Here is a 72,089-nt window from a genome sequence, read left to right on the forward strand (position 1 = left end):
TTGCGATGAAGTAACGCCTTTTGCTAGGTCCAGTAGTGTCAGAACAGTAAGCCGGCTTCCTCAATTTGTCGCGATAAACAAATGTTCGAAGTTATATTCAGTGCGAACACGCTATTCGAGGGTGACAGCTGTTGGCCTCCTGTAGAATATCAAAATACTTTCGTATGATTGACCCAAAGGTGCTCTTCCCTGAGCGTCTAGAAGAAATAGCGATTGCGTTCTCAATAAAAACTCTCGCCCTGCAATTAGTGGTACTACTCACGTCTACGGACTCATAATCGTCCTGCCGGCCGAAGTGGCCGTGCGGTTAAAGGCGCTGCATTCTGGAACCGCAAGACTGCTCCGGTCGCAGGTTCGAATCCTGCCTCGGGCATGGATGTTTGTGATGTCCTTAGGTTAGTTAGGTTTAACTAGTTCTAAGTTCTAGGGGACTAATGACCTCAGCAGTTGAGTCCCATAGTGCTCAGAGCCATTTGAACCATCTGAACCATCATAATCATCTGTTTACTCAATTTATTGTGAACATATGATTCTAGTTTTCGCTTCTGATCTTGCTTTTTAGAAATCAAAAAATGGCTCTGAGCACTAGGGGCTTAACTACTGAGGTCATCAGTCCCCTAAAACTTAGAACTACTTAAACCTAACTAACCTAAGGACATCACACACATACATGCCCGAGGCAGGATTCGAACCTGTGACCGTAGCGGTCACGCGGTTCCAAACTGACGCGCTTAGAACCGCACGACCACACCGGCCGGATTTAGAAATCACGTGGTTTCATTGACTTTTGGGAAGTAATCCTCAGAATACTCGGGCAATTTCATCGAAGCAGAATATCAAAACAGCTCGATAGAAACATCAAGTTTTGCGCTCCTGAGGATATTACAAATAATATGAATTAATCGAAGTTTTAATACGGAAACATCGAGTACTTTTCTTATACGTTGGTTAATCTATATATGATTCCTCATTCTTATTTCCTACGTTAAGAGATGTCGTTTGATATGCACGACGATAGCAATCCGTTCAGTAATTATGTTGGTAATATTGCCGTAAATTTTTTCTTTTGTTTCTAGCTTTTTATCCTTAAATCAACCCCGATCGTTCACTATGTCATTTACATAATTTGTATGCACACAGCACCGACACTGTGTGATGAACTCACTTGTACATTATGAGTCACTGAAACATTTAATGTACTGGCCTTCGGCCGAAGTTAACAATACATTAACTAATAACCGAGTTACGAGTAATATTGTCATTACAGAGTACAGATCTTTTAACGCCCGCAGAATGACATCATGAGCTCCTAACGCGTAATACTGTATAGGTCAGAGATTCCTAGTAACAAAAGACAGTCCTTGACATGTGCGGGGTACACCAGGTATGTCTTCACCATGTGTAGACAGTAAAGAACCTTCATTAGAGCAACGATTCGGAAATGCTTGGTTCCAAGTTGTGTTTGTGCGTAAAATGTTAACATATGCGCTAAGACAACAAAAAAATATTAAAAATCGCTACAAAGGACATTAAAACGCAAGTAAAATGTCAGAGGAGCTGAAAGAAAGGCACAGGGTAAGCCAGTCACCCAGTTAACACAGTATAAACATCTCCCTAAAATCTTGGGAAAAATGTTGGACAATTCATGAGACTTTAAAACTCTACCCGCATTTGTTTCAACATTACCTAAAATAGAGGGCTCCATTTGTCCCAGCATCTTTCCTACACAGTCTGTTAAGGCGACGCTCCGATAACTAGTGGGAAATCTGCGGTCCTTCCCTGGCTTGAGGAGAGGTACCAAAGTTGCATCTGTCCGAAAGGTAAGGAAATGACCTGTCTGCCACATCAAATTAAGACATTCGAAGAGGATTTCCTCTGACACTGCTGGCAAATGTCGGAGTATGCAGTACAGAATCAGGTCGTGATCGGGTATAGTATCACGAGTCTTAGACAGCACCGATTCCAGTTTCCACGCGAGGAAAGGGCAGCTGTAAAACTCAGAAATTTTGGATCTGAAGTCCAACTTTCCCATCTCCACAGTCACGCGGTAGCGAGGAAACGCTGGATCCTGGCTTGAATTGGTAGTAGTCGTTGAAGAATGCACTGCCAGTCCTGGCGTTCGTTGGAGACACTCCTCTATCGACCCTCCTGCTATCGGTAAACAACTGCGTTTACCGGAAATCCTCCTGGTGGCTTCCCATACTTTTGGAGAACAACTGGAATGGTTGATAGAGTCCAGGAACGCTTGCCATAACCGTTTATTGCTCTCCTTGGTGTCTCATCGGCCCTTGACTGTGAGATTGTCTGCTGTCGGGTGGCTTGTAAGAGTTGCACGCCTTTCCAGGACCACTGAGGGGAACTCATCAGTCAACAAAGGTACAGGTTGCCTCTTAAGGTGGCCTGAAGACTTTGGGATGGATAAGCCAGATACACGATGGATGACACGCGTGGTGTTGTCCACCCATTCCTGGGTGCTGTCGCATTGTCTGAATACAGCTAGCTGAGTGAGCAATGGCCAGTTATCTCTGCTGACCATCGATTTCGATGGCTTCTGTTCAAGCATTCCAGCATCCAGTAGGTAATGCGGAGTAGGAAATGGTCGCTGGAGTGAAGGTCGTCAACGACCTCCCATTGAAGAGAATCTGAGAGGCCTGGAGTGCAGAAAGACAGATCGATGGCTGAGAATGACCTAGTGGCAGCACAGAAATGACTGTGAGTACCTGTATTGCGGACGCACAGGTCCGGAGACGTCACGCGGCTCTCCAAAGTCCGAACACGACGCAAGTAGTGGTCCAGCCCCAAGAGACATGATGGGCATTGAAATTTCCCAGTAGGAGATGCGGTCGGGAAAGTTGTTCCCTAAGATCTTTGAGAGCCTGTGAGTCTATTGCATGTTGCGGAGGTAGATAGAGTGAGCAAACAGTGATCTTCTGGCACACCTGAATTCGGTGGCAACTGATTGCAGGACAGTAAGCATGGGCAAGGCAGAACAGTACTGTGCGCTATTGACAAACACCGCGGTCCCTACCTTGGCACTTTCCTCAGTCAGGTCATTCTTGTGGTACGATGTATAGCCCCATAGTACAGGGGCATCAGATGCTTTAAAATGCATTCCCTGCAAAAACAAGCAGAGGGTTCATTTCTCTGCGAGTAGTTTTAATTTCCGCCACATGTGTCCTGAACCAGTTAATGTTCCATTGAAGGATGGGAGCCCTCTATCATGGGGATAACACTTTCATCCTGACTTCCTGCCAGGAAGAGGAGCCCACAGTGGGTGAAGGCTCAGTCTGAATTGCGGGGATATTCCTGGCCGAAACAGCTGCGGAGAGACCCCACGTTAATGAATGGGGTAAAAGTCATGATCAATAAATCTGAAGGAAAATTTGAATTAGGTGGTGCAACAGGCAGATGGAGGCAGCCCACTCCCTATGAAGCTGCTGCTGCCTCTGGTCTACTGTGCAGCAAATGACTCAGATTATGCACCCAGTACTCGATCTGTGCCACGGGAATTATCTCTCCGCTGGACAACAATGCATAAGATTTTGAGGCGCATATTAGACTGGTATCCCCACAAGATTCAGAATATGCTCCAAATGAAACCCAAAGATAGACTACAACGTCGTGCCTTTGCTCTTCGTTGTTTGGCAGGCTTGGAAACGGATGGCGTGTGGCTGGCGAATATTCTTTGGATGGACGAAGTACATTTTATTCTGTACGGTGCCGTGCATACACAGAACTTCCGCATATGTGGTACTACACCACCATATGTTGTGCACGAATACCCACTGCCCTCAGATTATGGAAGTCTGTTGTGTCCTTTTCACAAGCTCCTTCATTCTCGATCCGTTCTTCTTTGAGGTGATGACACCCTGCGGGCCTGTTATGTGTACAAATTTGCACATTATGAGGGCATCTTTGAGCAATATGTTACTCCATCTCTGCAAGCACGCAACTTTGTCCATACCACTATATTCATGCAACATGGGGTGACAGTACATGTCACTTGGCCGGTGAAAGATTGCTTCGAGAAACCTTCAATAATGCCTGCATCGGCTAGACAATTGCAAGATGTGTGGCCTTCCATCGAACTTCTGATTTTGGGGAATCTGAAAGATCATGCCTATCAGCGAAGTATCCGGACACTTCCTCATATGGAGAATACCATACCACGACATATCGCTCTAATTACGATGTCAACAACTCAGCTTTGGATGTATCTGAAAAGGACAGTGTACATTCAGCGTATTCTTCCAGTATTAAATTATGGCAGTGAGACATGGACCTCAAAAGCGTAAAGCGCTCAAAAACCGACAAACAGCGTGTATGTGTTTAGAATTACGAGGAGACAAGCGAAAGCAAATTGATTAGCGAATAAACTGGAATGAAGCATGGAATTTTATATATACAAATATTTTTGTGTGTGGATGGACGAGTGATGGGTGGAAGCGCGCGCGATGCAGAGATAAAAACTGGGGAGAGAGAGAGAGAGGGAGAGAGAGAGAGAGAGAGAGAGAGACAGAAAGAGGGAGAGAGGGGGGCAGCGTCGAAAGAATTATAAGTACCGTCTATGTAAAAAATAAGGCGCCCTTTTCCCAAAGACTGAACTCTTTAATAATGGGATCTGTGGCTGATATCGTATTATGAATTAGTGTCCCTTATTGTTTGCTTACTTTAATCAATATAATGTGCTGCACAACTATTAATTAATGTAATTGAAAGGGCGACAATGCTGAAAGAAAAACCGGACTTTTGGAATTCATTACTCAAAGGTTGGTTGGTTGATTTGTTGGGAGGAGGGGGGGGGGGACAAAACAGCGAGGTTATCGGTTCCATCGGATTAGGGAAGGATGGGTAAGAAAGTCGGCCGCGCCCTTTGAAACGGACCATACCGGCATTTACCTGAAGGGATTTACGGAAATCACTGGAAAAATAAATCAGGAAGATCGAACGTGGGTTTGAACCTCCGTCCTCCCGAGTGAGCGTCCAGTGTGCCAACCACTGCTCCACCTCACCTGCTCGTTACTTAAACTGAGTGAAACACAAAAACGTCTCATCGTTAATATCAGAAAACTTTTACTCGTACCTTTCTCTCTGTATCTATGGCGTTCTTTCACACTGAGACTTAAATTCAGCTCCTGCAAAACAACTTCAGTTTCGTTCACAGTCCTTCCCCTTTCCGACATACAGAAGTACTGGCAGAGAATGGGCGAGAATCTGGAATATAATTTGACACATTTAACATGCGGCCTGTGTAAGAAGTCTCATAATGATCTCTCCTTTAGCAAAAGATTCCGGAATAGTCCCCCACTCGGATCTCCAAGAGGGGACTGCCAAGGGGGAGGTTACTAGAAAATCTGAAAAGGGAAATGCAAAGGCTCAATCTAGATATAGTAGGGGTCATTGAAGTGTAGTGGAAAGAAGACAAGGATTTCTAGTCAGATGAGATTAGGGCAATGTCAACAGCAGCAGAAAATAGTATAACGGGAGTAGAATTCGTTATGAAAAGGAAGGTAGGGCACTCATTGTGCTACCGTGAACAGTTCAGTGATAGGGCTGTTCTTATCAGAATCGACAGCAAACCAACATCGACGACGATAGTTCAGGTATACACGCCCATGTCGCAAGCTGAAGAGATAAAGAAAGTGTTTGAGGATATTGAAAGAGTAGTACTGTATGTAAAGGGAGTAGAAAAACTAATAGTCATGGGGGACTGGAAAGCAGTTGAAGGGAAGAAGGAGGAGAAAAGGTTACAGGAGAGTATGGGCTTGGGACAAAGTATGATGAGGAGAAAGATTAATTGAGTTCTGTAATAAACTTCAGCTAGCAATAGCGAATACCCTGTTCAGGAATCACAAGAGGAGGTGGTATACTTGGTAAAGGTCGGGTGATACAGGAAGATTCCAGTTAGATTACATCATGGTCAGACAGAGATTCCGAAATCAGATACTGGATTGTAAGGTGTACGCAGGAGCAGATATAGACTCATCACAACGTAATAGGCTGAAGTTTAAGAGGTTAGTCAGGAAGAATCAATAAAGAAAGAAGTAGGATACGGAAGTACTAAGGAATGACGAGATACGCTTGAAGTTCTGTAAGGCTATAGATACAGCAATAAGGAATAGCTCAATAGGCAGTACAGTTGAAGAGTAATGGACATCCCTAAAAAGGGCTATACCGCAATTTGGGAAGAAAAACATAGGTACAAAAAGGTAACTGCGAAGAAACCATGGGTAACTGAAGAAATACTTCAATTGATCGATGAAAGGAAGAAGTACAAAAAAATGTTGCGGGAGATTCAGCAATACAGAAATACAAGTCTCTGAGGAATGAAATAAATAGGAGGTTCAGGGAAGCTAAGACGAAATGGCTGCGTGAAATATGTGAAGAATTCGAAAAAGAAATAATTGTCGGTAGGTCTCACTCAGCATACAGGAAAGTCAAAACAACCTTCGGTGACATTAAAAGTAAGGGCGATGACATTAAGAGTGCAACGGGAATATCACTGTTAAATGAAGACGAGAGTGCGGATAGGTGGAAAGAATACATTGAGAGCCTCTTTGAGGGGGAAGATTAGTCTGATGTGATAGAAGAAGAAACAGGAGTCGATTTAGAAGAGATAGGGGACCCGGTATTAGAATCAGAATTTAAAAGAGCTTTGGACGAGTAAGATCAAATAAGACAGAAGTGATAGATAACATTCCATCAAAATTTCTAATATTTTTGGGGGAAGTGGCAACAAAACGACTATTCACGCTGGTGTGTAGAATGTATGAGTCTGGCGACATATCATCCGACTTTCGGAGAAACATCAGCCACAGAATTCTGAAAACGGAAAGAGCTGACAAGTGCGAGAATTACGGCAGAATCAGCGTGACAGCTCATGCATCCAAATTGATTACAAGAATAATATACAGAAGAATGGAAAAAGAAATTGAGGATGCGCTACATGACGATCAGTTTGGCTTTAGGACGTTGCGGTTAATAATGGAAGCAGGACTAAAGAAAAATCAAGCCACGTTCACAGCATTTATCGACCTGGAAAAAGCTTTCGGCAATGTAAAATTGTGCAAGATGCTCGAAATTCTGAGAAAAATGGAGACGGGTCATATACAGTATGTACAACAGCCAAGAGGTAATAGTAAGAGTGGGCGACCAAGAAGGAAGTGCTCGTATTAAAAAGGGTGTAAGACAAAGATATAGTCTTTCGGCGCTACTGTTCAAACTGCGCATGAAGGAAGCAATGATGGAAATAAAAGAAAACTTCAGGAGTGGAATTAAAATTCAAGGTGAAAAGATCAATGATGCGATTCGCTCATCACATTGTTATCCTGAGTGAAAGTGTGGAAGAATTACATGATCTGCTGAATGAAATGAACAGTCTAATGTGTACAGGGTATGGATTGAGAGTAAATCGAAGAAAGACGAAGGTAATGAGAAGTAGTAGAAATGAGAAAAGCGAGAAACTTAATATCAGGATCGATGGTCACGAAGTGGATGAAATTAAGGAATTCCGCTACCTAGGCAGTAACATAACGAGTGACAGACGGAGCAAGGAGGACATCAAAAGCAGACTAGCTATGGCAGAAAAGGCATTCCTGACCAAGAGAAGTCTACTAATATAAAATATCGGAGGACGACATTTCTGAGAATGTACGTCTGGAGTACGGAATTGTATGGCAGTGAAACAAGGACTGTGGGAAAACCGGAACAGAAGAGAATCGAAGCATTTGAGATGTGTTACAGACGAATGTTGAAAAAATAGGTGGACTGATAAGGTAAGGAATGAGGAGGTTCTGTGCAGAATCGGTGAGGAAAGGAATACTCGTATGTGGAAAACACTGGTTAGGAGAAGGGACAGGATCATAGGACATCTGCTAAGATATGAGGGAATGACCTCCATGGTACTAGAGGGAGCTGTAGAAGGCAAAAACTGTAGAGGAAGACAGAGATTGGAACGCATCCAGCAAATAATAGAGGACGTAGGTTGCAAGTGCTAGTCTGAGATGAAAAGGTTAGCACAGGAGAGGAATTCGTGGCGGGGAGCGTCAAACCAGCCAGAAGACTGATGAGACAAAAAAACCGCGCCGCGCCGCCGCTACTTGTCAACCTAGTAGCTCCCCAGTTGACATCACGAGGCTGAGTGCACCCCGTAGCAGTCTTACCGAGAAGGAAAAACACCTGGCAATACCGGGAATCGAGTCCGGTACCGCCGCGTGGCAGCCATCTATGCTGATCACTCATCTACGGAGGGGAACGGAAGTACAGATAATGGTGTAAATTAGGTACTACCTAAACCTCTGATTACACTAGTCGAAAAACATATAGCCTCAATAACATTGAACTCAACTATAACTCCACGTTACCAGAGGTAAGTTCCAGTACTTTTCAGCTTTTGGTTGGATATACAACACCTACGAACCAGCTGTCATCCCGTTTGATGCTAAAGACTGGAAGGAGATAATGATGACAGCTGTTTCAAATGTGCTGTATATACGCAGTTACTTCGCGTCCTCGTAGCTACAGTGTATACTGCCGTGCTCTGGCACTGAAAGTGCCTTCGGGACTCCGGGAAGAACTGGCGCTGTTGCCGTTTGTCTCAGAATCTCGCAGAACAGGGCGCCGCCACGATCACGAATTGTTCGCAGTAGATTCTTGTTATCTTTTTTGCATTTCCTAAAACCAGCTCATCATCCTGCGTTGCACCGTTACTTATTTATACCAGTCTCATATTAGTCAGGAAAAGGAATGAAATCATTTTAATACTGTGTGTACTCATTTACACAGGCTATTAAATGAAAACATATTTTCATTTAAAGTATCTTATTCTTGTGATTTTTAGTGCGCTACATGCTAATATGATAGCAAAAAGCTGTATCACCTATTTTTCTTACAATCAGCACTCTACACAGAAATAAATTTTTGCTGTTTTTATCACGTATATTTCATAAATACTTCGCCGGCCGCTGTGGCCAAGCGGTTCTAGGCGGTTCAGTCCGAAACCGCTCTGCTGCTACGGTCGCAGGTTCGAATCCTGCTTCGGGCATGGATGTGTGTGCTGTCCTTAGTTAGGTTTAGGTAGTTCCAAGTCTAGGGAATTGATGACATCAGATGTTAAGTCCCATAGTACTTAGAGCCATTTGAACCATAAATATTTCAGTCAACATTTCGGCGGCAGTGGTTACTCTTGTTGGCGAATGTAGTAACTATCATGACAGTCTCTTCGGCTCTTCCTTTCGCTCAAGAGTGTCACGGATCCGAAAAAAAATCCATTAAAATCTCTACACATTAATTTGAGACTAATACAAGAGTTTTTGAAAATCTTACTGAAACGTGCAGAAATTTCAGGTATCCCTGCGAGATGTTTGCTCATCTACCAGAAGCTAAACTGAAAGAAAGCGTGTTCCCTGGACCTCACACGCTGGAAAAATTGTAGGATTTAATCTGTTCGCTGAGCGTCGTGATTCACGTCTTGAACAATCACCTTAATTACTTCCCCTATAAATTTAGGTGATATCAGTGAGGTACAAAGTGAGCGCTTTCATTACGACATCCATTTAAGGGAAAGATGGTGCCAGGGCAGGTGGAGTACCAATATGGCGACAGGCTACTGATAGAGTCACTTCACAGAAACGCACAAGGCAGTGCATCGAAAAAAAGCATTACTACATACTTCAAGGAGAAAACAGAACGGAAGTTTAAACCAATGGACACACAATTTCTAACTAGCAAATATGTGATTTCATGCCAATATTTCAATGAAATCTTTGGTCATACTGAAAATTTCGGTTACTTTTCATTCTAATTCAGTGTATTTGGCAACGTATCGTAGCAAAACTGTCTGTGATAGAAAAAAAGGCACATAGGCCTATAGACTTCGTGTCAGAAGCACCGTAAGATTAAGCTATTACCTAACAAACACGAATACAAGTATTTTCTGTTGATATTTGTTATTTTTACACGACAAACCCTGCTCATTTGCACCTCAGCATTTACGCGTGCCATTGGTGTCTTACCCGCACAGTACGTTTTTCTACATACTACTCATATGTGGACCAAGTTTACTTGAGATTTCTGCACGTTTTCGTGAGTTACGCTTACATGTCACTCCATTCCCGTCGCTACCCATAATCCTACCCCAGTCCCTCTGATTATGAGCGATGTTCCAGGTACCATAGTACTTTTTCTCACACAGTAAGACAAACGTTTTCCAGGTTTGGTTGAAATGACAAGAAGCGTTCCAGAGTTACGCTGTGCATGTTACCATTTCAATAAATTATCAAAGACTATAACTTACAAATTGTCGGTACGTAAAACTATAGTGGCATTTCAAGGAAAATATCCAGCCTGCTCAAAGACAACTATCAACAGACGACCCATAGAATAAATCTCTCATATCTGTTACCTATGAGCAGACTGAATATAATAAGGGTCGAGATATGGAAACTAACCTTCAATGTTTTGAGCACATGTGTGGTGCCATAAACAGAATGTTGAATAACAAGACAAGAAACGACAACAGGATCATAATTTGTAAAGTAGTGGCAACACCAGTTTCAACATGAGGGGTGGGTTTGGGAAGTTGCGTGCCTACATAGAAGAACGTAAGATCCGAACAGCGGAACTGAGATTTCTAAGAAAGGTTAAAGGGTTCTCAATATTATACAGAATATGCAATGGAGACATGAATGAGATCAGAATTTCGTATTTACAATATTGAGGAAAGAGTGAACGGCTACAGAATGAAATGGAAAGAACGTATTAACAAAATGAATGAAAATAGGTTGCCAAAACAGATAAGGCTTTAAAAGCCACAAGGGAGAAGAGATCTAAGAAGATACACGATGTGAAATCGGAATATGCATTTTTCCAAGACCATGGAGTCCAGAAGAAGAAGAAGAACAAGGAGGTCATTACTTTTCCACCCCCAAATCCACATCCACAAACATGGATGCTAAGAAGTCATCCTCTCACCATAACCGTCGATCGATGTTACGTCATATATGTGCAGTGGTTACATATATACCTAGATGTCATTCATTGAGAGGAGACCAGAAAACTTAAAATCCTAAACAGAAGACTAAAAAATTAATAAAACAAAAAATATCAATGCCCTTGCAAGGTGGACCTACGTATGCAACATTATATTTAACCTTTTGCCATAGTGTCTCTTTAACTGGCCTGATGTCCATTTCGATCGGTAAGTATAAGATGCGTCTAAAAATGAATGATATGCTGGAATATTCCACATATGTAGCTATCACTAGTCCGTCATCATATCTAATTTTCGTTTGTAATGTCATCGCGTTATACTACCTTAAATGCTGATGAAAACTTAATACTAAAATTACCAACGTTACTTTGCACTGGGTCAGAGATTTGCGATAAATGGAAGCTAAAGGAGGAGCAAAATGAATAAGAGCCCTCTCTGTAAAACCGAACTGCGATTCCATCCGGGTCTGCCGACTATTTGTTTTCAAGTGTTTCAGTTGCTTGTCAACGCCAGGGACCCTTATTTCTATGCTCACTAAATGGGAGTCTTCCCTCCGGAGATTCCAGTTTGAGTTCCCGAAGTATCTCCGTAATGCTCGAGTTCTGATCGAACCGAACGGTAACATATCTAGCAGTTCGCCTCTGAATTGCTTCGGTGTCTTCCTTTAATACGGGCATGTAGGGGATCCCAAACACTCGAGCACTACTCAAGAAAGGGCCGTACAAACGTTCTGTACGCGGTCTCCTTTGCAAGTGAACTGCACTATCCTAGAATTCTTCCAATACACCGAAGTCCACTATTCGCCTTCTCCACAACCTGTATTAGGTGCTCGTTCTATTTCATGCCGCTTTGCAAACATTCGCACACATGTGCGTATAAAGCGAGGGAAAATCCAGGCGTCCCATTGTTTCTCAGCTTCACGTGATGCATACGCGGATTGTGTGATGGAGATAGTTGAAGTGATATTCTGCCTACCTAAGTACACCCAACAGGATTTTGCAAGAACAACATCGTCTTCCGTCTAACGATCCCCATCTAGTTCCTTGATCTTCGTGGTACTAAAATTTAGGCGGCAAGTATACTGACCTAGCATCGCACCTCATAATTCATTTACCTTCTTCCGCCACACCGACTTGTTAAGGGAAAAAGACTGTAGTCATAATTCAGAAATTATTCTACATTAACGGATGAACTGCAAATTTTCCGGAATCATGGCAACAAATCTGTGTTCCATTGGACTTCCCTGCTACTGCCTCCAAGGATTCATTTAATTTCATATCACTTCATTGTATTGTCCTCAGCATTTCAACAATGTGTTTTTCCGTTAGTGGTGTAATCTGTTACTATCGAGTTGCCTCTTTTGTTTTGAGCACCCTTTCGTAATAGGAAGAAAGAATATTCCTGTTGTGCACAATCCCACATCTCCAGTCATTCTCGTATTATGTATTATTTGATTTCTTGTTTCTTTTCTGTCTCATCTAGTTAGTTATTTAGCTCCATGTTTCATGCATCATTTGTACGATAAAACGTAATGAATCATTTCATATTCACATCACAAATTATTTTGCAGATATGGCCACGTGCTGACCATTTATAAGTGATTAACTTTTGCTAAAAAAAAGCGGATGTGAGTTAGTAATTCCTATCCGCCATTTTTTACGCTTTACAATAACAGAAATTCTTCTAAGGAATTGAACGAGTTGGCAAGAAGAACCTTTTCGGTTTGTTTCCAAATTTTACGTTGGTGACTACGGGACTCATGAAGAACTTTGTTGCAGCACTGTCAACCCCTTTTGTGCCAAAGACAACCTTAATGTGGCGTAATGAAAGTTATTTTTCTTCTTGCATTGTAATTGTGAACATCATTGTTCGCACTGAACAACAGTGGATTATTTACAACAAACTTTATGAGGGAATAAATACACTGTGAAGCAGCAGTCAGAATGCTAAACTTCTTAAACAGATGTCTACAAGATGATCGTGGCTGAGAACCAAATATCTTTGCAGCACGTTTTGAGCAATGAACTCTTTCTGTCTTGAAGAGGCATTACCCCAGAACATTATTCCAGTTGAATGGAAGTATCCAAAATATATAAACTTGCTGATTTGTTTCTTCCCAAGATTGCAAATGATTCTAAGTGCAAATATGGTCGAAATAACTTGTTTTAAGAGTTCCAAAATATACTTTTTCCAGTTTAAATTCTCATCGATATGGACACCTAACAGTTTGAAGTTTCCATCCTATTTGTTATTTCCTGACCATGTGTTCCACGTATCATTGATGAGGTAACTCTAGATGTGCAGAACTGCACATGCTGCGTCGATAGTAGAATCCGCAGAAAAACTAGCCAGCGATACTTTTGACACACTGACAAGTACGACACTCCATTTTCATGGTTGTATGATATGGATATCGTATTCCTGCCGTTAAAAATATTTAGGCGTAACTGGATACTAATGTAAATGCAGACACTTGCCTACTGGCCTCTGAATATTACAGTTCCTTAACACAACTGGTAATTCACAGATAAATTTTGGCACGTGCATTGTTTGACAACTTTTTCTGGAATACAGCAGATTTTCGATGAGCTAAATTCAGAAATTATTCTTCGACACTTCCCCCAAAAATTAAATTACGCTTCATGAAAAGGATAAAACTTCTTGCCCGTTCCAGACACTTAGAGAAAGTTATTTTCTTTTGCGGAGTAATTATGAGAAAGATGCCTGGTTTGTTTCAGACCCTAAAGCGCAGTCCGGCAGACGAAGATATTCCTCGCAGAGGTCCCTCTCGACAAAGCACTCAATTACGCTGTTATTTTTCAATTAATTACGAATCTCAGACTTTCTTAAATAAGTGGCTTCCCCCTCGCTCTTCTATGTATTAATTACCATTTTTATTGAGCAATTATGGAGGGGAGGCAGCAGGACAATATGCGAATCGAAGCGGCGTGGCTGGGCGGTGCTCCTCCTCCCCGAGTTTCCCGCACATCACGTTCGGTATCTCTGCGCTAGCGAAGGCGCAGTTCAGACGCGCTCCGCAAGATGGCAGAGAGGTAGCTACATGTTGCATCGATGCCGTGCGGTCGGCCGGTTGACCAAGCAAGAAACGTACGGAAATCTTCCAGTGATTTGCAAATATCGTGCCACATTAAACATTAACAACAACAAAAAATTAATATTCCTTTCGGGCTAGCAGATAATCGAGAGGTAAGACAACACTCATGAAAATCATCCATCGTATTGATATCTGCTATTGTTAACGTAGAATTAAACCTTTCCTTATTGTATAGTATGCTGACATAACGACAAAAAATACTTTCTAGGATGACACTTGGTTATTGTTGTTGTTGCTGCAGGTGCGATCTTTATTCTGAAGACTGGTTTAATGGAGCTCTCCACGATAATCTATACGGTGTGAACTTCTTTATCTTCACGAAACTACTGCTACCTACGTATTCATGGCTTTCGTCTCCGTTTACAGTTTTTACCCTCCACACTTCCCTCTACTAGTAAACAGATGGTTCCCTGATCGCTAAAGGACATGTACTATTAACCACTTCCTTCTTTTAGCCTAACTGTGCAATAAGCTACATCCGCTATTCGATTCAGTACCTCTTCACAAGTTAGTCAAATCGCCCGCCTAATCTTCACCATTGTCCTCTACCACCACATTTCAAAATATTCTATGATTTTTTTGTGTGAACTGCTTGTTGTCCACGTTGCAGTTCCCTACAAGGTTACTCTCCGCACAAACGTCTTTAGAAAAGAATTCCTAAGACTTATATTCATATCAATGTTCGCAAACTTTTCTGTTTCAGAAATAGTTTCTAGCTAATCTTCTTCTTCCACTAAATCTGTCCTCAGACACTTATCAACTGGACGTCCTCTATATCTCTATTTTCTGAGCATCCTCCTTCGTTTGCCTATAACTTCTTCCTCCCTTCACGTCTGTTTGCTTCCCAAGCGTTCCTCTCCATCTTTTACGTCCATGCGGACAATTCGTAAGTAAAATGAATCCCATCCAAGACGTATTCCTCTTTTGTATCATCGTCATGAAGTTGCTCTGCTCTCCTTAGCATCTCCTCATTTCTCATTATCTCGATACATTCCAATTTCTCCATTCTTCTCCATTACTACATTTTAAAACTTTCTGAACGTTTTGTTCTTTCATTTCGACTGTCCACGTTTCGGAACGATAAGACACCACACTCCACACAAAACATTTGGCGAACCTCTTCCTGAGTGTAACGGCAGTGATTCTCGCTGTGAGCAATCCCTCCACTCTCCCGAAACCTCTTTTCCCAGGGAGATTCTGTTTCTCACTTCCTCTGTATGACATCCGCTGGAAGTTATGAAGCTTACCAAATACTGCAATTACTGAACCTGTTCTGATACCATTAAATATAGTGACATACTAATGGTATTGTCTCCTTTCCCGGTTCTCATCAAATTGTTGCTGCCAATGTTCAGTTTCATTCCAGACTCTGTCCACACTGTTCATCTTTACCTGGACGTCTTCCTCCGTTTCTGCTAGCACAGCCATATTGTCAACTTACTTGCTATTGTCATTCTGCGTTTTACATCCTCCAGCCATCGCCAGTTGTTTTTCTGCACAAACAGCAAAACGTATCGACAAGTTTTAGTCTCATGTCTAGTCTGATCCAACAGTATCATCTAATTTAATAAGATTACAGTCCATTACCGTTGTTTTACTTTTGCTGATATTCCCCTTGTAATCTCTTTTCGGACACTATACATTGCTTTAAACCGCTCCTCCAAGTCTTTTGCTGTTCCTGACAGAATTCTTTCTTTTACTGCTTCCTCAGTATACAGACTGAATAACATCGGGAGACGCTACAGCCTCCGCCTCACTCCCTTCTCAATCCCTGCTTCCCTATCACTACTTTCGGCTCTTATAACCGCTGCATTCTAGTTTCCGTGTAACATCTAAATAATCTTTTGCTATCAGTGTTTTATCCCTGCTACCTTTATAATTTCGACGGGTGCATTCTAATCAACAATGGGAAAATTTTCCTCTGGTCTATATGACCTCCTGTGTTTCTACATTTCTCCGGTACCTAAACTCCTTCATTGTGAGTATTACCTGTATTATTTCTACATCTTTACCGACATTGCAATGAGCGGTTGTTGAAGCGGCTCTAGAGGTGGAAAGCAAAAGATTTAGTCACATTAAGTTTTTGCACATAGTCGTAGGCAGTTCGAACCGTGGCATTGTAATAAATAGTTATCACCATTGTTTGACGGGAAAGAGGAGCGAAAACAGTGGTGTGCAGTTCCTAACCACCACACTGCGTCCTGCTTTAAATTTTCCTTCTTCTCCGCGATGTTTCAGAAATTGGTGCGTTTGACGTTGTTCCATTTCTTCGCCCAACTGATGGTGACAAACCCTGTTAGCCTATCTGTTCTAATCGAGATGTATACTGGAGACCGTTTGAGTTAGAATTCTCTCGAACCTCTAGACCTAGATTTCATAAACCGCCTTCCCTTTCATGAATTTCAGAAACTAATTACTTTCATAAAATTTTATAATGATTCCTGTATTAACAGTTACGTTTTAAAACAGAAACAATCACTGACTAAAACATGTTTCTTTGTTTTTAATTTCATTAACCTTCAAAATAAACAAGATGTTCCTTCAAGTACCAGGATTCTCAATGGGTTTCATCAGATGAAAAGATTGAAAAGCCATACTCTAGGTCAAGAGGGACAGTAGACTACCTCAATGGAATGTTTCTGTTAGATCGTGAGATCATGGCCCACTCTTAGACCTAACGCGGCATTCTTAACATTCATTATAACACGTGTATTAAGATGGCACTTATATTTAGAGTTGATTCCATTACTTAGAAATAATAAAACAGAAACAGAAGATCAGTAAGAATTAAAGCAGGAAGTAAATAATTTTCCTTTTGTGAAGAGTAAAATAAAAGGGATAATTTACTGGGACGCCGATTTAGAATTCAGGTGGTACCACCAGTGGGCATGAAGGATGAGGAGGTGAGATGGAGATGTAGTGCAACGCAAGCAAGGCAAGATCAGACACGTAAGCGTTTTCGAAATTACGATTGTTTATGAATGATGTAGCGGATAGCACTTCACACTAAACGATGTTTTTTAAAAGAATTACAAAATCAAATCTCATAAGACTCGACCCCCCTTCATTTTTTGATGTTTTACCGCCTTTTGCATTTTGCGCGATTAAATCCTTGGACAACTGTACTGCGCACCAAATTAAAATGAGCAAAGAGGTCATTTTTGTGACAAAAATATTCTAATTGGACCGTAAGTAGTTATTACTTTGTAAATGCCCGTCTGCTCACTTAATCTATCAAAGAACGTGTCAACTTGTTCCTCGCTGAAACCTGCTGCTCTCCGCAGATAGGTGAATAAAGCTGTCATAAGTCCTTAGATCATATTAAAAGCCTTTATGCACATTCATTTTTGTCCAACTGAATCGACGTTTTTTTTTTTTTTTTTTTTTTTTTTGCAGTTGCTGTGCCTATTTGTTCACTATATTTAAAAACTCATCTTTACCGTAAGGCATAAGCTGGCTTTCAAAATTTTAAACATGATCGTACAATATTATTTCCTGGTCATCATCGAATGATTTCGGAAAGAACTTATAATTTCCCCAAACAGGTTTCGTGCCCACATCTTTGTTTTCCCGTGAATCTTTACGTCTATTGCGTTAGCTCAACGAAACACTTTTTCATCATGTTCCACAAAGCTTTATATTTTCATATGGCCTTGGTTGTGAGTTATTAGCCAATTTTCTAGTACACAACAGATTCCAAAGATGACACCATTCACAGAGAAACACATATTAAATTCTTAATCTATAAATTTTTGACCTACACTATTAAAACTTAACTTCTTTTGACACAGTGATTTTTATATTCTACAAAATTCAGTATGTCAGCATTTACAGTAACTATGAATGAACGTACACTGTATAAGATCTATGCGCACGTGAATTAGTATCTGTGTCAGCATGTATTTGTGACTGAAGCCACCATCTTTCTTATCGTATGTAGGCCTGTAACATCGTCTAAAATGGGTGAATAAGTGCAATGAGTTTTCTCAGTCAGTAGTAATGTTGGGGTCTATGTATCTTTTTTTAAAGTTTTCTAAGTGATTGAGCTTTGCACACTTCCTCTCTATCTACTACATCTATTACATATTTGTGGCTCTGGTTTAAACAATGTTGGGCAAAAGATAAAACTGGTTTCTTTAATCTCCAGCTTCTATGGTATTCTCTGAGCCTGATCTCCCAGTCTGTCTTTTAGAACAAGCCTGACACTCTTGCCAGATCTTATAAAAAATCCGTGTTTTTGAACTCAACAAATGTTATACATGATTACAAATTATAGAGGGAAGGTAATACAATGGTTACAGAGAGTTTTTTTGAACCTTATTAAGAATCAAGAGTAACAGGACGTTTATAATGCTGATAAAGTATATGAAAAATGTAATGCTTTCCTTAACATATTTCTCATGCTCTTTGAAAGCTGCTTTCCATTATAACGTTCAAAAGAGGGTACTAGCAGTAAACGGCAGCCTGGTTTGTTGACTAGTGAGATAAGGATATCATGTAGGACAAAGTGGGAATTCTATCAAAATGTTAGAAGTAGTCACAATCGAGCTACAGTAGCCCATTACAAACGGTATTGTACGGTGCTTAAAATGCTATTAGGAAGGCAAAGAGTATGTGGTACAGAATAGCTAATTCCCAGGACAAAATTGAAACTAATGGTCAGTCGTGAAGGAAGCGTTTGGTCACCAGTACAAGGTCGAGGATGTAGAGGATGTAGTAAAAATGTTTCTGTTACTTATAAATTACTTGTATGTACAGTACTGAACAATCATTTTCTGGACATAGCTGGTGAAATAAATAAAAACTTAGTTTCTACGAAACTCTTTTGGAAAATGGCGTTCCGAGACTGACATCTGAAGTACTCCTCCCTGATACTGACAACGGGGAGACTGAGTAAATAATTAAATCACTGAAGACTAAGGACAATCATGGATGTGATGTATGATGGAGTATCTAGCAGAAAACTAAAATACTGTGCTGCACCTGTTAGCCCTGTATTTAGCCATATTTGTAATATTTCCTTTAGGCATGTTCAGTTTCCTGAACGATTAAAGTACTCATTAGTAAACTCATTTTATAAAAAAGTGGGAAAGAGATACTGGAAACAATTTTAGACCTTTGTCTATGCCATCAGTATTTGTCAAAGTTACTGAAAAGGCTGTGTATGTAAGGATAATTGATCATTTCATTTCACATAATTTGCTGTCAAATGTAAAGTTTGGTTTTAGAAGTTGTTTAACAACTGAAAATCTCTATTCTCTTTTGTTCCTGAAATGTTGGGTGGATTAAATAAAAGGTTTTGAACTCTAGGCATCTTTCTCCATTCGACTCAAGCGTTTGATTCCGTTGATCCCAAAATATTGCTCCAGAAGTTGGACCGTTATGGAATAAGGGGAGTAGCACACAATTGGTTCACCTCTTACTTTAACAACAGACAGCAAAAGGTCATTCTCTACAATACAGAGGCTGGCTGTGACAGTAGCTTGGTAGTAAGGGACGTCGCGTGCAATGACACTGTTTCAGATAGTGCAGTTCAAGACATAAGTTCATGGCTAGTAGAAAATAAACTAACGCTAAATCACAGTAAGACGCTGCTTTTATAGTTTCTAAAATACAATCCAACAAAACCTGACGTTATAATTACACAGAATGGGTATATGATTACTGAAACTGAACTTGAAATTTCTAGGTGTTCAGATAGATGGTAAACTGCCGTGGAAAGCCCATATTCAGAGACTTAATACTGCCAATTTTACAATTAGAACAGTATCTGAAGTAACTGATAGTTCGACACAAAAGTAGTTTTTTGCTTATTTTCATTCGTTTGTAACATGGTATTATATTTTGGTTCACTGTTCCCATTCTGAAAGGGTATTATTTGCTCAGAAACGGGGGATTCGGGCAGAAAGTGGTGTAACTTCGCGAACCTCTTGTCGACTTCTGTTCATTAATTTGGGTATTCCAACATAGGTTTCCTAAGGTATATGTTCATTAATGTCGTTTCTTATTGACAATATCTGCTGAGTCCCAAGTATTAGCAGCTTTCACTCCGTTAATATTAGGCACAAATCCAATCTGCATTTGGATCGCGCCTCCTTGACTCTTGTGCAGAAAGGCGGCCGTATTCTGCTGCATCCCTTTTAAATAACTCACCACAAGAATTCAAAAATCTTAGCAGTAATTCACGTGCTTTCAAATCTCAACTGACGAATTCCCTGGAGGGGCACTTCTTATATTCTGCTGAGGAGTTCCTTGAAAAATTAAGCTGATTCCAGTGTTAAACTGTTGATTGCGTTTCCATAAAATTATAGGTTGTCGTCTTTTTAGGATCGATAAATATTTTATTTTGTCTGTTATTACTATTCTGTTGTAATTTCAGTTACTGATAAGTTCCATGACGTGGAGATTTGCTCCTCAATTTGGTCCTACGGAACTAGACGTGTAAAAAGAAAAAAAAGAAAAAAATTGGCGGCTATTTATTCTTTGAAGTGAAGAAACATTTATGTAATGTCTGTGAGACATACAAAACACAGAGAGATATCATACATAGTCGACCACAAGGAAGGAAACCAGCAGAAGACGTCACCGACTTCGATTTAAAGAGTTCCAGATTAATCTAGTTTCAGACGGTTTATTTTAAGTAACATTTCTCTGTATATATGTAGGTATGTATAAATGCCTGAAGATAATAGAACATGTTCGAAAAGCGTTGTATTATGTTAGGCTAAACATAAAACAAAAAATAAAAAAGTGACTGGTAGCAGAAATTACAAATAAATAATTATCCTACACAGTCACGGTTCATAAACATAGCCATTATGGCCGAGAATAGCGCAGAGAAATTCTTTGCCTTTAACATGTTGCTTACCTTATCAGAAAATTTACCTATAAATGCAAACCATACCATTTCCTTTTCAGGCTATCTGTGTTGCTCACAGGGTACAGGAGGGATCTGGTATGTTTTTTTTAAGTTTATTATTGAGAATATTGTCTGTAATGTTGTGTTCAGTTCGCGGTAATAATCTTCTTAGGAAATGGAAAGTTATTTTTATCCCACTTATGTCATCGCTTCTCCTTCTTTGCCTGTTGGAACACTTTGAGATTTAAGTTTTTGGCTACGTGTTTTCTCGGGTATAGCCCGAAATTGCTTTGTGCAGTACAACACATACCTACCACAGTAGTAGTTTTACTTTCTCATAAATATTGTTGGGGCTAGATGCCCTACTGTCACAACCTACGGTATAGAGTACAGGAATTAATATGAGTTGTACGTGAAGATACAATAAAAGTGTAATATCAGTTACTTGCGAACGAAACGCAACACTTCAAAGTGAAGTATCGCGTCCCGAAAACACACTAGGAATAGCCATCTTTCCGCCACAACGAAACACACTGTTGTTTTGATTTAAAATCGCATGAGCTTTCTTCTTGCTCCGTACTTCATTCTTCGGTGTCTCTAGCACAGCAGTTCAGAAGCATATCTTGTCCTATACGATCCGGTGTCCGAAACTACCGCAACTTTCCCTAATGAAGACAGCAGGATTAAAAAGCTGTGAGGTTAGGGACTACAAACGGCAAAGATAGAGGAGCGTGACTGAAAGAAAATGATGATTTGCTTCCCTGTTAGATGAAAATATGTGGCCGTTATTATAATCTTCGGGAAGCAAATTGCTTATCTATTTCATTTACTTATTAAGAAGATAGCGAGAGATCGCTCTTAAGCTCTTTGTTGTAAGCAAAAGGGTTCTGAAATTTGCGTACAGTGTAGAGAAGCCTGCTCCGGATACGGACAGCAGTTTTGAAGAAAGACGCTCATACTTCTTTTCCTTTTGTGTATGGTTACAGCCAGGATCTGAGAAGCTGTACTGGGGTTATGATGAGATAATACGCGCTTAACATGCTGCGCAAGGTATTAACAGGTGGAGGGGGCAGCGGAAGGCAGGGAGCTATTGTCGGCTACTTAAATGACTATCCCGGTGTACGCGTTCCTAATTTGGAGGCAATATGTAAAACCTAAGTCAAGATTGCCGAGCAGGATTTGAAACCCTTTCCACCAGAGCGGGGCTCCGAGACTGCGTCGTCTTGCTCCGTTCGAAAGGCACTGAACACACAAAGCAGAAGTTTCGAGAAGGATAAGTACTGAGACGCGCAGAGGAAAGCATTGTTTTTGATTAGCTGGAAATGGGGGAAACGAAAGAGGTTTTCTTAAACATTGTATCGGAGAAGCCGCAGCCTGCGTTATAACTCACGATAGCAATTTCATGTTGCTGCTGTTATCAACATGAAAATAAAATCCTCAGCAGACACTATGCTCGCAGCTCAAATTTGGTTATTTACCTAAAATTTAGCATCATTTCGTTAAATTTGAATAAACTTTCAATAGCCAAGGTCGCATTCAATGCTATTTGTTCCTGATGACAGTTTTCCTCGGTTAAGACTGCCATATTCTGATCTTCAAACAATTTCTTATACGACTTTCAAAGAATGTGGAACCATGATGTATTTAACTCGTCACGTAAACGTACACATGTGCACAAATGTGCATTGTTATGCAATTAAGCATCTAACAAGCATTAGTCGAAAGTTATTTGTGTTGACATTCCTAATCACACATAATGTTCTTTAACGGTATTGTGACAAAACTGTTTTTAGGTTTAACAAACCTGTGTGAAATGTGCTACATTTTATCCACTATAATGTCAACATGGATTGTTGATACTGTCGTAATGGAAGAGGACGTATAACAACAAGTTTCTTGAAGATCAGAAGATGGCAGTATAACCTGTAGAAACCGCGCATCAGGAATAAATAATATTGGACGCGTTCTTGGCCATTAGTGTTTTCTTCAAAGAAACTACAGATCGCTCGCTCCACTCTCTAATTACAAGTAATTTCAAATTACTGAGTTTTCCCATTTTTGCCACAACTGCCACTTCCACCTAATGCGAAAGTGTAAAGCGCTATGTCAAGTAGGTTGTTCGCAATATATAGGAAAATTTGTGATGATATCACAAACTCTCAGGGATAAAGGAAGAGGGAATCTGTATGAAATTGAGGTAAGCGACCCTCATCCGAAACGACCGACTCGAAAGTTATAAACGAAAACTTTTCAGCTTTCTGATACCTCCGACTGTTGACCCGTCTTCTGGAATCTCTTTGCTTTCCATATTTTGGGAAGATGTGGTATGTGTCAAAATAAGAAAAAAAGTGCAGTACACAAGGGACCACTAAGAGCGTACTTAAAAGCTACGAGTTATTGTTCATCTCTGTTCCTACGAGACACATCTCTTATGCTGAGCATTTGCTCATAGCTTTTAAGTTATGCGCCTTAGATGCCATGTTTACTGGAAACTTTTTTCTTGTTTTGGTCCTTACTGCCTCCTCCCACAATTCGTAAAGCAAAGAGCTTGCAGTATAACAGGTCCACTGTCTCAGGGATCCGGAGGGTTTTCGGTTATGACTCTCGGTCGTTCCCCGACCAGAGTCAGTTACTTCAAATTGCTGCACTTACCCTTCTCCACCATCCTTGAAGCTTCGTAACGTCATCACGGGAACACTCCGTATACTGATGAGCCAAAACTATTCGACCACTGCCCGCAGGGAAACCGAACGCAGTCTGTTGGCGTTGCAGGCACGTGAGGCGGCAAGGAAAGGGTACAAACGGATGGGGAATCATTCTAGAGACGCTTCTGGCCGCAAGTGGGGAAGTCCCCTGACACCAACGAACAGAGTACTGTTGCCCCGGCTCCTGAGAACTAGAATCTCGGAAATGGCATTCCTCGTCTGCTGTACTTGAGTTGTTGTCGTGAGTACGGGCGGGATACGGTTGAAAGACGATGGGAGACAAGGTGCTGCTTCACAGAACGTCAAGTTCCGAAGCTTATCCGCTCTGCCCAACGGGATAGGTGCCGCTCTTTGTCAGATCTGGCGACAGAGTAGGATAACAGTGCAGGCACAGGTTTTTTTGAGCAAACCGTTTGATGCACATTGTCGAATATAAGCCTCTGCAGCAGAATATCTCTTCTGTGTTGCCATACTGACCAAACGACGACTGCACTGAGCACGGGACCATCCAGACTGGGCTGTAGAGCAGTGAAAATGTGTCGCCTAATCGGTGAAATGGTTCAAATGGCTCTCAGCACTATGGGACTCTACATCTGAGGTCATCAGTCCCCTAGACTTAGAACTACTTAAACCTAAATAACCTAAGGACATCACACAAATCCATACCCGAGGCAGGATTCGAACCTGCGACCGTAGCAGCAGCATGGTTCCGGCCAGAAGCGCCTAGAACCGCTCGGCCACAGCGGCCGGCGCCTAATCGGTGATTCAGGTGATCGTGTTCGGATGCTCCGTCACATGGGCGAAGAGCTGCTTGAAACGTGCCACCCCGTCGAAGAAGCAGGCTGTTGAAGGTACGCTTTGGGGGGTAGTCACATGGGATTTCGCGGGATCTGTGGTAGCAATCGAAGGAACCATGAAAGCTGCGGTCTATGTAAACACTGCTGTGGACTACCTGCAACCTTTCGTGCTTAATGCCTCCCTCTACGGCTGTGGTATCTACTGGCCGTGACATAAAGCCAGAATCGTGCCAGAATTGTTTGACGAGCACGACACTGAACTTGGCGTGATGCCTTGGCAACCGCGTTCACCTGATACGGACTCGATGGAACACTTAGGTCGTTCTCCACGCCCACAAACCAGTGGCCCGTAATTTACGGAATTTGCGGAACCTGTTGATTGGAAGCCAATCAAGAGAGTGTCGAATCAATGCCACTCGGAGTACCAAGAATGGATCAACGAATATTCAACAGGTGTCCATAATGTTTGCGTCATTGTACGTCTTTGACGTTTCGCATGGATCGCATTTGTAAACGATGTTGTGTATAGATCTCTATACATTAAGCAGCTCAGGAATTCCATCATTTGGTGCGAAAACCCGCCTAAGGAATGCAAACAACATTATTTGTGTGCCCCGTTTATTTCTTCTCACTGACTGAATTAAATTATATGATTGATCAGCATGGCAGTGTAAGTAAAACCTAAGGGAAATTGAAGCACACATATTTAAGTCTCGTACACCTGCCCCTCTTTCGTACACCGAAACTTTGTTAACGACCCCTACAGAGACAGAAACACGTTCGTAGCAACTAAAGACTGGCGAGTTGGTTCAGTAGGGGAAGGATTAATTCCATTTCCTCGATATCCAGTGGCATTAGCTGTGTTCGGCAATCACATTCCCTGCGTATCACGTTAACGGGCGTACACTTCAGACTACGGCTGTCCACGGAGGAGCCCTGCGATAACCCCCTGACCCAACAGCTGATGCAACTCCCATCGTTTCGTGCTGACGCGCCGTCTACGGCCGTTGGTAACCGAGATACGAGGCAAGCGACAGCCGACGTTATGTGGCGAGCAGGGAGAGCAATCATTCCACACTACACCTTCACTCACGCATTTACTCTCACAGTTAGCATGTCAGCTGCTGCTTTATGACTCTGCTAATGGAAATCTGTCCCTGAGAAAGACGCTGGTATTGTAGCCATCTGTGTCTTGTAAAAGTCGATGGGTACTTGGAGTACATTTGCACAAAATAAACGAGCTAAAATGCTTCTGCGAAGACACGAGACGTGGATGGATTGGACTGTGCTTCGGACTCCAAGCTTCTTATTTCCCACAGTACTCGGAAACACCCGCAAGTAACGATAAGGTGTCCCCCAATCTCAACGGCGCATCAGGAGGTAGCTGAATCGAATCTCGGTATTTTTTACTACCATAATTTTTCCAGCAAGGTGTAAAGCTGATGGGATTCAGTTCCTGCACTAAATCTTTGTCCCTGTCTTGTCTGAATTTCCACACTTTTCTGCAATAACACGTGAAATGAAGTCCTGAGGTGCTGTTGGTGATAGATCATCTGATGAATGGGGACGTCAATTGTGACCATTAGTTTTCTGTTTTTCGGTAACCTTAGGTTGTTTTCTAGCGTTTAATTTTGTCCTTCCCCATCTTCGATGAGGAAAATAATAATAATAATAATAATCCTCAACATCGCCTTCTTACTTGTTTTCAAACGCTTTCTGAGGTCTGCGTTTCTTGCAAATCCGATGACAGGTGTTACGTAATCCAGAAAGATTCTTCTGAGCTTCCTATCCCTCTCATGTTTTCTAGCAAGCTATTTGCCTTTTATATGTTGTTGTTGTTGTGGTCTTCAGTCCTGAGACTGGTTTGATGCAGCTCTCCATGCTACTCTATCCCGTGCAAGCTTCTTCATCTCCCAGTACCTACCGCAACCTACATCCTTGTGAATCTGCTTAGTGTATTCATCTCTTGGTCTCCCTCTACGATTTTTACCCTCCACGCTGGCCTCAAATACTAAATTGGTGATCCCTTGATGCCTCAGAACGTGTCCTACCAACCGATCCCTTCTTCTAGTCAAGTTGTGGCACAAACTTCTCTTCTCCCCAATCCTATTCAATACTTCCTCATTAGTTATGTGATCTACCCATCTAATCTTCAGCATTCTTCCGTAACACCACATTTCAAAAGCTTCTATTCTCTTCTTGTCCAAACTATTTATCGTCCATGTTTCACTTTCATACATGGCTACACTCCACACAAATACTTTCAGAAACGACTTCCTGACATTTAAATCTATACTCGATGTTAACAAATTTTTCTTCTTCAGAAACGCTTTCCTTGCCATAGCCAGTCTACATTTTATATCCTCTCTACTTCGACCATCATCAGTTATTTTGCTCCCCAAGTAGCAAAACTCCTTTACTACTTTAAGGGTCTCATTTCCTAATCCAATTCCCTCAGCATCACCCGACTTAATTCAACTGCATTCCATTATCCTCGTTTTGCTTTTCTTGATGTTCATCTTATATCCTCCTTTCAAGACACTATCCATTCCGTTCAACTGCTCTTCCAATTCCTTTGCTGTCTCTGACAGAATTACAATGTCATCGGCGAAACTCAAAGTTTTTATTTCTTCTCCATGGATTTTAATACCTACTCCGAATTTTTCTTTTGTTTCCTTCACTGCTTGCTCAATATACAGATTGAATAACATCGGGGAGAGAGTACAATCCTGTCTCACTCCCTTCCCAACCACTGCTTCCCTTTCATGTCCCTCGACTCTTATAACTGCCATCTGGTTTATGTACAAATTGTAAATAGCCTTTCGCTCTCTGTATTTTACCCCTGTCACCTTCAGAATTTGAAAGAGAGTATTCCAGTCAACATTGTCAAAAGCTTTCTCTAAGTCTACAAATGCTAGAAAAGTAGGTTTGCCCTTCCTTAATCTAGCTTCTAAGATAAGTCGTAGGGTCAGTATTGCCTCACGTGTTCCAACATTTCTACGGAATCCAAACTGATCTTCCCCGAGGTCGGCTTCTACTAGTTTTTCCATTCGTCTGTCAAGAATTCGCGTTAGTGTTTTGCAGCTGTGACTTATTAAATTGATAGTTCGGTAATTTTCACATCTGTCAACACCTGCTTTCTTTGGGATTGGAATTATTATATTCTTCTGGAAGTCTGAGGGTATTTCGCCTGTTTCATACATCTTGCTCACCAGATGGTAGATTTGTGTCAGGACTGGCTCTCCCAAGGCCGTCAGTAGTTCTAATGGAATGTTGTCTACTCCGGGGGCCTTGTTTCGACTCAGGTCTTTCAGTGCTCTGTCAAACTCTTCACGCAGTATCGTATCTCCCATTTCATCTTCATCTACATCCTCTTTCATTTCCATAATATTGTCCTCAACTACGTGGCCCATGTATAGACCCTCTATATACTCTTTCCACCTTTCTGCTTTCCCTTCTTTGCTTAGAACTGGGTTTCCATCTGAGCTCTTGATGTTCATGCAAGTGGTTCTCTTGTCTCCAAAGGTACCTTTAATTTTCCTATAGGCAGTATCTATCTTACCCCTAGTGATACTCGCTTCTACATCCTTACATTTGTCCTCTAGTCATCCCTGCTTAGCAATTTTGCACTTCCTGTCGATCTCATTTTTGAGACGTTTGTATTCCCTTTTGCCTGCTTCATTTACTGCGTTTTTATATTTTCTCCTTTCATCAGTTAAATTCAATATTTTTTCTGTTACCCGAGGATTTCTAGTAGCCCTCGTCTTTTTTCCTACTTGATCCTCTGCTGCCTTCACTACTTCATCCCTCAAAGCTACCCATTCTTCTTCTACTGTATTTCTTTCCTCCATTCTTGTCAATTGTTCGCTTATGCTCTCCCTGAAACTCTCTACAACCTCTGGTTCTTTCAGGTTATCCAGGTCCCATATCCTTAAATTCCCACCTTTTTGCAGTTTCTTCAGTTTTAATCTACAGTTCATAACCAATAGATTGTGGTCAGGGTCCACATCTGCCCCTGGAAATGTCTTACAATTTAAAACCTGGTTCCTAAATCTCTGTCTTACCATTATATAATCTATCTGATACCTTTTAGTATCTCCAGGATTCTTCCATGTATACAACCTTCTTTTATGATTCTTGAACCAAGTGTTAGTTATGATTAACTTATGCTCTGTGCAAAATTTTACCAGGCGGCTTCCTGTTTCATTTCTTAGCCCAATCCATATTCACCTACTATGTTTCCTTCTCTCCCTCTCGAATTCCAGTGACCCATGACTATTAAATTTTCGTCTCCCTTCACTATCTGAATAATTTCTTTTATCTCATCATACATTTCTTCAATTTCTTCATCATCTGCAGAGCTAGTTGGCATATAAACTTATACTACTGTAGTAGGCGTGGGCATCGTGTCTGTCTTGGCCACAATAATGCGTTCACTATGCTGTTTATAGTAGCTTAGCCGCACTCCTATTTTTTTATTCATTATTAAACCTACTCCTGCATTACCCATATCTGATTTTGTGTTTATAACCCTGTATTCACCTGACCAAATGTCTTGTTCCTCCTGCCACCGAACTTCACTAATTCCCACTATATCTAACTTTAACCTATCCATTTCCCTTTTTAAATTTTCTAACCTACCTGCCCGATTAAGGGATCTGACATTCCACGCTCCGATCCATAGAATGCCAGTTTTCTTTCTCCTGATAACGACATCCTCTTGAGTAGTCCCCGCCCGGAGATCCGAATGGGGGACTATTTTACCTCCGGAATATTTTACCCAAGAGGACGCCATCATCATTTAACCATACAATAAAGCTGCATGCCCTCGGGAAAAATTACGGCCGTAGTTTTCCCTTGCTTTCAGCCGTTCGCAGTACCAGCACAGCAAGGCCGTTTTGGTTAGTGTTACAAGGCCAGATCAGTCAATCATCCAGACTGTTGCCCTTGCAACTACTGAAAAGGCTGCTGCCCCTCTTCAGGAACCACACGTTTGTCTGGCCTCTCCACAGATACCCCGCCGTTGTGGTTGCACCTACGGTACGGCTATCTGTATCGCTGAGGCACGCAAGCCTCCCCACCAACGGCAAGGTCCATGGTTCATGGGGGAGTTTTTATATGTTGTCCCCAAATTTAATCTCTCTTTTCTCACCTGCTCAGGGATAAATCTGCCTGTGCTGAAATTCTCCACTGGCATCTTATTAGTTTTCTCGCATTCTCAAACGTCATTTTCTTGCTCTGCAGCATAGTCTTTATCCTTAACCAGCACCTTCCTGGCGAACCTATTTCGCTTTCTTCGCGCACATACATTAATGTGGCGATAAAGGTTTTTCGAGATGTAATCTTGTTCTACAATTAAGAAGTGGTTCCTAACCGCACTCTTTTTTCTTTTTTTCTTTATTGGCGTCTAATGATCTCTGAGTTGTTCTTCTTCTATAATGACACTACCCAAATAACAGAAATATTGTGCCTGCTCATACCTCGTGTTACACAATATTTTATTGTCCTTCCGTGCCACAATATTAATTTTATACTGAAAAATTTTCAGGTATCATCACTGTGTTGGGAGATACTGGTCATGAAATACAAATTTCTGACAAAGTCATCGACATTTCAGTATTGCCTATGAAACTCGTTCTGCGTGTTTTCTTGCCACTGACCTATCAGTCCTCTGTTTAAGCCTTATAAACCTGAGCCCAGTTTAATAACGACGGGATCCTAGGCATGATAAAATATTGTAAAGTAAAGAGCGAAATATTTTCCGCGCTTTATGCTCAATGCTGTAACTTGGCGAAAGTAAAGGATTGGGTAGAAATTTTGACGAACTATACACTATTCGGCGCAATAAGGTAAAAATACAGTGGCCAAAAACGTGAAGCTAGTAAATACTCTATAAACAATTCCTCATTCAGCTAAAAGGGTTTAGAATTTTCTGCGATTCCCTGAACTGCATAAGACAAAATTTTAGATAACTGCTTTGGGGAGGACACGGACGATTACGCTCCGCATCCCTCCCCATTTTGAGCGTTTCCTCTGCCCCTGGTGACCTAGTCAACTCAAACCTAATCACCGCTTTTCATCAAAAAACAACTGGAATACGGAGAGGAAGTTAAGACGCAGTGCGAATGTGGTGAACATATAGCACGGATGGTGTGAGTAGCACCTCGTCACATGACGGTGGTAGCTTGAATGATGGTAGTCAACGTAGACACGGTGAGGGGCTCAAAAACCTTGGATGTGTCACCGACGATATAATGCTGATGTTATGTTGTGAATTTACAAGCTTGGTCGGCGACGAATAATTTGTTCTTTTAATAATCAGGAAAAGGACTTAAACTCATTGAAACATCCTGCAAGTTGATTTCCAGTTTATTTACAGCACAATGATCTCGCCTTGCACGCTGCGAGTTATCCGTCTTAACCATCACTCGGACAGTGGGGGGAGTGTTGAAGGCTACCGTTGCTGGTTTGATGGTAGCCGACAGCGTACCTCGGTGCGGGGGCGGACCAACGTCTGTACTTAAAAAAATAGTGAGTGAAGTTTCTCATCGATACAACTTGAAAGATGTCATGTGACACCGGTATAGAACCACTGACGAAAAAACCGACGAAGAAACATACCTAAAGAAAGAAAACAAATAAAAAGAAAATGCTAAAGTAGTCGTGTTTGTAAGTGAGGGCTGCATTAGCTGGCGGTTCTGGTCTCTAAGTAGACGACATTTCAGCTTCTTTTGTCACAGAGATCCAAGCTGCCTGATCGATTATCAGTGTGGAAACCTTAAGAAAACTTCTCGATTCACTGATTCAGTACTCTGTGCATGAAAAGGTGAAACACTTCCAGAATTGCACACTTGTTAATACATGAACTTTTCTGCTTCTGCTGGGATACTTTAGTTCTTTGTTGAGACACAATTTTGTTGTGTAAAATGTGTCACTGAATAAATTGTTACCTTGGTCTGCTCCTAGTGTTACATTTCCATACTTCCATAGTAGTCCTGTAATGTTACTTCAATACGACTATGGACTGCACATCGACACGGTCTGTGTCGTGGCCAAAAGTGCGTAATATCTCTTGTGAATTCGTGACGATTTTGATGCGCTAGTGTTATAGATACTCTTTTTTGTTAAAAAAAAAACTTTAGTCATGAGGTTATCATGACCGACTGTAATTCATTTGTGTTAGTACAGTACATACTCAGACCGATTTTTCGTTCTTTATTGGGCACAACTGATAAACGTAAGAGAGAAATTAATCATCAGCAATATAATTTCTTGCTCTATATTAAGCAGTTTGACAACATTCTGTTAATTTATAGATTTCACACCTGTAGACAACTATTAGTTTTGAATTAAAGAAATCTGTCGCTGACCCTACCTCGAAGCGCATTTTCTTAGCGATTGTTCGATAAGGATCACAAGAGGTAATATTTGAAGACAGCAGTTTGTAGTATTCAACACTTCTTTGTGCCACAAGATATATAATACTGTATTATAGTTGTAGATCCACACAGGTCATTGCTTTCTGTTTTTTTTATGGGTCTTAACTGACAATTTCTTTTAATACAAAATTGTGACTTCCTAAGACACTTGAACAGCCTCCATGCCAACATAACATTTACCATGGAAGTAGAAAAGGACAAGAAACTGCCATTTCTAGATGTGCTGGTTACAAGGGACGGCGAAAACCTGGGACACAGCGTGTATCGAAAACAGACACACACGGACCGATACCTGCACAAACTGTCAAACCACCACCCGAGCCAGAAAAGAGGCATGATTAGTACGCTCGTAACGGGAGCAGGACGAATATGTGAGCCGCAACACCTCAAACGGGAAATGCAACACCTGGAAACTGTCCTGAGGAGCAATGGGTACTCCACAAATTATATTAGAAGTGTAACAGAGCCAAACACTCGGTGAAGTAAGGAACCAGAAAAAGAAATGTCGGGTACGGCCTTTCTGCCCTACATTCCCAGAGTGACGGACAGAATCGGCCGTATATTGCGCAAACATGGCGTAAAGACGATTCTCAAACCGACAAGGAAGATCAAAGAGTGTCTTAGATCGGCGAAGGAGAAAAGAGACCCACTTGCAATGTCGGGAATATACCGTATACCATGCACATGCGGAAAAGTTTATGTCGGAATGACTGGACGATCCATCAACACCAGGATCAAAGAGCATAAGCGACATTGCAGGTTGGGTCAGGTGGAGAAATCGGCCGTGGCAGAGCACGCACTGAATGAGACCGACCACGTAATAAAATTCGCCGACACGGAAGTTCTGGCTGTAGAGAAGCATTATCACACGCGCTTGTTCAGAGAAGCTGTAGAAATACAAAAACACGCGAACAGTTTGAACAAGAAAGAGGAAAGCCTTAAGGTAAACGGATCCTGGCTTCCTGTACTGCAGCGAACGACCGTCGCAGGTAGCAAGAGGAGAACCGCACCGGAAATGACCGCGGAGAAGTCCTCGGACGTTGGCGCGCCAGGTACATATAGTCTGCGTCCGCAAGCTCGGCTTCAGTTCACCACCGGCAATGGAGGGTGAAGCTTTGACAATGCCAGCCACTCGTGCTGGCGAAACGTCAGAAAAATCATTAGATGAACGTCGGCCGAAGAACCCGAGACAGAAGCCATTAGGCGTTTGTCTTTTAATACAGTTAACATAAAGGCACTATATGTCGTTAGCAGTCAATATATTCAGTAGGTATACTCGATGAGGGAGTTGATAACGTCCAAGCAAAAATGTGTATACGGCTACTGACTATTGCTGCTTTAAATTAGAGCACGCAGAATCCACATTCGCCCTTTTTCAGGGGTACGGTTGCGCAGATCTCCGTCTGGGCATCCTGATTTAGGTTTACCGTGATTGCCTGAAACAGGTTAAGACAAGTAAGTACTGGGCTGATTCCTTTGAAGGATCATGGCTGTTTTTCTAACCCGTCCTTCGCGGCCATTTCTAAGGCACTCTACGGGACCCTAAACTGTAGCCTCAATGCCCTCCATTTTTCCCAATTTTTGAACCTTGCCCATTGAAACGGCGAGTAATTCACGTCAAAAATTACCAGTTTGAAACAGCACAAGTGTTACGAGCTGCATCCGCCGCCTAACCTCCACAACTATGAATATCCAAAGCGAACAAAATCTTGCAAATGTTAAACTTTTCCCATTTGACGCTCCGTTTTCAGTCGGTTGTACAACGCACTCCGTAACTTTAAAATCTGTAACTTTGAACATGTCGCCAGAACAACTTCAAATAAAAAATAACAGTTGGTAAATATACGTATAACAACCTACGTGGCAACACGCCAAACAAAAACACCAAAAGCTTATACACCAACCAATTTATATCGGTAAAAATTTGGCGGCGCTGGTAGGTTACATACATCTATATTCTTCACTTCATATGCTGCATGAGCAAAGTTAACACCGCTTTTATTAAACCATGGTGCTCAGTCGGATTAAGAAGAAATCTATCGCAAAAAATGAGACGATAATAATAAATAATTTTATGCTTGCCAGTGCAAGTGGCTGTCCGTCGTATGCTACATCTAGAGGATTCTCTCAATCATCAGTCGTTTTGAGCAACACAGGAAGCCACGAACTCTTTCGCAGAAACGTCTCTGGAAGGGCCTGCTATTGCTGGCGGGTTAGAAAGTAAAGTAAGTTACTCGCATATTTCCTGTCGCGTCAGATAAATACTTTTAGCTGACAAAATGAGGTTTAAATAATAAAGGAATAATTTCAATGTTAGTCGATCATCGACGGTTCTGCTTTTCTCCGCATCACTTTTGTGCGTTCGGGTGGTTTGGTGAATCGGTTCTTGTTCCGTATTCCGAAGATATTGTGTTCGGTTCTCACGTGAGGCATATTTTTTAAGATGCGCTGTAAACATCTTCCACCTCGACAAAGCCAGGTGAAGAACGCCGCACTGCACCGTTGTTCGCAATCCCATTTCAAAATGACCTGCTCCGCTGCCAGCTAAGGTGAAGTCGGTTTAGATAATACTATGGAAGAGAGGGATGTCGCAAAAAATTAAAACTGTGAACGTTCCTTACACACGAAATTTGTATTTTGCATCATTACTGAAAGGTAAGAAACAAAAAACGTCATTATCCGTTCGCGAAGAGATGACTTCGAGAAATTAGTTCGCTGTTTATTCTCTTTAGGTTTTTTTAGAGGTTTCGGAACAATATCGTGAATGATGACAATAATTTCTTCGTAGTGGTCGCAATTATTCGGTATTATTAAAATTACGTATGCGTTTTTCTTTGTAATGGTGAAAATGTAGTGAGCAATATAAAAAAATGGAACGAAAATGGGACTGATGACCCAGTAGTTCAGTCCCTTTAAACATGTGGACTGGCAAGACAGCCAATCCACAATGACGGGTAGCCGAAAGGCACGCGTTTAAGCTCACGCAGGCTGGCGTGAGGTCTGGAGCAGTTAGAGTCTAGCAAATAAAGGACGTAGCTGTTGGAATACTTAACTTTAATCCATAATTGGTGAACATCGGACTGACGGTACATGCATCACAAGATAAATAGCACTTGATAATGGTGCCTTGCTAGGTCGTAGCAAATGACGTAGCTGAAGGCTATGCTAACTATCGTCTCGGCAAATGAGAGCGTAATTTGTCAGTGAACCATTGCTAGCAAAGTCGGCTGTACAACTGGGCGAGTGCTAGGACGTCTCTCTAGACCTGCCGTGTGGCGGCGCTAGGTCTGCAATCACTGACAGTGGCGACACGCGGGTCCGACGTATACTAACGGACCGCAGCCGATTTAAAGGCTACCACGTAGCAAGTGTGGTGTCCGGCGGTGACACCACAAAAGACATGATCATCACGCAACAAAACACGTGATAAGGGCAGGACACGAATCACCAGCGTTTGTCTTTTTGTCAATTGGTCAGAGTTAATAAGTAAGCATGCCGTTATAATAAAACACTGTGGTTTAGCTGTCATTTGAAATAATCGTCTGTGTTAGTACTAGGACCCAATACGCTATGGTTTGATCGATTTTAGAAGCGTTGACCACAGCGGTAAAGTTCACATTTGATGGTCAGCACTTTTAGTTGTGCACATTAATGTGCGGGAAATGGCACTTAAGTTTGCCATTGTCATTTCGTTTCTCTGTTGCCTTCTTTCTATAGACTCGCTATTATTAAAACTAGTAACCATTGTAAGCAGCTACTAAAAGATTTATTTTTCTTTGGGCTCCGTTAGTACAATGGCTTCCACGTCGATTCACGACCTCCGGTGCGTAATTACATTGATGACGTACGCGTAAAGGGAGCTGTCATCAGTGACATCACACTTTGCTTGTCCGCAGGTCGTGGTCTAGTGGCAGTTCGCCGGCGGACGGCGTGGAGGTAGGACGTAGTGTGGTGTGCGCTGCGCCGTCTGTGCTTCCGCGTAGTAAGTCTTGCGCTTGCTGCGGCTTAGAACTCTGTTTATAGAACACTCCGAGAAGTAATGAGCAGCGTGCAGTGATGGCTCAACCGAGTCGAAAAGATACGTTGAAACTTACCTTTGATCCTCGATATGCCAGACCCAAGTCGTTTGAAGTAGAAAATTGGTTAGAAGAAGATGTAATTGGGATCCACCTGTCGAGTGTAGCTTGTGTCGTGTTTGTTAAAATGCGTAGGTCCGAGTTGTGCGAGAAAATAGTTGTGTGGTGTCATGAAATTTAAGCACTCAGATGGAAACGTTGGTGAAGTCACCGTTGCACATGCTGGTTTCGGCATTCGCACAATTCGAATCTTCGAGTTGCCTTTTGAGATTACAACAGACCAAATTAATGCTGTAATTTCACCCTTCGGGAAAGTGTTCAGCAACTTTGCCGAGAAATGGTCAAGCGCGCATAAATTCCCAGTACTAAATGGCGTACGGCAGCTTCGAGTAGAGTTACAAAAGCACATCCCGTCGTACATCAATGTCTGCGGATATAGAGGGATTGTAATTTATGACGACCAACCGCGAACCTGTGCCGCCTGTAACAAGCCTGGGCACGTTCGCGCAGAATGTATACAGCGGCGCGTTGCACAGCTGCCGGCCGGCGAGGCCGCCAGGCCACCGGCGATGACAACACTGCCGGGAACTTACGCCGCCGTGCCACGCGAACGGCCGACTGCTTCCTCAGCCCCTCAATCGCGTGCAAATACAAATTCTTCAGACACTGAAATTCCGATGGACGTCAGTGCCGTCATAGCTGACGACTTACAAGAGTCCCGCCAATCTACAGAAACAGTTGAAGTTCCACCGAAACAGGCACCTGCAATTGTAAAGGCAGCAGATCCGCCGGAAGTTGAAGACCGACACACCTTGCAGGAAAGCGACACTAACTTGGAAACTGAAGAAAGTCCGTCGAAAGGCAATTCTCCAAAGAAAAATAAGAAACGCCGGCTGGCGCGCAAAGGTGCAGAGGAGACAGCTCCCACACTCCGACGAAAAGCGAAGGAAATAGGTACTACCTTAAGCCAACAGATCTATAGCAACACGAAGGCGACACCAGTTTTTGAGGAGCGTTCCCCTTCTGCGCTGGACAAATGAGACGTCCAAGGATAGCCAACAAAGAAAGCATCCAACCACACCCAAGAAACGAGTCACTCCCATGAAGCTTCACTCGTCCCACCCACGACGACAACCTCAGCCAGCTGGGCAGACGAAAGCGACCACAACAATGCCGACGAAGAAATGACAGAAGTTTCAGAAACTAAGACAGACTGTAAGCTAGCCCCACAGGTGGCTGATTTCTTCAACGAAGACGTCTCCGTGAACGTTCTAAAGAACAAGGACACACCACTGAAACATTTGCTACCGGTGAATATTATTAAAATGCGTTTTAAAGCTGACGCTTGCGAGACTAAACAGAAGAATGTTTTTTAAAGTTAGATCAAGTAGAACGAAGAATGTCTGACATACAAGCATACAAAATCGCGACAGTAAACCATAATAAGATTCATAGTTCCTTTAAACTACAGAACTTAAAAGATATTATATATGCTTCTGACAGTGACATTATACTTTTACAAGAATTGACAAACATTGAGCTTGGTAACGTACCTGACTTGAACGCCATTAAAAACCCAGGGCATGGAGCGAAAATGGACATGTCTCTGCTCACAAAGGAGGGCATAGTAGTCCAAGATGTAGTAAAACTACTAAACAGTAAAGGCATAGCGGCCACAATAAACAAAATACGACTCATTAACGTGTATGCCCCTTCAGGATCCAGTAACAGGCACCGCAGAACGGAGTTCTTTAAAGAAGAAATTGTCCCACTATTTGGAACTCGATATGAACATCTTATCCTGGGAGGAGATTTTAATTGTGTTTTGCATTCCAAAGACCAAACTCCCAAGTTCAACAAGTGTACTGAACTGGAACGTATAGTTAATGACTTAAGACTAATAGACTCATGGGAACATATGCACGGTGCAGCCCCTGGCTTCACCCACGCGACAAGTCACTCGGCGAGCCGTCTCGACAGGATATACGTAACGCACAATTTGAAACACCTCATTTTGCAGTCCGAAGTATCGCCTACCGTTTTTTCAGATCATTCTGCATACATATGCACAATCAATCTGATAAAACAAGGGTCATTCCGAGGTAGAGGCACATGGAAGCTCAGCGTGTCACATCTGGAAGACCATGCTTGTCAGGAGGCATTTTACAAGGTATAGAGAGAGTGTGAAAGCAAATTTAGCTCGTACAACTCTGGCACTGACTGGTGGCTGAAACATGCCAAACCTAAAATACGGAGGTTTTTCATAAACTACTCCAAAGACAAAAACTTTTGGTACAAATCAACTATAGAATTTTACTTTCAGTGTCTAAGTGATTTGTACAAGTCCGATGCAACAGTTGTGGACAACTACGAAAGAATTAAGAAAATTAAAGCAAAAATTTTAGCACTACGGCGTAAACAACTGGAAGGCTACCAAATAAGGTCGCGTGCCCAGCATATAGCCCAGCAGAGGTCACTTCCATTTATCTTGTCATTCGTGAAAGCAAAAGGGCGTCTCGCAAGATATTATCTGAAATAACAACTGATGATGAAAGGAAGCTGACGAGGCAAAGAGAGGTTAAAGAGGCAATCGTACAGCATTTTGAATCCTTAATGTCCAGTCAATCGGTTGACGAAGAGCTTCAAGACGAGTTAACGATCAGCCTCCAGGGCAAAGTATGCCACGCGGAAGCACAAACTCTCATCTCGGAAGTGACTGAAGAAGACGTCGAAGAAGCTATATATGGAAGCACGAAAAATAAGGCTCCAGGGGCAGATGGAATTCCGGCAGAATTTTATCGCAGATTGAGTGGCCTCGTAAAAGGCAAGTTTACTCTCATCTACGACGAACTGCTAAACCCTGAAAATGACATCCCGAAAGAATTTCGTGAAGGACTCGTAGTGTTAGTGCCAAAAGCTACAAATACGAAATCTGTAAGCGCTCTGAGGACAATTACGCTTTTAAACAGCGATTACAAAATCTTTGGCCGCATCCTCGCTCGCAGGCTGAAAACCACAAAGACCAGCGTCACTGGCGCTTATCAAACAAGTGTGGGCAAAGACAGGAGAATTCTCCAGGCCCTCTGTGATTACAGGGACCTAATCTCAACGGCCGACGTCTGCAAAATACTCGTAAAATGTGCACTCATCTCACTCGACTTTGATAAAGCCTTCGACAGAGTTAATCATAGTTTTCTCCTTCGCACCATGGGCGCAATGGGCTTCCCACCTCGATTCATTGCGGTAGTAAGAAATACATTAGCAAACAACTCAGCCAGATTTGTCATCAATGGACACATTAGCCGCCCGATTGACGTCACCAGCTCCATTAGGCAAGGGTGTCCAATGTCAATGGCACTCTTCGCCATCGCCATCGAGTCCCTGCTTGCCTCCCTTATGAAACATCTACAAGGACTACAAATACATGGAGAAAAGATCGCGTGCAAGGCATACGCTGATGATGTTGGCTTCCTAGTAGTGAATGGCGCTGAAGTACAGAGCGCACTACGAATAGTAACAAAATATGAACAGGCATCTGATGCAAAACTTAATAGAACAAAGTCGGGGATTTTCAACATCGGCAGTGGAATTCGGACGCAAACGCAGGGTCTATTACGCGAGCTTGTAACCATGAAATGTCTCGGCATAGATTTTAAAACAAATATCAAGCACACTATTGCTGCGAATTATCGAAAATTACTTAACAGCATACGTGCCTCTGTACAAGCACATAGTATTAGGAAACGCGATGAACTTCAAAAAGTAACAGTGGCAAATGTATACATCACATCCAAAGTTAATTATGTAGCACGAGTTCTGCCACCACCTGCGACTTTGTTGAAAAGCATCGCATCTGCACTAGGACACTTTGTGAGCCGCGGACGTATTTTCAAAGTCACATATGACATTCTGATGCTCCCTAGGAAATGTGGTGGGTTAAATCTCACCGATGTCAGAAAAAAAACGCAAGCCTTATACCTTGCTACCACATACAAACAATGGAAAGAGCCAAGTGGTACCCTTGCTGCACATTTGTTAAACGAAATAGCTCCTGCTGACGTCAGTGCACCTATAAATGTCCAACACATACTCAACGGACTATACCACTTGAAATACTTTTTCGTAGAATATAGCCACATGCAGGCAAGGATTCCTGAAAAAGACATCATGAAAGTAAAGACCTTTACAATAACTTGATGAAAGACAAACCCAGAAACGACGTAGAACAAAAGTATCCATGTTATAACTGGGAAACAATATGGGAAAATATTCACTGCCGGAACCTGCCAACGTGTGTCAAATCGACCTGGTACTTTGCTGTAAACAGAAAAATTACGACGAACTCTAAACTTCAATCTATTCGATTGGCCGAGTCACCGCTGTGTACATTATGTAATATACCAGATACCGAAGAGCATAGATTGCTGTGTGACAGGGTAAAAGAAATATGGCTCTACATAAGACAAAAGATAGGGAGCGTCAGCAGAACTACGCCTGATGCCATTACGACTGCTGAATTTTTGAACCCTGACGGTATACCATACCCTAAAACAAAACGAAATGCAATTAACTGGTTGAAAGGCCAAACGATACATTACATCCTAACAAAAGAATCAAGCAATAGAAAGGACTTCTGGGTATACCTTACAACTGAGCACCACAAGTTGATGTGTACTAAACAATACAAAGAAAATTACGCAAATTTTTTAACTAAAACAATCCTGTAACCAATATAAATGCGTAATTTACATTACACATCCAAGCATTTCGTATATTATACGAATGATTTCTGGTTAAAGTTTGTACTTCACGTAGCAGGAGGAGGATTTCCGACAGAAAGTAATCAGAGAAGATCATCAGTATAGACCAGTTAAGCCTATGTGTATCAATTATTACTTTGTTTTCGGGGAAGCACAGTGATGAAACTGGTATACACCCTTTATTTAGTTTCTGTCTTTCTTTCCTTTTCTTTTCACAAGAAGACACATTTATGTTAATTATGTGTAAAATCAAGCAGAAGAAGCCTATTTTACTTCATTACCTTCTGAAAAAGGAAATTTTACTTATCAGCAATAATAAGTTTGCTTCTTTCCGTTTTTCCACGCACGGAGTACGAAATTTACAGATGCAGTTACATTTCCATAACAATTATGTGACTGCCTTCTCAATGGAATTTACATTTATTTTTATTCAAACCCTATTGCGAAAGAAAGGCAACAGAAGGGGCAAACTTCGTTTGTCGTTCAGAAGAAGCGCGTTTCCACATCATCAAGTTACATTCATTCTTTAAAGGCGGAGGAGCCGGGCCGAGAAGGCAACACTTGGCGAGCGTAAAGGACGGGTTGAGGGGGAGGAAGGAGACCAAAGAAACATATCATCATCATCATCTTCATTCGTGACAGTAGCTAGACTGGACTGTGTAAAAATTGGGCTGTGTGCAAACTGAGACTTTGTACGGGCGCTGATGAACGAGCAGTTCAGCGCCCCACGAACCAGACATCATCATCACACTTAGCTTATATTCGTCTTGTATTTAAATTAGTAGTGTAATAGATATGTCTACCGCAAGTGTTGAAAGCAGTGTACACGACAATTGGAATGAAATCCCACTTCCGAAAAAACCACCAACCACCCACCACACAAAAGTGGTGTCGCCTTCATGGCGCCTGACGGAGGTAGCGAGCGGAAACTGTCACACCGTAGGCCAGAAGAAGTGGTCGGTGTTTGCGGCATCTAGCGTTTCCTAACCAGCGACTGTCTTTGGAGGAGCCGCCAAAAATATTATAGAGTTGTTTTTCTGCTTCCGACTTTAAAGTGATTCTGACGGATTCTGTCCTAACAAGAATGGCCAAAAATTAATGTATTACGTGGATGCAGTAATCGATGGACGACAGAAAGTGACATTCATTCACACATGTAATTACGTAGGCTTCAAAGAAAAAGAAAGAAAATGATATTTTAGAAACGCAAATACTGCTACAACGATGTTTGAAATCTTTTCAGATTTACTTACTTGCGTACAGAACGTCTAATGAAATGGGTTAATGCAGTACGGCGGGGAGCCGACGAAATATAGTATTTTTACAGCAACGATATTTCAAAAGACAACTACGTGTTTTGAACAGAATCTGATACATAGCTGCTGAAATCAGTTTTCCTGCAAAACTGAAACTGAAAAGCACTCAGAAAAGACAAATTGTTCGGAATACACCACAGTTTCTGAGATAAAACCGTTTATCCAACTAACAACAAGGGTACATATTGCTGTTCATGTATTTTCATGTAGTTTTGACAGACCGTAAACATTAAGAACGGGCTATATTCATTTGGTATCAGCAAATCAATGGGACCCAAACAAATGCTTTGTGTGAACCCGTTGCGAGTGATGGTAAATGTGATGCAAGTGTTCACAGAGAAGTATCTCACATATGTGTGGCCTTCAAGAAAATACTTGAGAATACCGCAGTGTGAAAAACTTGGTATTTATTGCAATGCTGAAGAAAAGAAACTGTCTAAGTGAAAACCTGGAAAATGAACTTCAGGAAAGATTTGGTAGTTTAATTTTAGATTTTCTTGTTACTGTACGCAAAACAGCGGGGCTAAAAGCAATCCAGGCAATGGAGTGAATTAACTAAACAGCTTGCCCTCATTATGCTCTGCTGACATTTATTTTGAACTCATATTACTTTTACAACTAACTTACTACTCGCGTGGGTTGCTTATTTGATGAGCAAGGCAATTCATTTGGCAAATAATATACGCTAGTGTCTGGAGTTTATTAAGAGGACGTGTATTAATTGCAATTAATACTACGGATGGCTACTATGTGTCTTCATTTTATGTTAAAAGGAAACACTAAGGAAGCTACTGCACATGGGAACTATTCTCGTATGAGACAAACATCAGGTAGGCTAATTACATTCGCCAATGGTTAGCACTGACGCAAAAATGTTGCAAACCAAAAAATAATGTAGAGTAATGAAATTTCGCGAATAGATTTGTCTAGGTAATATTTGTAAGCGATTAACACTGCAAGATTACAGGTTAATGTAAGGGCGAGATAAATCATTGCGAATGTGAACTGCTGGAACATCAATAACCGGTGTAATCGCCAAAATGTTAAATGTCAACAGCCAAACGTGCATGCTTATGTCGCAAACGTGCCGGCTGTCACTGTGTAAGGTTCCACGCCTGTTGCACTTCGTCAGTCAATAAAGGGTCGGTTTATGCAGCATGTGTGGGGAAGATGGTGGTTTTGTCGTTCGATGATGTCTCACATGTACTCCATTGGAGACAGATGTGGTGACTGAACAGACCAGTGCAACATGTCGACACTCGGTAGAGCATGTTGCGTTACAACAGTAGTATGTGGGCAAGCGTTATCCGGTTGGAAAACACCCCCTGGAATGCTGTTCTTGAATGACAGCACAACAGGTCGAATCACCAGACTGACATACGATTCTCCAGTCAGTGTAAGTGGAGAACCGCGAGTGAGCTCCTGCTGTCATACGAAATCACACCCCAGACCGTAACTCCAAGTATAGGTCCAACGTGCCAAGGACGCAAACAGGTTGGTTGCAGGCTCCTGCTAACCAACATGCGGCCATCAGTGGCACCAAGGCAGAAGCAGCTTCCATCAGAAAACACAACAGACTTCCACCCTGCGCTCCAAGAAGCTTTCGCTTGACACCATTGAAGTCACTGATCGCTGAAGCTTAGTGTCATTGGAATGCACGCTTCTTGGCGTCTGGCTGGAAGTTCTTGAAGTAAGAAATTTGTAACAGTTCGTTGTGTCTCTGTTGCGCCAACCGCTGTTCACATGCTGCTTCAGATATAGTGCAATACACCACAGCCATAGGTCAAACATGATGGTCTTCTCTCTCGGCAGTGCCAAATGGCTGTACGGAGTCCTGTCTGCTTGCGACCGTACATTCTCGTAACCACCGCTGCCGGCAACCACGTACAGTGACTACATTCCTGCCAAGTCTTTCTGCAGTAATGCGGAAGGAACATCCAGCTTCTCGTAGCCTTATTATAAACCCTCGTTCGAATTCAGTGAGGTGCTGATAATGGCCTTTTTGTCGCCTTGAAGGCATTCTTGACTAACATCAACTTACCACGTCCACTCTCCAAAATAACTAACATTTACAACTTTATTTCCTTGTTGTGATTTCGAGGTCACACCTCAGCCTGGGGCTATGCACACTTAGGTGGTAACATGAAGACATAATGAGAAGGATTTTAAAGTAGTGGTGAAATATGAGGATTATGAAGGACTAATGCCGCAAAGCTGGCTGAATTGTTTAGAAACATTGATAAATATATGGTCATACTGCACAGTTTAAAAAACTCATGAAGAACACTAAGAACACTCGAAAAAACAGTGAAACAACACCTAACAACGCATAAGAGATAGTCACCACATAAACAGATCACTGCACACTTGCACTAAAACTCGAAAGTACTTACCCTAGGATGGTAGGCGAAAGGAAAGGTAGTTACAGAGGGAGGGAGTGATGGGGATGGGAACTGAGGGCTGGTAATAGGTGGTAATGAGAATGAAATACGGATGGCTGTTGGAGGATAGGGAGGGAGAGGTAGTTGGCACTGAGATTTGTGAATTTGAAAGGAAAAGGGATTGGGGTGGGGAGCTACTGGAGGAAAAGAAGGTGTGGGAGCGAGCCACTTGCAGGCAGGGGGAGGGAGGTTCACGATATGGGAGAGGGACAAATGACCCTTGGAATGCACGCTTCAGGCCGTCTGGCTGAGAGTTCTTGAAGTAAGTTCGTTGTGTCTCTGTTGCGCCAACCGCTGTTCACATGCTGCTTCAGATGCTCTGCTTCTCTGGCAGAGGACGCGGAGGATGTGTAGGTGGAGCATTGGTGGGACATTTAGGCAGAGGCGCGGCAGCACCCTGGGACTGGAGAGGAGAGGGGGACACAAATTGAATTGTTGGAGTCGAAGCTCACGATCATTTCACCGTGTATTTAAAGCAAATCTGATTTGCAGCCTCATAATGGCGCTACTAACCTCACTCTTAAGCGACTGGCGCGAAATTTTAATAGATATCATATTCCATGTATGGAAAGACGCTTACCAACTTTCGTTTATGTCACGCAACTCCTTCTTGGTATTGTCCGAATGTTCGCTACCCATATGACGAGATAAGTGTAATCAGGAATTTCTTTTGTTGGAAGGATAGTGCCCGTCTGAGCTCTTGATGTACACTATGAGGCCAAAAGTATCCGGACACCCCCAAAGGCATACGGTTTTCATCTTAGGTGCATTTTGCTTCCACCTACTGCCAGGTACTCCATATCAGCGACCTCAGTAGTCATTAGACATCGTGAGAGAACAGTATGGGGCGCTCCGCGCAACTCACGGAGTTGCGGCGTGATCAGGTGTTTGGGTGTCACTTGTGTCATACGTCTGTACGCGAAATTTCCACACTCTTAAAGCCCCGTAGGTCCACTGTTTCCCATGTGATAGTGCAGTGGAAAGGTGAAGGGACACGCACAGCACAAAAGCGTACAGGCTGACCTCGTCTTTTGACTGACAGAGGCTGCCGACAGTTGAACAGAGCCGTAATGTGTAATAGGCACGTCTGTCCAGACCATCACACAGGAATTCCAAACTGGATCAGGATCCACTGAAAATACTATGACAGTTAGGTGGGAGGTGAGAAAACTTGCATTTCATGGTCGAGCGGTTGCTAATAAGCCACACATCGCGCCGGTAAATGCCAAACGACGCATCGCTTGGCGTAAAGAGCGTAAACACTGGACGATTGAACACTGGAAAAACGCTATGTGGTGTGACGAATCACGGTACACAATGTGGCGATCCTATGGCAGGGTGTGGGTATGACGAATGCCCGGTGAACGTCATCTGCCAGCGTGTTCACGACAACAGTAAAATTCGGAGGCGGTGGAGTTATGGTGTGGTCGTGTTTTTCATGGAGGGAGCTTGCACCCCTTGTTGTTTTGCGTGGCACTATCACAGCACAGGTCTACGCTGATGTTTTAAGCACCTTCTTTGTTACCACTGTTGAAGAGCAATTCGGGGGTGTCGATTGCATCTTTCAACACGATCGAGCAACTGTTCATACTGCACGGCCTGTGGCGGAGTGGTTACACCTCAGTAAAATCCCTGTAATGGACTGGCGTGCTCAGAGTCCTGACCTGAATCTATAGAACACCTATGGGATGTTTTGGAACGCCGACTTTGTGTCGTTCCTCACCGACCGACATCGGTACCTCTTCTCAGTGCAGCACGCCGTGAAGAATGGGCTGCCATTCCCCAAGAAAGCTTCCAACACCTGTTTGAACCTATGCCTGCGAGAGTGGAGGCTAAGGGTGGGCCAACACCATACTGAATCCTAGCATTACCGATAGAGGGCTCCACAAACTTGTAAATCGTTTTCAACTAGGTGTCCGGATACTTTTGATCGCATGGTGTATTCTTCACAGTCAACAGCTGTTGTATGAATTACTTTCTAACCTTCATCTGGTGACTTTTAAAGCTGTTGTTCGAATCACTGTTTAATCATTATCTGGTGACGACTGAGTACGTCTCCTAGCGTAGTACGAGGTGCATTCAAGTTCTAAGGCCTCCGATTTTTTTTCTAATTAACTACTCACCCGAAATCGATGAAACTCGCGTTACTTCTCTACGTAATCGTCCTGCAGACGTACTGACTTTTCACAACGCTGACGCCATGATTCCATGGCAGCGGCCAAGGCTTCTTTAGGAGTCTGTTTTGACCACTGGAAAATCGCTGAGGCAATAGCAGCACAACTGATGAATGTGTGGCCACGGAGAGTGCCTTTCATTGTTGGAAAAAGCCAAAAGTCACTAGGAGCCAGGTCAGGTGAGTAGGGAGCATGAGGAATCACTTCAAAGTTGTTATCACGAGGAAACGGTTGCGAAACGTTAGCTCGATGTGCGGGTACGTTGTCTCGCTGAAACAGCACACGCGCAGCCCTTCCAGGACGTTTTTGTTGCAGTGCAGGAAGGAATTTGTTCTTCAAAACATTTTCGTAGGATGCACCTGTTACCGTAGTGCCCTTTGGAACGCAATGGGTAAGGATTACGCCCTCGCTGTCCCAGAACATGGACACCATCATTTTTTCAGCACTGGCGGTTACCCGAAATTTTTTTGGTGGCGGTGAATCTGTGTGCTTCCATTGAGCTGACTGGCGCTTTGTTTCTGGATTGAAAAATGGCATCCACGTCTAATCCATTCTCACAACCGACGAAAAGAAAGTCCCATTCATGCTGTCGTCGCGCGTCAACATTGCTTGGCAACATGCCACACGGGCAGCCGTGTGGTCGTCCGTCAGCATTCGTGGCACCCACCTGGATGACACTTTTCGCATTTTCAGGTCGTCATGCAGGATTGTGTGCACAGAACCCACAGAAATGCCAACTCTGGAGGCGACCTGTTCAACAGTCATTCGGCGATCCTCCAAAACAATTCTCTCCACTTTCTCGATCATGTCGTCAGACTGGCTTGTGCGAGCTCGAGGTTGTTTCGGTTTGTTGTCACATGATGTTCTGCCTTCATTAAACTGTCGCACCCACGAACGCACTTTCGACACATCCATAACTCCATCACCACATGTCTCCTTCAACTGTCGATGAATTTCAATAGGTTTCACACCACGCAAATTCAGAAAACGAATGATTGCATGCTGTTCAAGTAAGAAAAACGTCGCCATTTTAAGTATTTAAAACAGTTCTCATTCTCGCCGCTGGCGGTAAAATACCATTTGCCGTGCGGTGCTGCCATCTCTGGGACGTATTGACAATGAACGTGGCCTCGTTGTAAAACAATGCGCATGTTTCTACCTCTTTCCAGTCCGGAGAAAAAATATCGGAGGCCTTAGAACTTGAATGCACCTCGTAAGACTAGTTCTACAATAATTCTATTTTTAGAAGTGTTTTAGAAGTAATTATGTTAACCTTCTTTTATGGAACAGCGTCTAAGTTTACGCCAAGAGTGTGGAAGTCGTCAAATGTATATCTGGAAATTCATAGTGCTTAAAAAGGCACGACGATGGAGCACTGAATTGTTCATTAATTTATTGAATATTGTAAAGCTGTGTTCAGGCCAGCAGTCTTTCAGTAAAATTTGAAACAAAGCTGTTTCTTTATAATCTTAATTCTTTAATCTCTTTTTGCTCAGTTTTAAGTAATTAATATTTTTATTGTGTGTAAGTGCTAAAGTATCGAGTAATTCTTATGAATCAGATGTGTAACAAAATGATCTTTTCAAAATTTTGTATTTTCTAAAGATTATTGGATTGCGAGTAACCTTATTTGTAAGTGTGGAGACTGTAAGTAACTCAACTAGTTACCATATGGACATCCATCTGCCAAACGTGGATTTAAGCGGACACAAGACCCCTCTTAGTCACTTTCTTCAGTATGAGCATTAGTTGGCGTACAGTATCAACTGTATCCAAACACGGCGTCAGGACCACGTCTATAGTCGCTGCCAACAAGAGGCAGACTGGGCATTCTACAAGAGATCGTAGAGGCTGTTGGCTGGACTCAGAATTAGATCGGAATTGAGGACAGTTCAGTACAGATGAAGTTTAAGCATTGCCTCGTACCAGCTTCAGAGTAAATATAAGTAGTGTAATATTTCTTTTAATAAATTATTGGAAACTGTTGTCATCTGTGTTGCCAAATATCTTTTTATTTAGCTGTTGCGTAGTTTATTTAGCTGTTGCGTAATCCTATTTTCCCCCGCGATGAGACTGTATAGCTGCTGCGGCCTGCAGGCAATCCATCCCAATAACATTAAGTATATTTGGTGGTAAGGAATATTTAAGGGGATGGGGGGTGAGGTGTGTGTGTGTACTAAGTTGCAATACTTTGAAAAATACGTTTTCATGCTTATGATAGTTATATTTTTTTAATTGTAACAAATTTAAATTTTTTCATCAAGGTGTGTACTAATGTTCTTTTTCTGAAAATTCTGTCAGAACGAAATTAATGTATTTTTGTTCAAAGTTTGACACACCAATATCACAAATATCTGTGGAGCAGGATAACGGTGACTTCTTTTGCTAGATTTTTACGGGTCTTCAAATTTCTGTGAAAAAAAATACACCAAATCTTAGTGCTTTTCTGTTGCATAAATGCTTTACTATCGTATTCCTTACACAAAATATTTGACTATAATATTGAATAACTGCATTCCAAATTTGAGTACTATAATCTCAGTGGTTCGTATGGAAACGGCACTGAAATGTAAGTTACGGTTAACCTGAATCAAAGATCTAACTTTTCTTGTATCAGGCCGTACTTTATCTGGGTGAGCTAGTGTAAACCATATGCATAGTCTCTCAATACTCGAGCAGCCTTTTGTTTGCTTGCCTTCGTAGGTTAACTTAATTTTCAAATAGAGTAAAATAATGTCAGCTGCATCAGTTTTCCTCTTATCGATTTACTTCAGTCTATATCTACGTATATATACTCCGCTAGCCACAAGAGATGTGTGGCGGAGGGCACAATTCGCGCCAAAGTCATATTCCCCCCCCCCCCCCGCCCCCCCCGCCCCCCCGCCCCCCCGCCCCGTCTGTTCCACCAGCGGATCGCGCGAGGGAAAAACAAGTGTCTGAATGTCTCAGTACGAGCTCTAATTCCTCTTATCTTTGAATGGTGATCATTGCGCGATGTGAAAGTTGGTGGTAATAATATATGCTCTACATCCTCGGTGAAGATCGGATTTCGGAACTTAGTGAGCAGCCCCTTCCGTTTAGCGCGTCGTATATCTGCAAGTGTGTCCCACTTCAAACTTCCTATGAGATTTTTAACGCTCTCCCGATGGCTAAATGTACCAGTCACGAAACTTGCGGCTCTTCTTTCGATCATCTCAATCTCTTCAATCAGACCCAACTGGTAAGGGTCTCATACAGACGAACAGTACTCTAAGATTGGACGAACTAACGTATTGTAAGCTACTTCCTTTGTTGAAGGACTGCATCACTTCAGGATTCTACCAATTAACGACAATCTAGAGTTTGCCTTACCCGTTACTTGTGTTGGTTCAAATGGCTCTGAGCACTATGGGACTTAACATCTTATGTCATCAGTCCCGTAGAACTTAGAACTACTTAAACCTAACTAACCTAAGGACATCACACACATTCATGCCCGAGACAGGATTCGTATCTGCGACCTTAGCGGTCGCGCTGCTCCAGACTGAAGCGCCTAGAACCGCTCGGCCACTCCGGCCGGCCTTACTTGTGTAATCTGATCATTCGATTTGAGATCTTTTCGAATATTCATACCAAAATACTTGACGGATGTTACCGCTTCCAAAGACCGGGCATTTATTTTGTACTCGTACATTAATGGGGATTTTCGCCTTCTTATACGCAGTAGGTTACACTTACTAATATTGAGAGATAACTGCCAGTCATTACACCACTCATTAATTTTCTGCAAATCCTCATTGATTTGTTCACAACTTTCGTGTGATACTACTTTCCTGTAGACTACAGCATCATCTGCAAACAGTCTAATGCCGCTGTCAGTACCATCAACCATATCGTTTATGTAAATTGTAAAAAGTAGTAGCCGGCCGGTGTGGCCGAGCGGATCTAGGCACTTCAGTCTGGAACGGCGCGACCGCTACGGTCGCCGGTTCGAATCCTGCCTCGGGCATGGATGTGTGTGATGTCCTTAGGTAAGTTAGGTTTAAGTAGTTATAAGTTCTAGGGGACTGATGAACTCCGATGTTAAGTCCCATAGTGCTCAGAGCCATTTGAACCATTTCATTTTTTTAAAAAAAGGAGCGGACCTATTATGCTGACCTGAGGCACACTTGAAGTTACGCTTGTTGCTGTTGAAGTAACCCCTTCAGGACGTCATACTTCTCCCTGTCTGTCAGGAAACTTTCTCTATCTAACAGCATACGTTATCAGATAGACCGTAAGCGCGCACTTATTGGAGCAAGCGACAGTGCGGAACTGAGTCGAACGCCTTTCGAAGGTTGAGAAGTATGGCATCAGCCTGGGAGCCGGTATCTAGAGCCTGTTGTATATCATGCACAAAGACGGCCTGCTGTGTTCCGCATGACCGCTGTTTCCTAAAACCGTGCTGGTTTCTGCAGATGAGCTTCCCAGAGTCTAGAAACTTCATTGTGTCTGAAAACAAAATATGTTCCATCATTCTACAATAAAACGATGTCAGTGAAATTGGCCGGTAATTACGTGCATCCGATTTTCTACCCTTTTTATAGATTGCTATGTCCTAGGCCTTCTTCCAGTCCCGTAGAACTTTCCGCTGTTCCAATGACCTCTGATAGATGATGGAGAAGAATGGTGCTATATTTGCGGCATAGTCAACATAAAATATTACGGGGATACCGTCTGGGCCAGATGCCTTCCTGGCGTCTAAGGATCTTAACTGTTTTACAATCCCAGATACACTAAAGACTATGCCAACCATTCTTGCGTTTGTTCAATAATTGAAAGGGGGGATGGTGCTGCAGTCCTCTACCGTAAACGAGTTTTTGAAAGCTACGTTTAGAATTTCGGCCTTCTGTTTATTATCATCAGTTACATTACCCGTACTGTCAGCAAGAGAAAGTATTGAATTATTTGTAGCGTTCATAGATTATACGTACGACCAAAATTTATGGGGATTATTTTTAGAATCTGCAGATAAAATATTGCTTGCAAATTCGCTAAAAGAATCTATCATTGAACTTTTGACAGCTGCTTTCATAATTTCTGGTCGTCAGCGGGGCAGTGACTACGTTTAAAACGACTGTGCAAAATTATCTGCTTTCTCAGCAACTTCCTAATATGTTTGTTGATCCAAGGTGGATCCTTTCCCCCTCCTATATTTTTGCTTATGCACATACTTCACTAGCACGTGGTGGACAATATCTTTAAATTCCGACCAAAGATGCTCAATATCTTTCTGTCCCGCAGTGAATGCTTGGAGGTGACTACGAAGATATTCATTAATGGCACTTTTATTTGCTTTTCCAAACAAGAAAACTCGACGCTGTTTCTTTGGTTCTTTTGCAGCTTCCGCTGACATAGAAGCCACAACGACATTATGGTCGCTATTTCCATCTTCAAGATTAACTTCCTCAAAAAAGGTCAGGTCTGTTTGTCGCCGAGATATCTAATATGTTCCCATCTCGAGTTGGTTTTCTAACCAATTGTTCAATATCGACAATGTGAAAATTCCTGTGTAGAGACCGTAGTCAGCCAAAATTAGCACTGCTACAGACGAAACGCTGCAACTTCGCTAGAAGTTGTGGAAACAAATATTGTCTTGGGGCATGGTCTTCCTATCAAAGAGTTCTAACTTTCACTATGTTTTGAGTTTTTCCATGCACAAACTTTTGTAGAAGTTCTGGATCTGCTGAACACCGAAATATTCATCACATTTTAACTGCATAAAACTGGAAGAAATCACAGTAGGAAATACAGGAACAAAGGGGGATGGCCCCTGTAAGCTCTTGTTAATTCTTAAATAAATTTTTCCTGAGGCATTTGAGTCTCTAATTTATCTACGATAACGTTGGAAGCTGAAGACGTGAATTAAAACTTCTATTACGGCTGGGACTCGAACGCAGGTCTTCTGGCTTACCAAGCAAAGACTTTGGCCATCACACCAACACAGCATAACAGTCAATATAGCTACACGAACTACCGAAGTCAAACACCCTCCCCAACACAAACTCCAATTCACGTCTCCCCTTATATTGTCACTATTACCAGGGCTCTCCGACACTGGAATAGCACTCCATCATCGGACGTAATGGGGAAGTGCTGTACTATATGTGATCATATAGATCTTAAACTGAATTTTCCCTGAGACATTTAAGTCTCTAATTTATCCAATGCTGGGGAGATGTGAATTGGAGTTTGTGTTGGGGAGGGTACTTGAGACTTGAGTAGTTCGTGCAGCTCTCTTGACAATAATGCTGTGGTGGTGTAATGGTCAGCATATCTGCCTATTAAGGAAGAAGACCCGCGTTTGAGTCCCGGCGACAGCACAAATTTTAATTCACTTCATCAGCTTCCAACGTTATCGGAGCTCTTGTTAATTGTTATTTTTATTACACTTAGAAGTGGAACGGAAACGCAGGACTCAGATGCTGAAATTTCAATACAAGTATTAAGTAAAGACTTTGGTTGCTTTCACGTACGTCCCACCTTAACGTTTGACATCAAGTGTATTTGGTTAATGCAACACTGTGAACAGACAGTTGGATTTTCTTGTAAAATAAGTATGTGTTTTTGAGGAAAAGTTATTTTTGGTGGGCAAATCGACCAGGCACACTCCATTTTCTATATATCCTGTTCTCTACCACCGCTCATAAATAGTGAACTTTTCGCAAAGGTGACACGAGATCTTTTCTGTGATGGTCACCGTTAAGAGTTGGGGGTCAGTCCACGTCGTGGTGCCGCGGTTCTCATTAGCGTCGCCTGCCAGCAGGGAGAGCCTCCGCTTTTGCGGAAGCCGGCGCGGGGACTGTCTGCGCCGGTGGCGCTCCATTAGCAGCCGTACGTTACAAGCAGACGGCCCAGGGCCCAGGCAGCCGCGCGGGGTCACCAATTAGAAGCGCCCGCAAGGTCAGCGGAAGAATAAACCAGCTGGTTCTGTGCCAGCCGCTACCGGCAGGAGCCGCGCGTCCAGACGAGGGAGGGAGGGAGGGAGGGCAGGAAAAAAAAAGAGAGTTGCCGCCACCTCGTGTTATGCGTTCTCACCGTCCGGGAACAGGCGTGGGCCGCCGATCCGGGGTGACTGCCGGAAACCCGGCAGCAGGAAACTGAGTTTACGACCGCGCGGCATATTCATAGCGGTAATATGTGTTCTTAGCTGCTTAATTCCGAGGGAACATGACCATCGCAAAAAAATATAAAATGTATACGAAGTGCAAGGTAATTTATGAAGTCAACGAAACACCACAAAACATCGGTACAGGTAAATGGCCAAGAACAACGTAACAAATGATACAGCGCGTGAAACACAAACTCTCGATGTTTGTTTTCTTTCACTATGTCTTAAACGCTATTACCCATGAAAGTGACGGAGCTGAGTAGCGGGTTAGATACGAGGTCAGATGACACTCAGCCGGTACCGATCGCGGATACCGAAGACTTTCAGTCTCTGCATCGTTTTAAACAAGGGCAGATGACAATTAATCAGCAAAACAAACGTGACGTGAAAAATATACAGGAACAGCTTGCCAGCATCGAAGAAAAGATCGATCGCAACAAGGACACTGGTAGATCCGATAATTACCAAATTGGTAACGACAATGGGCGCGTTAATTATGGAAATGCCGACCACTTTTCTCGTGAATATGACGCGTTTGCGGGGCGTAATGAAGGAAACGTGAGTCATGCTGTGAAAGAAAACTCATCCGCTAAGAAAAATGACGAGTTTGACTATAAGCATTTTCTCACAGGAAATTTCAAATTTTTCGGAATGCTAGTCACGAAATCCACCCTCGAGAGTGGTCACAACAATTTGACTATTCTTTACCACCAACAGTGACACACAGAACACCATTATTTTCAATCAATCCAGTCAAATTAAAAGAGATGGCTGCCGTAGACATCTTCGGGCCAGTAATAAGATCTAGACAAGGCCATTCATATGTTTTCGTAGCTGTTGAGCTTGCTTCGAAATTTGTCTCATTCTCACCTTTACGAAAAGCTACAGCAAAATCAGTTTCTACAGCATTCGTCAAGAATTTATTGAAGGAAATAGGGCAAGTTGACAAGGTGATTTCTGACAATGGCCCACAATTCCGTTCCAACAGTTGGCTGAAAACCTTGCGACGCAGGATAATTCAACCAGTAATTATATCACGGTTTATGCTATAACCCATCAGAACGTGTCATGAAGGAGTTAGGTAAACTTTGCAGATTGTACTGCCATCGCCAACATAGAAACTGGGACGTACATTTATCCGATTTCCAAAACAGTATTAATGAACTACCTAATGATTCCACTACCCTGCCTCCACTGGTCGTGTTGGACAATAAACAACAACCAGATAGGATAAAACAACTAGTAGCCTTCCCTGCACAGCGACGTTTAAGACACCATGAAGTGGTAAGTACAGCATTACAGAATACCAAGAAAGCTGCAGACAGAAAAAAGAAGCTGCACAATCTACGAGTCAACGTCATCGGTACAGGTAAATGGCCAAGAACAACGTAACAAATGATACAGCGCATGAAACACACTCTCGATGGATTTTTTTTTTCACTATGTCTTAAACGTTGTATGTGTCCACTTCTCGTCACGCCGCACACATCCAATTGGCAGAGGAATTCCACCATCCCCACTCAGCGTATCACGAGTCATGGTAAGAACAGCGGCTGCGATGAAGTACTGCTGGACTTTAAGCTTTTATTGTAGAGGTGCAGCATAATCGCTTTATTTTATGTAACTCCAAAAAAAAAAAAAAATCGCAAGGGATAAATTGCTACCACCAGAGGCCAGTCGGGCAGAGCAAGGTCAGAGGCCTGTCCAACGACGTGTTGACGTCTCATTCAGGCGATCTATCTCCTACACAACTCTTGGAACGTGAAATCCCCGCTATCATTTTCACCGCGGCAAGTCCAGATACGCGGTACCACTGGTAATTTTCTCCGCTAAGAAGATGGGGCCACTCCCAGAGATGTTGGACGCAACACGTTAATTTTCTCGGAATCCCGGACGCCTTTGACAGTTACACGTGGAGCCTGCGTCCAGCAGTTGCATGTGTCATGCCGGCTGACGTTCCCGAAACAAGCAAAGTGATTTCGTCACCGAAGATTAACTTTTTTTGTGAAATCATTGAGACGGTTCAAGATCGTCCTACTTATCAATGGAGATCTGCAGACGATGCAGTTAGTCTTCATAAATTATGGTTTCCAGTAACTAATTTGTATAGCTTCACTCTTAATCGCTTGCGAAGGATTTTCCACACCGTTGGCCGAGGCATATTCAATTATGTACTAGCTTGGTATGTAGACTCTGTGGGACTTTGACGCATAACGTCCCTCACACGCTCCGCCCTCTGCTCTGACGTGCCCGGTCGTTTCGAACGTCTTGCATCGTAGAGAGAAACATTCTCCTCGAATTATTTGTACTATTTCACTACACTGTTGTAAGCTGGTGGTGTCGTGTGGAAGCTGTCACGGAAAGCTGTTTGCACACTCACTACCAATTAGCAACGAATAAATTCTAGCTAGCAAAATACTTTCACTGTCTGGTTCAGCTGGCTGACATTTTCAGCAACTATGACTGGTGTCGCTCCTGTCGGTGGTTCCCCGAATTAACTTCCGAGCACCAACTTCAAAACACTTACATAGGTTGTCTTTCGCGTACTGTATTTTATGTTTAGACGCTCTCCTACACCGATATTTTTCAAAAAGTTTCGTGATCTTTATGATTACCACGTATTTCGGTTAAACATTACGGAATGAGCACTCGACTGCCGGAGACGTCTTCGGAGACCTCTGAGCCCGGAATTTTTAACACCGCTCGTGAAATACTACGTCGTTGAAATAAACAAAGTAAATTAATGCAAGTGCCGATAGCTACAGAGTGTAAGTCTAGCAGACGAGCCGTAACCTCAGCATGTGTTTCGCCTTGTGGCAGGCGGTCAATCGCGCATCCACCACTACGCAGAAACTGCTCTGTAATTCTGTACCCCAGTAACTCATCCTGCCCCTGTTCGCCACATACCTAGAAGGACGGACGTCGCGTCCGCCTTCTGCCTCTGAATCACTTTCTTTTTAAAGGTTGGCTCTTGCAAAGAAGAAAACAGCAAGCAGCCATTGTTAATAATGCTATTTGTTTACCGAAACGACAGGCGGCTGTACACGTTTAGATACACATATGTTAATGTTCTGTGTCTAAACGTGAACAGCCGTCCGAAGATGAACCTGTCCGTTCGAAACTGGTAACGGAGTTACTTCTGTAGATCAATGGCATTATGAACAGTGGCTGGTTGCTGTTGTCCTCATCGCAAGAATCAATCTGTATTTTCGTAAGAGGCACAGTCTCACAATGTCAGTTTTCGACAAAATACCAGTTACTTTTTCCTCTGCGTGTATGTGAACAGTTTGCTAGGGTGGAGATGCGATCTATCCTCACATTCGCCTAGACGAGTGCGAGAACACGTCTGAAAAACTCCTCCTGCCTAGTTATTCCGGCAGCCCATTAGTCGTTGTCACTCCGCACGAGTTCCACTAAGGTATGTCTCACCTCGCTATATCGCAAGTCAGCGCCGAAGCGGAACTATACTGACACAAGAAGTACATAACTAGCGAGCGACGAGGTCACTGTTTGCGTGTCCCAGATCAGTGGACGTCTCACAATTCGAAGAGCAATCATCCTTGGCGTTGCTTGGAAGTGGAGTCAGCTTAACATCAGCAGCTACCAACTCATCTCACACCGCAATAATCCAGCACAAGAGTTATTATATTTTTTTGAGTTGCCGATGTTTACATTCAAATAACTGTCAGTATTAATAGTATGTTTCCATTAGTATTACTCATTATGCATAAAAATTGTTTCCTGCCAGTTTCGCTGGAAGTTGCATTTAACTGAGAGGTTACCTGAAAAGTGACGGACCGCCCGTTCGATTTAGTCCCGGGATATTAGATCGTAGTTTATTTAATGAATTTTCAGACGCTTCGCCAGCACAAGCGTCTGCATTCTCGAGGAGTCATCGTCCACTGGCGAAACGTCACAAGAATCAGTAAGAAGTGTCGTTTGAAGATGCCGTGACGAAAGCCAGCAGCAACAAATCAGTGGGTTGTCGGAAACGCGAACAATTATGTACCTGAAAACTATTCTGTATACTGCTGAAGAAAAGAGTCACCAATATTCTTAAGAAGTCAATTAAAATTAAAAATCACCGAGAGCTGCTGCCACGTTAGTAATATTTAAAAAGAAATATGTGCAAGTAAAAAGTGCTAACGACTATAGCAAAGTCTGTTATTCCTCAACTAACATTTTTTTCTAAGAATTTAAAAACAAATATCGAAGTATGGAAAACTAGCCTAGATTCTAAGGCACCTGACAGTTTCTCATACAATTGGGTGCATACATATTGTGTCGCTAATTGCGGGCCCCACGCATCTATTTTTCGCAATTGAAATTTCGATTATTTTACAAATATTAGGTGCTGGTAGAGCAAGTGAGAAAATAAATGATCAATATCTTTTTTGACAGATTAAAACTGTGCAGTGGACGGGCCTGAACTCCACACCTCAGTACTTGGAGCTCCTGTTAGTTGCCACTTCTAACCCAAACGCCACAGCAGCTCTGCAGGAAGCGACGAAGGAAGCCCAGTGTTTTAATAGGTACAGTTAAATCAATACTTTTTACTAACTGCAGAAATGGAGGAAAAAGATAGTAATAAACTGCAGGGAAAATAAAACTGGCCCAGAATGTATTTCACCCACCATCAGACAGCCAACATAAGCTACATTATCTACCCAAGGTGCAGATGATGTTAAATTGGGTTGCCTGTTTTAAGATGCATGAAATATTTTCTCACTGTGTTTTATTTTACCCACTCTTTGTAATTCAGCAACTGAAAAATTTTTGACTGTTTCAGGCCCTGTTCCTGGAACGCCATGCTTACGAGAAAAGAATCTGGTACACAAAGAAACGTGCATTTGATGAAGATAAAAGAATATATTGAGCGAAAGTAAAAAATTTTTGGGCATGACGTGCCTCAAAATGTAGAACATACCACTTGTAGCTGCGCTTGCTTCTTTCCTTATTTCAAGAAACTGCACGAAGGAAAATTATTTATTATATAATTATGAATCGTTCAAATGTTTTCTCTCAATTACTTTGTTCAGCCAAAGTCTTAAGAAACATGGGAATATGGTACCATCTTGTCCACACCTGTTCCTGCAAACCTTGTCACGTCAATGCTCAGATATGTCACGAACAATTAACTGGGTTGGTGTGTGTGTTCAAAGCGTATGGTATCACTGTGAGCCTGGAGAAGTTTGAGTTTGTTAGGAGCAGGTGAAATTTCTAGGACTTTTGTGAGTGCAGCAGGTATTCAGCCAAATCGAGATAAAATTGAGGCCATTCGTGATATTCGTATTCCTTCAACAAGGAAACAAATCCTTTCATTCCTTAAATTAATTAACTTTTATGAAAAAGTATGGGTTTGTACAGTTTGCCTACATCACGACTATGTGAATTCATGGATGAACTACTACATGGGGCTGTGATACACAAGTAGAACTGGTGGGTATGAAAAAGGATTGTTTTAGACTTCTCTTCTGTCGCATCCTGATTTGTATAGAGATTTTTGTCTAGGCTCAGATAATTCTGCCATTGGTGCTGAGTACTTACAAGAATTTGAAGAAGATCGAATTACGAAGTCCCATATTATTGGTCTCGCAAGCTGGGTTCTTCCGATGTATGAATTCAACTATTCAGTAACTGAGCTTCAAGTTTTGACTGTTAAATGAGGTTTCGAGTATGTGAGAACATGCTGTTTGTTTATTTGGGTGACGTAGGTCTATAAAGATCACCAGGCTTCATAATTTTTAATGAGTGCAGAGTTGACTCGTGGTTGTGTAATCAGTCGTTCGCTGTATTTACAGGAATACAACTTCATGATAGTGTGCTTTTCTAGTAAAGATAATGTCATTACTCAGGCGGCTTCAGGATTGATAGGGCTGAAAAATTGGACTGAGAATGAGCATAACGAAAATAATATCAGTGTCACGTATTTGTAAAATGTAGCATTTGATCACTTCACCTGAGAATATCGCACAGTATCAGGATAAAGATCCCTCACAGAGACAAGTGAATGTGAATTGGAGATATGGTAATAATGTTGCAATGTGACAGTTTTACTTGACTGAAGATGAGATTTTGTTTAGAAGAAAATATATAAACAGTTCACGCTTGGTTGTTTTTAATGCTGACGAATTAGTCAGTAAATTGGTTTGGAAAACTCATTTGAGTTATGTGCAGTTTGTGCTAAGGAAATGATTTCAAGAAACTTTGTAAGATGCGTAAGGTCCTCAGCACAGAGGAAGTATCTGTGAAGTATTCGCTTCATACAAACCTTGTCAAAAGGCAAAACCACCAATGGTGCCCATTATACATTATTATTTCCTATCATTCCATCGATATTGGAGGGATGTGTTGCAATAGATTTATTTCGTATTCCTCCAAGAACTAGTCAAAATCGTTTTTATGTTTTGATCACTGTTGACTTGACTTCCAAGTTTGTGTCACTCAAACCATTCAGAAGATTTTCTAGTCAATCTGTTATACAAGCCTTTCTCATTCACTTCCTGCATAAAATTTATCATGTTGATAAAGTTAATTCAGGCAGTGGTATGCAATTCAGGTCAACATTTTGGAACCATACTTTACCTAGAAGACGTATATTTACATTTCATCAAACCATCCTGCATCCAACCCATATGACTACGTCAAGAAAGACCTTTATAAATTCCATATCCTTTGTTACCAATGATGTCACATGTCGCGATACTTGTATGTACTTCCATCTGAAGAAATAATTAATTAACTGCCAAACAATTCAACGTCCTTACCACTGATTTGAGTTATGAAAAATTCCAACAGATAAGGTATGGGGAAACGTACTGCTACCACTTTCCTCTAGGCTGAGATTGGTTGGTTGATTTGGGGTATGGGACCAGACAGCGAGGTCATCGGTCCCATTGGATTAGAGAAGGAAGTCAGCCGTGCCCTTTCAAAGGAACCATCCCGGCATTTGCCTGAAGCGATTTTAGGGAAATCACGGAAAACCTAAATCAGGATGGCCGGACTCGGGACTGAACCGTCGTCCTCCCGAATGCGAGTACGGTGTGCTAACCACTACGCCACCTCGCTCGGTCTCTAGGCTGAGAATGCTGATGGGGTGAGATTATTTTTGGAAATGATTAGAAAGGCTGCACAGAGGCAGGAAGGAAGAAGTTGTTCATAGTTGGGGAGCAGGTGCTAAGAAAGGTCGCACAAACTATCCACCAAATAGATGATATACAATTTTTTTCCAGTGTACTTAGATAACAGAAGACCGAAATATGCGGTGCATAAAATACAGTTTAACTTGAGACTCTTAGGAACCGTGGAACTTGTCACATCTGCAACTTCAACACAGTCACGCAGTAGTCACGTACTGAATGATATCTTGCATCACATAAAATGGTTTGCGATTACATTTATAGTGTTCTAGATTATGTCTAATATGTTTCATTATTTGCAAATGAGTGAGATTATATGATTAACATGATTCCATATCCTTTTATGGGAAGTCAAGGTGTTATGGAGAGACTTGTGGAAATGTGGAAAATGAAAACAAGACAGAAGGTCATGAAGACAACCGGAAAAAGTCTTTAAATTCTATACAGTAGGGTGGAATGAAGAGGAACGTAAAGGTGAAACATATAAGGGAACTGAGTGGTGATGTATTTGGTACAGAATGAGTGACTGATGGAGAAAGAGGGGTAAGACTGATTATTATTAAACTTTTATAGCTTGCATAGTACTTCTACTGTACTTACGAATGCTTCTATTTATTTCATTTGACTTGGTGAGTTATGATTGTCGAACTATGAAAAATGTGTTACGATGCACTGTTGTGGAAGAATTTGATTATGCTAATGACTGTGATTTTCAAAAGCAGCAGAGGTTGTAGGAGCACATCAGTAATGAATGCAGTTTGTTTGCTGACACTACTTTCGACTTAGGCGGTGTTTTTATGAGAGGAATTTGGTGCCCTGAAGCTCGAAAGAGGAGTTTGTATGAATATAATTATATCTCATCTATTTTTCAGGCAAGAAATTGTTTACTTTGCCTTTTAACTTGTTCTGTAGATGAAGTTATCAAAGGAAGAAGAGAAGCCCAATGAGATAGAGCAGAAGGTTTTTAAATTGCGTCGCAAAAATTAGAAGCAGCGGTATTTCGTATTTGTTATATAATATTGAAGTAGGAACTATTATTAATTTAAATGTTGTGTTGCTATAAGGAGCTATGTGCAGCAACCTTCGTTGCCTGAACCATAAGCAGTATCACGCCTACGATAAAGAGTAATGTACAGCGAATCTTATTTATGAACGATTTGGCAGTTTTGTGTTCCTCCTACAGTGTTGCAACAGCGACCTGTCAGTTGGAACTTACAGTGCAGCAGTTGGAGGAGTGGGCTGCAAAGACACGTTTCCAGTTTTCTACTTCCAGTGTGTGTGTGTGTGTGTGTGTGTGTGTGTGTGTGTGTGTGTGTGTGTGTGTGTGTGTTTCATTTTAATCATTGTCGTCTAATTGTAATTTGTTTTGCATACGAGGAACACAATCCAACATTTAAAAGAGTTAATGAGGTTTGTAGGACTCGTTTCTCATTCCAAAATGTATTGGTAACCGCACCTAAGAGAGCTGAAAGCCGGAACCCTGGAGGCACTGAATGTCAAGTGCGTTAGCCACAGATCTTGGGGCGCAGACAAACCGTGTCTGCTTCAGTTTTAAGGGGCTTTTGCGCATTCACAGCTTGGCTCTGGCTGCACGGTTTATGGGTCAGCGGGGTCATCTTACCTGAAGATTACTGACACTATCAACCATGAGAGGGTTAGGCTAGCATCAGGTGTCCCAGTTCTGTGCTGGGGCTGGGCAGCTGACACTCACAATTAGGCGGCATGTGGGACGTAAGGCATGTAATTTCCTCTCAGGTCCGAATTCACATGCATACCATACTGTTTCTCGTCCACCTCTCGAACGCCTTTTCTCCAATCGTCCACGAGCAACACTGCTGTTTGGGATCTGCATTTGGCATGTGCTGACGTCACTTCATGAGTAGCGTGTACAGCGACCTTAGTTACAGCGGAGGCCCAGGGTGATTTTAGATTTATGGAAGTACAGGAGAGACTGAATTCCTGCTTCTGTTTTTAATGCAATATTCGGAAACATTTTATATGAGCTCCAAAACTATGCAGATGTCTACGGATGTGTCTAAGCAAGGGGACTCTGTTCGTTGTTCTGTTTTCCCGGATCGTGTCCTCAAAATCCAACTGCCTCAAGACTTTACTGTCTTCGACGCAGAATTACATGCGATTTTTCTGGCCCTGAAGCAAATGAGACGTTCTTCCAGTGCTAAGTTTCTTGTGTGTTCCGATTTTCAGATTCCCCTTCACTGTCTGAAAACTTTGTACCCAGCAAATAAAGTAATACAGAATATCCAGGATGTTATCCTCCAGTCACAACGACTGCGAAAAGAGGTGTCTTTCTGCTGAGTACCAGGCCACACAGGTATTGTGGAGAACTAAAGTGCAGATTAGCAGCCAAGGATGCATGTTGTGGTCCTCAGCAATTTCTGTGTGCTATTTCCGTGCATGCTACAACCTTTCTGTTGAGCTCCACAGTCTTGGGTGGATGAGTTGCTGGAAGTGAGAGGCAACAAGCTCCGTCTAGTAAAGACCAAAATGAGGCCATGGCATACTTTGTTGCAGCCACATCGAATGGTCGAGGTCTTCCTTAGTCGTCTTTGCATAGACCACAGCCATATGACCCATTTCCTGTAACATACAACATTCCAATGATGAGCTGTACAGAGTTCGCTGAAGCATGCCCAGAGCTTACAGTGACATAAGAATGGTGGCGCTTACCAGTAACCAGCTCAGGAAAACTGGGGTCGCCAAATCCCATACTCAACAAACGTATGCTGAGCCCCTAAGGACAACACTTTTATCCTGCATTTCCAACCGAAAGGGAGATTGTGGAGGCTCGGTCCTGGAGCGAAATGATTGCCCCAGTCCGACTACAGAAATATAACGAGAGATTTCAGACATCAACATAATGTTTAATTAACGACACCATCAGTCGTGGGTACTTGGCCATTGATTTTTTTCTCTGAGGGATTTTGGAGCCCCAAATAGCCCTGTGCTATTAGCGTCAGTTGCTCCACTTGTCTCCTGAAATTATTAATGTTCCACTATGATATGGGAGCCATCTATAGAGGGGGTTGCACTTGCACCCTGTCTTTTCGCCTGAGTGGGGGGCCCACTATTTGTGATGGCTCAGTGATTGCCCAATCCGACATCAAGGCCCATGAGCTCTGCCAAGGAGTCAAGAGAGACGTCAGATAGCATGACATCTACTCCTTTAGTGATGAACACTTGGCCTTATGATTGTTTGCCATGGACTGGCTTTGGAGCCACGAATGCAGCAGTCGACAGTGGACCAGCCTGCAGCACGGAGCTCCACAACGTTAGCGACCACATACTTGTCTAATGTTTTGGGAGGAAGTGTAGGTTGTGGAGTAACAGCATCAGCACAAGCACGCTGACAAACGCAGGTACTAGTGTTAACGATAGCAATCTCTAATTGTTTGTACGGGCTGTTTAATGGCTGAAGCAAAAGAGGTAGTGAACGTAGATACCTAAAATTACGGATAAAGGGACATAAGGTGTAAGGTTAGGGCTGATGTACCATCATGTATCATTTTCTGTTACTGTCTTATTGGGATAAATACTTCTGAAACATGTAGGCCTTTGAAACTTCCTGGCAGATTAAAACTGTGTGCCCGACCGAGACTCGAACTCGGGACCTTTGCCTTTCGCGGGCAAGTGCTCTACCAACTGAGCTACCGAAGCACGACTCACGCCCGGTACTCACAGCTTCACTTCTGCCAGTACCTCGTCTCCTACCTTCCAAACTTTACAGAAGCTCTCCTGCGAACGTTGCAGAACTAGCACTCCTGAAAGAAAGGATATTGCGGAGACATGGCTTAGCCACAGCCTGGGGGGTGTTTCCAGAATGAGATTTTCACTCTGCAGCGGAGTGTGCGCTGAAGTGAAGCTGTGAGTACCGGGCGTGAGTCGTGCTTCGGTAGCTCAGTTGGTAGAGCACTTGCCCGCGAAAGGCAAAGGCCCCGAGTTCGAGTCTCGGTCGGGCACACAGTTTTAATCTGCCAGGAAGTTTCATATCAGCGCACACTCCGCTGCAGAGTGAAAATCTCATTCAGGTAGGCCTTTGTCAATCACCTCGGCCTGTCCATCTATCATCGTCTGTTGAGATGTCTCCAGACTGCACATGGTAAGTGAAGAGGTGGACCATCATGCTGAAATCACATTTCCTGGCAGACATTCAGTCGCACAATTTGCAAGAACAGGTCCATTAAGTTTTACAGGAAGATCAATTAAACAGTATCAGATCTCAATAACATAGCAATAACGACAGGAAGGTCTTGATTAATAAGTTTCAGCTAGCCCAAATTATGTTGTAGCTCCTAATTTAACTAAAAGGGAACAGGCAGGCCTTCAATAATGACACCTTCAATTAAGTAAAATTACCAAATAGAAAACAGACATGCGTTCTTTATGAAAATAACATTTAAGGCCTCAAAATCAAAAATTTAACTGTAGTCCATGAATCGAAGCTGAAGCTTGCCTGTTCCAAAGGGGGTCCAGAATCCAGCACAGCGAAACTGGCTTCAACTTTCTCATCGGTGGGCCACGTCGTAGGTCTGGCTGGCCACTCTACGCACAAAGATGGTACTTGAAGTCAGCCACGGATCCAATCGGCCCACAAACACGCCCACTAACCACTCGCCAGACTCCGTGCCCACGACGCTTGGGTAATGCTCGCCTTCCTCGCTGGTTGGACCTCTCATCGCCCTCCTCCCCCCGTTACCACTCCCCAACTAGCAACACGTCACGCCCCGTCCCCCATCAACAACCTAGAGCAAAGGACTTAGTGGCCTCAGACCAGAGGGACTTCACTCGACAGGTCGAGATAGTGGCGCCAGGAATTCGAAAGGCAACGCCAGCAACCCCGCCACGGCTCAGGAGGGAGTTGCGTGGTTTTATAAATTATTTTGACCTTAGCACGTCGGACCTGTCCTGTGGTTTTGTTATATTGTTGCTTCTTTTCTTGAAGGAAGACACAGCAATCCCTATTCCAGAGAGTGTGGGCCCCAGAGCAATTCACAACCTTTGGAGGAGAGGAACATCCGACTCCTTCAGGGTGCAGCCTTACCACAGTTGTCCCAAGTGTCTTCTCCTATACGTCCAAGAGTGATGTGCCCAAAGCGCTGGAACTTAAAACAGTGCATCTGGCTGGGGACATATGACGGCCATAAGGTTAGTTGAAGAAAAGTCACCTTAATATGTTCTGGGAATTTTATGCTATTAAAAGTGAGGATGAACATGTGGGATTTAATCAGATCGCCTTACACCCTTTTTACAATATTCTGCACATCTACAATGCCTTCTTGGGCCCATACAACTTTTACATCTTCTTTAGGCATCTAGAGAAGGTCTGTACACGTCACTACACCTCTATTGTAGTTTAATGTGATGTGGAGTTCACTCTCAATAGCATACTTCCCGAGGCTTTTGGCCTTCTGCAGGTTTGTAACTTGTTAGGAACTTGATGTTTCCACCAACAGAGTCGCATTTCGTAGTGGCTTAACAGAGGTAGAAGTACCTGCAGCCCCCATTAACTCTTTGCGTTTAATCAATAAAAACACACACTGACCAGCAACGCGCATTCTGTTACTAATGACACTAGAATTCTTAGCCATCCCTGAATCTGGAGGACTGGCTGCACGAGCCTTCTTATTTGACTGGGTGATGGTACCTACCAGCAGCCCACCCATTTCCAGGGATGTGGAAGAGAAAACTTCGAAGCAACCATTCGGTCTCACGAGCATTAAGGGACATAAAATTCCACCTTGACAGGGCCCCTCATGCCGAGGTAAGCCTTATACAACTGACGTGCCGTATATTCTCCAGTTGCTGCCCGCCAAAGGCTGAAAACCGCAACAGCCATTTATCTAATCAGAGTGCAGCACTTCTTGAGAGTGAGGAGGTTTTTTTTTATAGTTTTCACCATCCTTGCGATCCGGGGGTCAAGCCAACATCCCCACTCCATGTGACAACGTTCCACTGTCCCTGAAGCATGCCAAGTCGGTACTTAGTAAATAAATGCTGAGACCCTGATGGGCCGACAGCTATCTACATCAAGCGGGTTTTTGCCGGGTTTGAGCACTGGTATGATGGTGCTCTCCCGCCATTTCGATGGAAAGACGCAATCGCACGAGATCCGGTTGAAGACGACGAGGAGATGTCGCTTGTAGTCAGACGAGAGATGTTTCATCATCTGACTGTGGATCCGATCTGGCTCAGAAGCTGTGTCGGGGCAATGTGCATGGGCACTGAGGAACTCTCACTCTGTAAAAATGGGGCGATATAGGGTGCACTGTGGCGCGTACTGAACGAGAGGACTTTCCCTTCCAGCCGCCATTTGAGAGTGCGAAAGGCTGGGGGGTAATTCTCCGATGCAGAGGCTCGAGCATAGTGCTCAGCAAAGTGCTCGGCAATTGCGTTTGCGTCGGTAGATAACACGCCATCGATGTTAACGCCAGGTACACCTGTTGGGGTTTGGTACTCAAAAACACGTCTGATCTTTACCCAGATTTGGGAAAGTGACGCATGGCACCCAATTGTCGAGTGGAACTCTGTTAGGTGCTCGAGGGTAGGGTGCCGAAATGTCGCTGTAGAGCTTTCCGACGCTCCTTAATTGCTTCAGCGACTTCCGGCAACCACCAGGGTACTGACTTCCGCTGGGGGCACCCGAAAGAAGGACGGATCGCGTTTTCCGAAGCAAAAACGATCGCTGTAGTGGCCTGCTTAGCCACAACATCGATGCCACCACGTGGGAGAGATTCAACGGTGACAGCAGAGGCAAAGGCTTCCCAGTCTGCCTTGTTGAAAGCCCATCTGGGTAAGCGTCCGTGGGCATGACGGCGTAGGAGTGAAAGGAAGATGGGGAAGTGGTCACTGCCACACTGGTTGTCATATGCTCTCTAGTGTACAGATGGGAGAATTCCTGGGCTGCAGAGGAATGAATCAACGTCCGAGTAAGTGCCGTGAGTCACACTGAAATGTGTGTGGGCTCCAGTATTTAAGAGGCAGTCGAATTGAGACAGTGAAGTTTCGACATTCGGCCTCGACCAGTAAGCACAGTGCCACCCCACGAAGAGTTATGAGCATTAAAATCTCCCAAAAGTTGGAAAGGTGTAGAGAGTTGATCAATCAGTGCTGCCAATGCGTTCAGGGGTACCGCACAATGTGGAGGAAGATATATATTGCAGACAGTTATTTCCTGCGTCCATTATCCTGACAGCCACAGCTTCAAGAGGGGTTTGAAGGGGCACAGGTTCACTGCATACTGAGTTCAGGACATAGACACATACTCCACCTGACACGCTATTATAGTAGTTATGGTTCTTGTAGTATCCCCTATAGCCACGAAGGGCAGGGGTCCGCATTGCTGGGAATCAGATTTTCTAGAGGGCAATGCAGAAAGCAGGTGTAAGGCTTAAGAGTTGCCGTAGCATAGCCAGGTGGTGGAAGAAACCACAGCAATTCCACTTAAGAATGACGTCATCGTGACGCATGAGGCGCGGAAGTAGGCAGGTTATGACTTGGGGTCACCTGCTGCCACCAGTTGAGTATTTGTATCCATTCCTATGACGTATGAGGCATCAGTGGGATCCAGGTCCTTAGGGGACTAAGATCTCCACCTCATCCTCAGATGTAGAATTGGTAATGAATGGTGGTGTTGGGACCACCAGGGGGTCCTGTTTCTTATACTTCTTCTTTGTTTGCTTGCCCTCTCGCTTCTCCTTAGGAGTTTGCTGAGAGGACTTCTCTGAAGTAGCTTCAGGCACAGAGGGAGATCGTGAAGCTCTTTGTCCAGCAGTTTTTGGCTCCTTTAGCCACTGGCGAGTGTCCGCCAAAGCATTAGTGGAGATAATGGGAGAGAGGGTCCTAAGGCCCCCCTTCTTCACAAGAGGAGCCAGAGGAGGCTGTTGCTTCTCCGGCAGGGGGGGAGGGGACATGTCCTCTGCTTTTGGGGGTCCCTGCTCCCGAAGCAACTTTGGGAGCAACGGAAGGCGATTTTCCCCCTACCACCAAGGGGGCAGATGTAGTCTGGAGGCCCGCCAGCTGGACCACTGTTCATGGCACGGGACACACTGGCACTTGGGATGGCGATGGTGAAGTAGCTGCAGCATATGTCCACGTCAGCCGAATGGGGTGTAATCTTTCAAATTTACGTTTAGCTTCTGTGTAAATTAACCAGTCAATGGTCTTTTACTCCATGATTTCTGCTCCTTTTGGAGTGCTGGGCAGTCTGGACAGCAGGGGGTGTGGTGCTCTCCACAGTTGATGCAAGTGGGAGGAGCCGCACATAGAGTATCTGGATGCAGTGGACGTCCGCAGTCTCGACATGTGGCGCTGGAAGTTCAGTGGGAAGACTTGTGCCCTAATTTCCAGCACTTAAAGCACTGCGTAGGGGGAGGGACGTATGGTTTAACATCACTGCAGTAAACCATCACCTTGTCCTTTTCATTCAATGAATTACCCTCAAAGGCGCCGGCCGAAGTGGCCGTGAAGTTAAAGGCGCTGCAGTCTGGAACCGCAAGACCGCTACGGTCGCAGGTTCGAATCCTGCCTCGGGCATGGATGTTTGTGATGTCCTTAGGTTAGTTAGGTTTAACTAGTTCTAAGTTCTAGTGGACTAATGACCTCAGCAGTTGAGTCCCATAGTGCTCAGAGCCATTTGAACCATTTGAACCCTTAAAGGCGAAGATGAAGGCACCGGTAGCAACCCTGTTGTATGTGGGTCCTCTGTAAACGCTACGGATGAAACGAACACTCCACCGTTTTAAACTGGCGCAGAGGTCGTCGTCAGACTGCAAGAGGAGATTGCGATGGAAAATAATCCCTTGGGCCGAGGCTTTTGATGGAACAGGAATATCACCCAGCTTGTCACAGGCGAGTAATGCTCAGGATTGGGGTGGGGATGCTGTTTGAATGAAGACTGCGCCGTTTCGCATCCAGGACAGCGCTGTCACTTCTCCAAACTTATCCCGAAGTGTTCAACGAAAAACTGAGGCTTTATAGGTGGAAAGGAATCCCCATCAGTTCTGATACAAACTAAAATCCGATGCGAATATGCCTCTCTTCGTTCCGTAGTCCTATGTTCCTCCCGTGCTGTAGCGAGGGAGGGAAACGATTTAGGGTCATGCCTGTCGGCATTGTACTCGATCTTGCCCTTCTTAGAGACTGCTGGCGCCGTACGGTCACCAGAAAGATATCATAGTCCGCTTCATTGTGGGTCATCCGCCCTGATGCCACCCACTCCGATCAGGGGCTCTTCCCACGGGCGCCACCCAGCCTCAGCAAAGGCCAACTGGCATGATGGTCGTTGTTGGGAGCTCTGATGCCCCAGGAAGACAGGCATCTACTCCTTGGCATATGTAGGGAGTTTACAGCTCAGGTATCAGCAGTGCTACCACCAAATGGGTACATGACGGCCCCACCACAACAGACTGGCTGCTGTGCTTGATATTAGGCGCTGAGAAATCCAATATTGTCAGTGGGGAGGGGGAGGGGGCGAAAGCGGACAGGAGACAATGGAAGAAGATAACATACCACGGAAAGTGTCCTCGCCCAAATAGTTGAATTGCAGGTAGAGATGCAAACCGATCACAAGAGATTCAGGATATAGAATCTAAGGGCACTATGGATAACTCGTGCACCACGTAAGGCGTCCTTATCCATATGGCCCGCAGTTGTGTAGAGTTTGGAAAGTGGCAGGTCAAACCATAGAATGGGACCTGATCTCATACCACTGAAAGGTGTGAGACTCCTTTTAGTCGCCTATTACGAGGCCTATTGTAATTCCCGGGCCTGCAGGGGGAGGCACGATCGAGCAGACGTTTGTAGCATCACTTGTCTTGGCGGCTGGACAGTGGTTAGCGGTGCTAATGTCTTGTTACGGTTTCTTCAAGTTTCGCACCTGTTATGTCGTTGAGGCCTTCTTTAGAGTCCCTTTCCGAAGTCACAGAAAAAACTCTGCAAAGGAAAGAAAGTTCTGCCTTATGATTTGCCACTCATAAGCGTTAAAAATTACTGGAGTAAGGCAGAAAGTTGTCTGCTGCCACTAAGTGGATATAGCACTGCAATGTATTCACTCACTGTGGGCGCATCTGGGGTGGTCTCGTCACCTCCGTGCCGGCGGCGTTTAGTCGCCTGCAGGTGTACCACCTTGTGCGTCTCTTCTATATTAGCGCTGTCAGAGAGGCGCTTCTGTTGGAAATGAGGTCAGCGTCCAAAGCTGCACGATTATTTTCCCGCGGTCGAAATTTGAAGTTTTGTCGCTATGCTACTTACGTCATTATGGTTTAAGGATGACAACAGCACTGTGAAAATACTCATTTTACTTATTTATGTAACATAATTAAGTTTATCAGAAATAACTTACCGAAGAAGAATTAAGAATGGAAATGGATCATGTCAAACCAGGATATTCTGAAACTGGTTAATAAACAGCCACTTTGCTATATCTTGATAAATATAATAGGGGCTTGTATATTAACCCTGCTCTACTAAAAACTCGCTCACTTGTCACTGAACCTGCGTGAGCAGAGAAATACTTTCTGTCGCATTATCTTTTTCTTCTTCCCCTACCCTTTGCTTCAACTTCCTTCCACTTTTCCTGGTCGTGCGCGACGTCCACCGTCAGTTGTCTTTTCATCTGGGCCACCTCTTCCCAGGCCTTTCTCTTCCGCTGGACCCTTGCACTGCCACCACCATCACTCTCCTTGAAACATGACTTTGGTCTCTCCTCATGACACGTCCGAAAGACTGCTCATTGCTTTCTCCATTGCTAGTGTTAAATTCAGAAGCCTGGGCTGTATTTACTGTTCGCCATTCTACTTTGCTCGTTTCTGGGCAGGAAGGTGAAAACCTTCGCTTAAGGAACTCAAACAGATTATCAGACACGTTAGTTCGTGTTAAACCGATTGTGTGTGGTGCGCTGTAATACTCGGTCTTACACTCACAAGGGGAAGGCCTCAGACATGGCCAACCGATTCCGCTCAAATTTGGCAGGTCGCTTGCGTACAACCTAAAACGAAGGAATCAAAGATTTTTGTGTCAACACCCCCGCGTTTTTGAGAAAATCACCCCTAAAAGTTACGACGAGCAGTCGACTCAAAATTGGCGGGATCGATAGATAATTGTAAATAGAGCATTTTGCATCATCAGGTATGGG

General features: G+C 43.0%; 1 long non-coding RNA gene across 1 annotated transcript; it reads left to right on the forward strand.

Moving 5' to 3' along the window:
- The first annotated feature begins 14,063 nt into the window (after positions 1 to 14,063).
- On the forward strand, positions 14,064 to 58,694 carry LOC126412148 (uncharacterized). Its single transcript, XR_007575234.1, has 3 exons — positions 14,064 to 14,197; positions 58,203 to 58,333; positions 58,591 to 58,694. It is a non-coding gene; the product is annotated as an uncharacterized LOC126412148 (long non-coding RNA).
- The last annotated feature ends 13,395 nt before the right edge of the window (positions 58,695 to 72,089 follow it).

Source organism: Schistocerca serialis, chromosome 7 (assembly GCF_023864345.2).
Source record: "Schistocerca serialis cubense isolate TAMUIC-IGC-003099 chromosome 7, iqSchSeri2.2, whole genome shotgun sequence".
Taxonomy (NCBI): Eukaryota; Metazoa; Arthropoda; class Insecta; order Orthoptera; family Acrididae; genus Schistocerca; species Schistocerca serialis.